Source organism: Ambystoma mexicanum, chromosome 6q (assembly GCF_040938575.1).
Source record: "Ambystoma mexicanum isolate Mex_15411 chromosome 6q, UKY_AmexF1_1, whole genome shotgun sequence".
NCBI lineage: Eukaryota > Metazoa > Chordata > Amphibia > Caudata > Ambystomatidae > Ambystoma > Ambystoma mexicanum.
In genome coordinates this window covers 478418541-478490629 of record NC_090937.1, presented here as the reverse complement: position 1 = coordinate 478490629, position 72089 = coordinate 478418541, and positions in this window count along the sequence as shown.

Genomic DNA, 72089 nt, shown 5'->3' with positions numbered 1-72089 from the left:
GTTCTAATCATTTGCAGGAATATAAGTGCAAAAGGTAATTTTGCACACACTACCCCTTCAACGGCTGTCAACATGTCCAATACATATCAATTCTACCAGACCATCAGTCTTACGGCCCTTAGTTGTTCTCTTACGGCATTAAGGCCATTTTCAGTGTAATTAATCAACTTTATTTATTCATACATGTTGATTAGAAGCCGTCCGACAGTAGCTTTGGTCTGATACATTGGTATGATTCATCCGAAGAAGATTTGAGCGTCTTTGAACAAACAAAGTTCTCCCGGAATGTCTGTAAATTGAAGAAAAAGCTGCTGATCTTCAAACGCTGTGATGAGCCAGGAAGGTATATTTTGACATAGGGTGATGGTGATGGTGATGGAGAAGCTGGGTTAAGTTGACACCACTGGGGTGTGCAAGGTTACTAGGGAGCCTAGGCCTCTCCAATTGGGAGGTAGGCTGACATAGGCAAAACCCCCACATACCCAATAGATGTCCATTAGGGTTGCTGTTCCCCCCTATATTTCTTGCGTCTCCATCTCATTATCACAATTCAGGTTAGTGCCTACAGGCACATTTCCTTCTCCCCCAAAACCCAAAGAAAATCGGGATAATTTTCTTATTTTGGTGCAGGTTGGTCTTTCTTCAAACCATGTGAGCCTATTAACGTACTCTCGCAAGGCTGGTACACACTGGGCTCTGGTGCTATTAAATATCAGTTAGGTGTGTTCTTATCATTCCTGCCCTGCACACAAGCCTGCTGGATGGGGTGCAGGCCTCAATAACATTTACAGAAGCTTTGACATATAATATGAATATAAGGCTAAAGTCTATAGTTGAATTGCCAAGATCATTTCTACATAAAATAGATGGTACTGTTGAAAAGTAATAGGCATTTTTTCTGACCCTGTTTTTCCAATCCTGTTTCTGTCCTAACATTTGGAGCTGCTCTATTTTGTGTTCTAATCATCAATGAACATTACAGTTTCAGAAAATGATTTGTCGAAAAAAATTGATCTTTTTTTATTTTATTTTTTTATTGGACATTTTTATGGCGCCTATATACAGGTGTTTCCATGCACCACAAGACAAGCGGTGCGGGGGGGGTGTAGGAGTCAAATAAGTATAGCAAAAAAGACAGTTATATTGGCCTTGTGACAATCCTACCATGCAAGTGAATGGGAAGGTGGTAAGTACAGGGGGAGGGAGTAGAGGGAGAATGCAGGAGTGGGGTAACCCCCAAGGGTGGGGGTGGGCAAGTGCTGAGTGGGCCAAGCCAGCAATTGCTGGGGTTAGGGGATGAATGTGATGGACAGGGAGGTCCAAGTTCAGGGAAGGCAGCCCAAGGGCAAGTGCTGGCAAAGGATGCTGGGGGACTTAAAGTGGGTGGTCTGGTCCTTGTATGACTCTGAAGGGACCAGGCCCCAGTTGCAGCAGCAGATGGAGAGTTGGCAAGGGAGGGGAGAGGGAAAGAAGAGGAGAAAAGGAAAGTCTTTTAAAACATTTAGAAATACTCTAAATGTCTCTATTCTAGCAATTTCCATGTTTCCCCTAACACAACAAAAAGGCAAGTGAAGCAGAAATATGACTGTCCTAAAATGTATTTCCTTGGTGGTGTGTAGCTGAGGTTTAGCAGTTGCCTGCTCTATGAGGGAGCAACCAAAACAAGATTAATTGATATATTGGGGGTCATTACGACCCTGGCGCTAAGGGGTTAACGGCGCCGTAAAAGGCTGTGGCGCCGTTAACCCCTTAGCGCCTAATTACGAGGTCCCTTTGCGGGACCCGACCTGAACGGCTGGTCTGGACCAGCCGTTAAATTAGGGACCCGCAAAGGGACCTTCGAGGTAATTACGTTACCGCAATTTGCGGTAGCGTAATTACTGCCTTCCCCAGTCCCATTGAGCCGTATGGGGCAAAAATGGGAATGGGGAAGGGCCAATGTTCAATGGGGAATTACCGCCCCGCAAACCTTGGAATTGGGTGGTAATTCCTCATTGAACATTGGCGGACTCGTTACAACACCGGCAGCAACCATGGTGCTAATAGCGCCATGGGTTACCGCCATTGTTGTAATGAGGGCCATTGTCTTCCAATCCTCTACATGTCCCTATACCATCTACGTCTAAATCTAGTGAAAAAAGAATCCTTAACAATATCAGGCTCCATGTTGTATTCCGCTCTCCCATGAATAATACAAGGCTGTCACACATCACATCCAGAAGCATTACATGCATAAAGTGCACAACAAGCAATGTCCAAAAATTAATCAAAAAAAAGGAAGAGAAATAAAGCACAAAAAAGCAAAGAACTGATTATAAAAAGAAGAATTGTAGTCATGTCTTGCACACTGCCTCCCCCCCATCCCTCTTTCCCTCCTCTTCTGATGCAGGGTAAATGGTTGGGTCCTTTCTCAGATCTGTAAAATGGAACCATGGCTTCATGTTCTTCAATTTCACTGTGGTGGAAGTGGCAACTGTTACTTCGATTGGTCCCTCAAATTGGTGGTCCTTCCACTTGCAATCAAAGTTTTGTCTGTACACCTTGACTCCTGGCTGCCGTTGTAGTGGGGCTGGTTGGTTATAACTCTCCTTTGCAGAGGCAAGAACCTGTTTGGAAATAGATCAGACAGCTTTTGTTAGTTCCCTAAAATAGCCCTAAATTGCCCCTACCAATACTGGTGCAGCAGTATGTGCATCTGAGTGCCTGAGTGGGAGTGAGATGGATATGTGCATAGGTCTACCAGTAACAATTTCATGAGGTGTTAAATGATGATCTGACCCAGGTCTATTTCACTAGGAGAATAACGCCAAAGGTAAGCAATAAAGCCACTTTTTACCCATTGTGGAAGACATAGGATTTTTCAGAAAGCCATTCATACGTTCAACCAATCCACTCACCTGAATGTGATAAACACTGGACAGTTTACCAGGCCGATTCATGGAATTAATGTGCGCCAAAAATTGCAGCGCAAGCGTGCGAAAGAGTGCGAATCGCAGCGCAAGCGCGAAAATCGCAGTGCAAGCGCGAAAATCGCAGCGCAAGTGTGCGAAAACCGTGCACATCGATTCATGGAAGTCTGTGCGTGTGTAAATCCTGGGATGTGCTCTAAAATCGTGCGTGGCGCACGCGGGCGCACATGCATTAAAACGTTGTGCGCTACGCGCACAGCGAAAGCGCACATAGCGTGGCGCACACAACAAAAGTGGGCGGAACATGGGGCGTAACACGCGGAATGGGGAACAACACGTGAAAATGTGGGCATTACGGGGGAACTACAGGAGGCAAATGCGCAAAACGCCCACACGCGCGCCTACAACACGTATTCATGGAATCGAACAGGGTAAACGCGTGCGCCATAAATGACGCGCTAATCCAGAAACACGTACGCCAGCAGGAGGCAGGCATACACGGCCCTGTGCAGCATAAAAGTGCACGCAAACAACAAACAAGCTCAGATGCTACGATGAATATACCGTTCCTCGCAGCAGTGGTCGTAGGACACCGCAGGAGGAGGAGGATAGCCAAGCCCCGCATTTTTACACCCAGGACCAGCCTTTTTGGGATGCCTGATGACCAGGTGTATGGGAGGTACAGGTTTCCACCACACATAATACTCGACCTGGTAAGTGAGTGGGAGGATGACCTCACACAAACCACCCTGTGCTCCCAAGTACTGAGCCCCTTGGAAAAGGTGCTCAATGTACTGCACTTCTTGGCCACTGGTTCATTTCAGCGGACAAGTGCCATAGTGGGGGGGTCTCACAGGCCACGCAGTCACGCTGCCTACACCAGGTGTTGACCATCATGACTGCATGCACCTCAGTCCGCAGGCACATATACATGCCCAGAACACCTGCAGAAAGGCAGGCTGCCGTCCAGGACTTTTACATGGTGGCACACTTCCCAAAAGTGCTTGGTGCCATTGATTGCACCCATGTGGCTCTACATCCACCCAGGGAAACTGAGCACATCTATAGAAACTGCAAGCACTGGCATTCCATCAACGTGCAGGTAGTATGTGATGCCAAGGGAATCATCACCTCAGTATATGCCAACTATCCAGGCTCCACCCATGATAGTTTTATTTTCAGAATGTCACCCCTAGACCGGGACATAGAAGCTGGGCGGCATGGCGATACATGGCTGCTTGGTGAGTATAATTGCCTCTGCACATGCATGCATGTGAGATACTGAGTAACGTCACAACCCCACTAATGATACCCATAATCCCCTCCCCAGGGGACAGTGCCTACCCTCTGAGCACCCACATGATGACGCCAATTCGGAACCCCACCACAGCACCTGAGGTAAGATACAACACAGCCCATATTGTAACCCGGGGCATAGTGGAGCGCACATTCGGAGTGCTCAAGTCATGCTTTCGCTCCCTTGACCGCTCTGGTGGGCAGCTGCTATACGCGCCCCCAGTAGTGTGCAGGATCATAGTGGCAGCATGTGTCCTGCACAACGTTGCAACCCGCCGGGGCCTGCGGGTTGACATGGTGGTACCCCCACATCCCCAACCACATGCACGGCCACTGCGCATGGGAGATGAAAGGGCACGGGGTGAGGCAGCCCGTACACAGCTGGTGGCTAATTACTTCACCTAAAATACTACCCCTGTGGAGTGCACACAGCCCTAGCACATAACAGCTGACAATCAATGATGATGACATAAGGGACAGTCAACTGTCACAACCATACCAGCCTGAGATTGGTCACCTGGCAGTGTTACATTGTGTGCATCCCTACCTACTTAAATACAACCAATGCCGTGTGAAAAAAGGCACACATTCATGCTGCATGAATGACTACCCCCTTGAAAAATACACCATGAAAATAGTGCCATGTCACCCAACCCCTTCCCATCTCAGCTACCCAACACACCATGGCATGCCATGCAATGTGAAAGCTACAAAATGAATGCACAACACATGACACAAGTGTCACAAAGTGCACTGTTCCAAATGTAAACAGGCCACAGACAATATGCTCCCAGTAATCAATAAGAAACAGCACACATGAACAAATACTTACCAGAAACACAGAACAGCAACACAGGATGAAACAGTGTCAAAATATGACAGTACAAAATCAAAGTAGTGCAAGTCTCACAACCTGACTACGCCAGCACATCGACTCCTTATAACTGCAGAGTGTTGCTGTCTGGCAAATGTGTAAGTGTACTGCATTCAACATGAACTGCATCTGCAAAGGAGACGGCCTTGTAAAGACATGAAGAAGGTACATGTGAATAAGGAGAAAGACATGGATACACAAGCACATTTCAATACACCATGCAGTGTTCAAGCCAACAACAATCCCCACTAGGGATGTACACACAGTTTTGACTACAGACTACCCACACAGCTCAGGGGACCCCAATGTCACTGTGTAAGTTACTGTCACTTGGTCACACCCTTTGCAAGCCCATGGAAAGGGGAAGCAGGAGGGGTGTGTTTGTCAGGAACCGAAGCATCTAACCCAAAAACAGGACAAGCCTGCATGTGCCCAGCTGGAATACACAGTGGATGCCCACGGAAGCCACACAAGGCAACACACTGTAAAAATAAAATACAAAAATTAAAAATGGCCATGTGTGGACCGAGGGGGAGGCCACCCAGGAGGTTCGAGGTCAGGGCGCACCCCAACACCCACCTGCGTGGAATACCTCCATGGGCTCATGATCTACACACCTACGCTAATGTGGGAGAACTGCTGTCTCTGTCTTCACCCTCTGCTGCTACATCAGGAGGTGCCAGTGCTATGGGAGGCAGCCCACGCAAAGCCCTGGTATGGTCCTCCATGGCAGCAAGCATGCGGGTGTGGAAGGTCTGGTTCTGGAGGATGATAGTATGGAGATCCCCATGCAGCACCTCATGGGTTGCCTGCATTTCTGCATGCATGGTCTTGCGTGATGCCCGGATCTCCTCAAGTGTTGCCTGGATCTCAGCTGAGAGTGAACATGTGAGCTGCTCCAGCTGCTGTTCTGCCCTAAAATTTCGGGAAGCCTCAAGTTCAACCAGATTCTCCCCGAGGAAATGGAGTTCTAACCACAGGGCTTCCCTGTGGCCTTGGGACTCTACATATATGGCTTCGCGCAGAGTCTCCAGTGCCGCCCGTCGGTCCCTGTTGGATGCCAACATGTCCTCCCTGTGTGATTGGCAAATGAACTCTGTTGCCTGCTGTTGGAGCTCCATCTGCCTTTCAGGGGGGAGAATGGAAGTTGCCACCCTATCCATTGCCTGAGCCATCATTTCAACCGATGCTCCCTGTTGTGCTGCTGTACGGTACATGGAGTTTTCCCATACAGTATTGCCTGGTGGCGCATGGCTACCGCATCAGCGGGCACCACACCTGTTTGGGGCAAGGCAATCTGCACCTTGCTGTGCTGGCACTGCCTGATGATGCAGGACTGCATTCCCCCTCTGATCTGCTGTCCCAGGAACAGGATCAGATGTTGTGGAGTGTGACCCTGCATCCGTAACCGCCAAAGGCGGAGTTACCAACACTGACATCCCCATAGAGGGGTCTACCCCCGGTGCAGGTGGGTTGGACAGAACAGCATCCCTGCCAGAAACACTCACCTGCGACAGCACATAAGTCTCATCATCCGATACAGCACCTGAATCATAGAGGTCTGGGGAGGTGCACCCAGAGACACCCCTGGACAGTATGGTCTGCAGGAGGATTGGGTTTTCACCTACCCCACATCCTCCACTGGTGCCCGGTCGTGGCTGAGATTCCTCCTGGGTCTCTACCATCTCCTCCACCTCAACAGCATCAAGTGCGTCATCACCTGCAAAAACATGAAAGACAACACATGGAAACAGGCATGAGCACCATTGCACACACATAGGCCTGACAAGCCAGAGATCCAGTACATGAATTACAGATGTCCCACATGACTATAACCCACTGTCAATGAGTTGGAAGGGGAGGCAAAAAGCAGACACTGAGGACTCCAAGATGGAAAAGCAACACATGTGCTGCATGCTGGATAGCACTGAAGCACACATTAGCCTGTGAGTGGCATGGGCAATCCACATACATGACACATGCCAGCACACAGAGGGCATGCAGCATAGCCATGGTACATTTGACAAGTACAGCCATATGTTACTGAATGAGTACTGTCACCCAGCCATGTGGCCTGCTATTTGCTGCCTGCATGTCAGACAGGGGTGCAGTTGCTGTGACCACCCCTGCTGGAACAGAAGACTCCCAACTGGGATACCATCACTCCACAGCCCAGTCCCAAGACCCAGTTGCCCACCCACACCTCCCTCTGGGGTTGCCATGTCGGGCACAACACCATCTGGCACCACTGGCAACTCCCAGCCAGAGAAGCAGAGGGCCACCAGCTTCAGTGCCAGGGAAGTTGGTGTCCTGGTGGAGCAAGTCCTGGGGCAGTATGATGCCCTCTTTGGAAGTTTGCGCGCCGACAATGAAGGACGGACGAGGATCTGGATGGACATTGTGACTGCCATCAACGAGGAGGGGTTGGCAGTCCGCGACATCAAAAATGTCCGGAAGCGCTGGGAGGACTTCAGGTCCAGGACCCTCGACAAGGCCCGGCGCCTCTTGAAGGCAGCGGATGCCAAGGGGTGCCGGGACCACCTGTCCGACCACCAAATGAGGGTCCTGGAACGCATACGTCCAGCGCTCCACGTCCAGGTCCTTGAGAGGCAGACCCGTCTGGAGTCGAGCAGTAAGTGTACATGCCTGCTTATTGGACGCTGTGCATGTTGGGGTGTGCCAGGAGTGTGCAGGTTCAGCATATGTCTTTGTAGGGCCATGTATGGATGTGTATGTACAGGGACGTGAACCAGCCACATGTGATTTCTCTCATGTGTGAGACACATTGATGGTATATGTGTTGGCAAGCATGCTGGCCAAATGCATGTGTGGGTGCGCACATGGAAAATGATATGTATGTACTGTGGCATGGTTGTGGTGTCACACATGGATGGGGGTTCCTGCTGCATGTATCTGCACTGTGTACATGTGCATGTGTGTGTATGTGACAAGTGTGCAACTGTGATGCAACATGGATGCATGTGACACTGACATGTAGGAGGCTGATTGCCAGTTGTGACATGGATGGTGACATTATCACTGCAGTGGTGGAGATGTACAGATGCATGTCAGTCTGGTGGTGGGTGTGCATGTGTTGTGCACTCCTTGTGTTTCATGTGACGTCAGGCTCACCTTCGGCTGCTTGTGCTGGTGTTTGTGAATGGACGGTGCTGCCTGGTGCAAGATTCCTGTTGATTTGCTCATGTGTGTGAGTTGAAATGACATGTGTGCTGGGGAGTGTGATGCCATGTTTGTAGTTTTACACCGCCACTCATGTGCAACTGTCATGTGTGTATCAGTCCATTGTACAGTGCCGTGATGCGTGTGTTCTATCTCTCCCTATCTGCAGCGTCAACTGATGAAGAGGGTGAAGAGGGTGCTGTGGAGCAAAGCGGCAGGGATCACACCACCAGACGGAGACGCAAGGCCCGGCTACCCTCCCAGGTTGTCATCTCGTCGGGGAGTGAGGAGTCTGGTGCCGCGTCCCAGGCTACAGCTGCCGAGGGTATGTCCAAGAGGAGGAGGTCGGAGGTGGACTCCTCGTCAGCAGAAGGGGCAGTTGAGACCCCACAGGGTCCGACGGAGGAAGATGGCATGGAGTCATCCAGGTTGGTGGGGGGTTTGGTGGAGGAGGAGGCCGTGGAAGGGACACACACGGGGTCTGGAGGTGGGGATTCCACTGGTGCTAGTGGTGCATTGCAGGGGCAGGGACAGGAGGCAGCACAGGCCACCGCGGGGGTGCCTGTGTGTAATCCTGTCCCCGATCCTGTGACTGCATCATCCTGCACCAGCAGGGATGCCTACATCCAGACCCGTTTTCAGGGAGGGCGTGAGCGCACAACAACTGGCCTTCCTCTCCCTGCGGACGTGGCAATCCAGGACTGGGTTGAGCCTGTCCTGTCTGGGATGGCGTTGCATCAACGGGGCATGCGAGGTGACCTGCAGTGTTTTCGTGAAGACACTGCACATCATCTTTAATGCCTCGTTGACCGCGTTGACCTACTGGGACAGGTCACCAGGGCTGGATTCCTCCGTATGCTGGACCTTATTCCGACCCCCTCCTCACCTGAACCCCCTATGCACCAGTCGTCCTCCATGCCATCTTCCCACCCATGTATCCCCTGGGTACCCTGTGGAGCTGCCTCTGACCCTGCAGCCAGGCTGGTGAAGGACACATCCCTGTCACAGTAGGGATTCGGACGTCCAGCAGGGGTGGCCACCTCAACAACTGCACCCCAGCCGGAGGAGGACGTGCAGGCAGCAAGAGCCAGGGCAAAGGCACAGCAGCAGCAGCAACAACGTGGGAGCCATGATGGCTCGGGGCCTTCAACATCCGAGGGGCAGGCATCACCAGAGGGCAGGAGGACACAGGATTGGAAGTGTCTTCCGTGTGGCAGCGGTTAAGCCAGGCCATAGATGGATGCGGAGCGGCGGCGGGCGGAAGAGGCACGGCTCACAATGGTCAGGGCGGAGAACTCCATGCGGAGGGCACTGAAGCAGGCCGAGTGCCTCGAGGCAATTCGCAGGGAGTTGGAGGTCAACATGGCATCGTCCCTGCGAACCCTCGGAGCCATGGAAGAGGACCGCCTCCAGGACATTGAGCAGGAGTTCGATGATGCCCTGGCCCTGGAAATCGGAAAGTGAGCCGTCGGACTAGCCCACCGCCATTGTATATAGTTTTTAGTGTTAGGTTTCATTTTCGTTTTCCTTTATTTTGGGGTGTTTGGACTTTGCCCCACACATTTGTATATAGTTTTTTTATTAGGTAGTTTTTTTCATAGGTTTCTGTTCTTTCGTTGGGCTCATGGACCCTTGACAATTGATTATACATAGTTGGACAATGGATTTATTGGAACTTTTTCTTTGGATTTCACCATGGATTAATGGATTTTACTTTTTACGTTTCCTTTGGATTTGCTTTGGTGGAGGGAGAGTTTGGACTATTTTTCTTTTGGATTTCTTTGGATTGGTTATACTTTTCATGTACTCATCTTTTGGACATGCTTTTCATTTCATGTTTGCAATTTTTTTATGCTTTCATTTCATTGCTTTATTTTTGTCCATAATACATTTTGATAGTTTACTGCCATGTGTGTAATTCGCTCATTGAGTTCATGCATGTGAAAATGTGGGTTTACACAATCAATGCCAACCAGTGTGTGTGTGTGTGATGGACATGTGTTGATGTACATAGTTGACTTTTGGTTTGTGTCTTGAGATAGGCATGTCAGTGTGGGGTGGATTGGGAAATCACTGTGTCTCAAGACTGGGGTGGTGTGCTGTGGTATTTTGGTGGAGATGTGGGCCATGATTGTGCATCTTTATGTCATGTGGGGGGGACATGAGTCGGGGCCTGCTGGCAGGTGCCTGTCAATGCTGGGTGGGTGACGGTGCTGGGGGACATGAGTCAGGGCCTGCTGGCAGGTGCCCGTCAATGCTGGGTGGGTCGGGGTGCTGGGGGACATGAGTCGGGCCTGCCGGCAGGTGCCAGTCAATGCTGGGTGGGTGGGGGTGCTGGGGGACATGAGTCAGGGCCTGAGGCTCACTGCTGGGTGGGTGGGGGTGCTGTGGGACATGGGTCGGGGCCTGCTGGCAGGTGCCCGTCAATGCTGGGTGGGTGGGGGTGCTGGGGGACATGAGTGGGGCCTGCTGGCAGGTGCCTGTCAATGCTGGGTGGGTGGGGGTGCTGCAGGACATGAGTCAGGGACTGAGACTCACTGCCAGGTGGGTGGGGGTGCTGGGGGACATGAGTTGGGGCCTGCTGGCAGGTGCTCATCAATGCTGGGTGGGTTGGGGTGCTGGGGGACATGAGTCTGGGCCTGCTGGCAGGTGCCCGTCAATGCTGGGTGGGTGGGGGTGCTGGGGGACATGAGTCGGGGCATGCTGGCAGGTGCCCGTCAATGCTGGGTAGGTGGGGGTTCTGGGGGACATGAGTCGGGGCCTGCTGGCAGGTGCCCCTCACTGCTGGGGGGTGGGAGTGCTGGGGGATATGAGTCGGGGCCTGCTGGCAGGTGCCCCTCACTGCTGGGGGGTGGGGGTGCAGGGGGACATGAGTTGGTGATCACTAGTGCAAGGTGACATGTGGGCTGGCTGGGGGGCATGCCCATGGTGGATGGGCTGCCTGTGGTTCATGACCAGTGGTGCTGGGTAGTCCCCTGTGGTGTGGGCTGCCTGCAGGGGCTGTGGAGAGGGTAGAGGGCACACCTGGGTGGTCCCACACTGCCAATTCACGTGTGGGACTCCCCGCACACCCCACTAGATACATGTACCCCGCTCTGACAGCGAAATTGCGTGTGAAACTGCCCGAGAACCCCAGTAATACACGTACCCCGCTCACACAGGGCCAATCGCATGTGGAACTCCCCACGAACCCCCGAAATACACGTACCCTGCTCGCACAGGGCCAATCGCATGTGAAACTCCCCACGAACCCCCGAAATATATGTACCCCACTCGCACAGGTCCTATCGCGTGTTAAACTCCCCGCAAACCTCAGTAATACACGTACCCCGCTCGCACAGGACCAATCGGGAATGAAACTTCCCACGCACCCCCGAAATACACATACCCCGCTCTGACAGCGAAATCGCGTGTGAAACTGTGCGCGAACCCCAGTAATACACATACCCCGCTCGCACAGGGCCAATCGTGTGTGGAACTTCCCACGCACCCCCGAAATACACGTACCCCACACGCACAGGGCCAATCGCCTGTGAAATTCCCCGCAAACCCCCGAAATACACGTACCCCACTCGCACAGGGCCAATCGCGTGTGAAACTCCCCGTGAACCCCAGTAATACACGTACCCCGCTCGCACAGGGCCAATTGTGTGTGAAACTTCCTGCGCACCCCCAAATGCACGTACCCGCTCTGACAGCGAAATCGCATGTGAAACTGACTGCGAACCCCAGTAATGCACATACCCCGCTGGCACAGGGCCAACCGCGTGTGAAACTTCTCACGCACCCCCGAAATATACGTACCCCGCTCGCACAGGGCCATTCGCGTTTGAAACTCCCCGTGAACCCCAGTAATGCACGTACCCTGCTCGCACAGGGCCAATCGCGTGTGAAACTTCCCGCGTGCCCTCAAAATACACATACCCCGCGCGGACAGGGCCAATCGCGCGTGAAACTCCCCGTGAACCCCCGAAATACACGTACCCCGCTCGCACATGGCCAATCGCGTGTGAAACTCCCCGCGAACCCCCGAAATACACGTATCCCACTCGCACAGGGCCAATCGCATGTGATTCTCCCTGCGCAGCGGGATACGTGTATACGGAGGGGTGCACAGGGAGTTTTACAGGCTTTTTCGTGGTTGGGGGCCTGTATGCTGGTCCACTGGCCTGTGCGCAATGTACGGGATTTGTGCACTGTACATGGTGCACGGGGAGGGTTGTGGGCGTAACTGGCACTGCTGCAGGGTCGCTGCACCACTCTGCGCCACAGCTCGTAATGGATGTTAAAATCCATGAATACGCTGTGCACGGAAATCGATTTTGGTGCACGTGGCTGGCGCAGACTGTCGCACGCGCACACTGTGCACCAGCCGCGTGCGCCACTTGTGCGCTGAATTCTATGAATTATCCCCTATGTGTTTTACCAAGCATTTGACATACTGTTTGAAAAAAACTATTAACAAAATGTGTACTATTATCCTATCTGATTGTTTCCAGAATGCCACAACTGGGGAATACCTCTTTTACCAAAAACATGGCCTCTATCAATCATATCAATTAAGTCAATATGTAAGTGCCTAAAAGGTCTTTTAGGGTTTGAGATGGTCTGCTTGATTGGTTTCAATGTAGGAGCATTGGAATGGTGCTGGCATAGAACACATTGGTGTAGGTTCATTGAAACCATCTTAGAGAGGTTAGGGACAAACCAATAATTCTGAAAATCACTAATGAGATATTGTTTCGGGCATGTGTCATTAAATGAAGTTGATTTAGTGTTATAAGAAGAAAGGCTTGAGGCATAAATTACTTTCTCTATTGTTCTGTGTCACCATATTAAGGTATTGGGGTCCAAAACACCCCCTTTTCTTCCCAAAGCTCTTTTTCTGTGGTGAGTACATCATGTTCTAAATCTGAAAGGTGTGTATACGCAAGTAGAGGTTAGGGCATGTCTGACGGAATACCATGCATGAGGGAAGAAACACACATACCATCTGTAACTTGCTGCTGTCTCGCAGCGTCTTTAGCTGCCCAGTCAGGGATCTCATTACATTTGGAAATAAAGTCCTCTTTGTTAGTGTGCGCTGCACATCTGACACTGACGGTAAAGGCAGGAATTTTGAGATCCTGGAGCAGGCACTGTAGTAGGGCTGCATGCATGTCAGGTGAGGCATCAGTCTTTTCCCTTTCTTTCCCATTAGTACAATTCTGAGTGAACGGTGGAAGTAACATATGCAGAATCATAATAGATTGTAACAGGTAGTCCGGGACAGGATACAAGAGCAGCGATAACTGCAATAACAGCCGCCTGTGCTGAATAACAGGAATGAAGTGAAAGTTGTTGAACAATCGCTAAGGTCCCCTCATGTAACCCGACAACTGACACCCTGTGTGTCTAGTCTTAGTGACCTGGTATATGGATGGAAGACCCAACAACAAATAATACCTGGCCTCCGGGCTGTAACAGTGATAGGTCTTTCTTAATAAGTGGTAGAATCATGCACTTGCTCCCTCGGTTGTACTGGGGTAGCTATAAATTATGCTTGGTGTACTGTGTGACAACATACAATGTGAATATTAGGGCTTGACAAAATTACCTTGTTTCCTGATCCTCGCTGGGTAGTAAGAGTAGATTTCGATTTTTCCAAAAGAAAACAGCATGATCCACATATAACATCAATGGGGATCCCACAGCAATGGTAGCTGAGATTTGGACAGCAAATGCGGTGACGTCCAGCGCCTGTTCACAAGGAAATAATTCCTGTATTACCTGGTCCTGAATACTGCTGTAATATGCCTGGAGATTGTGACCTAAAGTGGCATTTTGGGTGAAGACCGCAGTCATCATTTGGTCATCTGAGTGTGAGAACAAAATGAACATTTTGGTATAATCAGGGGTCTCTAAAGTTGGTGCTGACACCATAGCCTTTTCTAAAGCTTGGAAGGCCTCCCTTCTCCCCAGGGGCCACTATATAAATGCTTTTTTATGTTAGGGCCGCCTAGAGTCCTTGCAAAAGTGGGTTAGCAAAGGATTGGTTATCGCAAATTCAGGCTCTGTTATAATTGCATAAACCTAAACATTGTTGCATTTGTTTGGCTGTTTGTAGGAGGGGAGTATTGAGAACAGCTGTAACGAGTTCACTTGTTAGACTCTTCCCCTCCTTGGAAATGTTTTGTCCCAGGTATGGAACCTCCTGCTGGCCGAATTTCAATTTTGCCCTGTCCACCTTACATTCTTTGTATGCCATTAGTGACAAAATAGTTATAGAATCCTGCTGGTATTGTTCAAACATAACTGTACAAATGAACACATTGCCTACATATTGAATCAGGGAACTTGCCAGATCAATGTTTCCTAAGTCCATCTGTATAATCATATTAAACATGCTTGGAGACTTGCAGCACCACTGGGGCATTCGAGTGTAACAGTACTGGCCCCCATCATACATAAAGACACAGAGATATTGAAAATATGTCTATGACGGTGAACCAAACTGCTTCTGGTGGAATGTTAGACAAAATGGTAGCTAGATTAGGGACACTGGGAAATGTGCCCGTACAATAGCATTAATTAGGTGGTGGTCCTATACCATCCTCCAGATAGATCCCTGAACTTTGTTAATGGGAAAGTTTGCTGTATTACATGGAGGGCTTGCTTTATATATTACTCCCTGCCTTTCCAAGGGCTGCATAGTAAGCTCTATACCTTCCTCCGCCTCCTTTGGCATGGCATACTGCTTTATCTTGGGTAGGATAACTACAGGTTTTAGTTGAATCTGCACTGTGCCAATCAATACTGGTCAAAAGTCCCACTTCATTTGTATCAGCGGTCCAAAGTTGAGAGGGTGCCTGGTCTAATAGATCATCAATTAGTTTGCTATGAGCTTGGAAGACCATGGTGCGAGGGACCTGCTTTGATTGTACTTGTACCAGAATCGGAATATCCAGTTCAAAAACCAATTCTGTTTCTTGATCCTGCTCTTGAAAGAGAAGTTCGTCAGTGAGGTTTATCAATTGAGTTTTAGATGACATACTGAGAACGGACACCTACTCTGTGTCTTCTTCATCAGTTCCCATTATGGACAGCCATGTGTCTGTCTCTCTAATCCCTTGAAGCCATCATATGAATGTTTCCTGTTTATCTCCCTCTCTTGGTAGTGCTGGGTGAAAAAGTATTTCACCCTGGTGCTTCTGCATTCCTTCGTGAGGTGGTATTTCTGTTAGTAAGGTGTGTATCCTTACTTCAAATTGTGCTACATCAACTGGTTTTCCTCTATAACACATTTGGACCACACCAGTTGTGCTAAACCCACTAGTGTTGGGGTAATAAATCCCTGGGCTGGCACAAATAAGCCCTTCTTTGGTACATAAAATGGTGAAATTCAATATACCCATCAAATCCCTGTGCCAAAAATTGACTTTGGATTGGAGTGCATAGAGTAAAGACACCTTAATAGTGGTGGTGCCTATGGTAATGTCCAGAGGTTTGGTAAAGGGAATTGATTGTACTTCCCTAGATAAATCAGGGGTGTCCATCATTCGATGCGACAATGGGAGTTGACCGTCTTTAATAGATGATCGAGTAGCCCCTGTATCTATTAAGAAAAAGAAGGGCTGATCATTTATCATCACCTCAACTTCTGGTTCCCTTTCCAGGTTGGCGGTGACTGATGAAACGGGGCACACAAAGGTTTCCTGTCAGCTGTCCTATGTCTGGTATCCACTGTTTCCCTTGAACCCTATTTGGCAGTGGGTGGATGACTGACCTACCGCTGGACCTGCTCCCTGAAGTTGAGGTGGATTTTGAGGACTTTGGCCCATATTGCTAAATGGAGGCATCAGAACTGTCAGTAGAAAAAGGCTTGTTAGTCCCTGATTGTGAGTTTAACCCTGTATGAAATTCTCTGCCAAAATGACCTATTTTTCCACACAACCTACAATATTTATTCTGTATGTTTCCTGTAAATTGGCTGCCAGGAGGGCACATCTCATTGTTAAGTGGTTTTGAAAACAGGGGTGCATGTCTAAAATGCAGGCCCTGTGCTGCAAAGACATAGCAATCACTGCAGCTGTCATGAGGGCCTCTGTGACCCCGAAGCCTGCACTATGCTACTGTAGTGCAGGTGCTGCTGATCAGGGTAGTGATCCAGCATGGCACAGGCCTACACTATGCTTTTGGCATGGAGCTTAGGAAATGGGAAACTTATTAACAGACTATCCTTTCTGGGGTGGAATTACCTCCATCCTTTTTTATTTATTAATACAAATAAAAAAAACAAGGTGTCTACACTCATGCCAGGTGGCAATTCCTCACACAGGGATTGGACTTGGACTGAAGAGAAGGCGTTAAGAAGGAAGGATTGTGGAGGCAGTAGTTCTGAAGTTTCTTGCAATTAAAAATATACAGGCCGATTCATGGAATAATTAGCGCGGCGCAAGTGGCCAAAAACGTGCGATTCGCAGTGGAATAGCGAAAATCGCAGTGCAAGTGCGAAAATCGCACGAAAAGCAGCGCACATCGATTCATGGAAGGGCGTGTGCGAGAAAACCATTGGATGTGCGCTAAAAAAGTGCGCGCGCACGTTGGCGCACAGGCCATCTAACGGCGTGCGCCAGGTCACAGCGAAAATCGCACAGGCCACAACGAAAATCGCACATAGCGCGGCACACACAACAAAAGTAGGCGGAACACGGGGCGTAACACTCGGAATGGGGAACAACTTGCCAAAATGTGGGTGTCACGGGGGAAGTACAGGGTGCAAGTGCGTGGAACGCCCACATGCTCGCCTACAACACGTATTCATGGAATCGAATAGGGCAAAAAAGCGCACGGTCAAACCAGCGCACAGGCACAAACACGACTGCCACAAGAAAGCAGGTGGTAGCGTCTCTGCGCCTGTAATAAATGTGCGCCAAAAGGTGCGCCAACAAATAGCACCTATATACAGCTATGATGAATGTCCTATACTGTGGCCCTCCAGGACAAATGACGTGCAAAGGGGTACCCACAAACACGAACACCCGCTGACTGAAAAATAACGTGTGCGTGTATTGCGGGGTGCGCGGGAACTTTCACACGCGATTTGGCCGGGTACGTGCGCGGGAATTTCCACACACAATTTGGCTGGGTACGTGGATCTCAGGGGTGCGCGGGAAGTCCCACACGCGATTTGGCAGGGTACGTGGATTTCAGGGGTGCGCGGGAAGTTGCACACGCGATTTGGCCGGGTACGTGCGCGGGAATTTCCACACGCGATTTGGCTGGGTACGTGGATCTCAGGGGTGCGCGGGAAATCTCACATGCGATTTGGAAGGGTACGTGGATTTCAGGGGTGCGCGGGAAGTTCCACACGCAATTTGGCCGGGTACGTGCGTGGGAATTTCCACACGCGACTTGGCTGGGTATGTGGATCTCAGGGGTGCGCGGGAAGTCCCACACGCAATTTGGCCAGGTACGTGCGCGGGAATTTCCACACGCGATTTGGCTGGGTACGTGTATTTCAGGGGTACGCGGGAAATTCTACACGCAATTTGGCTGTGTGCTCCCAGGTATTCCCTGTACACCCTCCACGGCCCCTGCAGGCAGCCGACACCACAGGGGACTACCCTGCACACCTGCTCATGTCACCCAGAACCCCCACACACCAGCAGTGTGGGGCACCCTCCACCAGGCCCCCACTCATGTCCACTATCACCCCCACCCCCCAGCATCCAGGGGCACCCTCCACAAGGCCCCCACTCATGGCCCCCTGCACCCCCAACCCCCAGCAGTGCAGGGCACCAACCACCAGGCCCCCACTCATGTCCAACTCATGTCTCCCACCACCACCACCCCTCGGCAGTGCAGGGGCACCCTCCATCAGGCCCCCACTCATGTCCCGCTGCACCCCCACCCCATAGCCACCATGGGCATCCCCCACCAGGCCCCCAATCATGTCCTCCTGCACCCCCACCCCCCAGCAGTGCAGGGCACCCTCCACCAGGCCCCCACTCATGTCCAACTCATGTCTCCCACCACCCCCACCCCTCAGCAGTGCAGGAGCACCCTCCACCAGGCCCCCACTCATGTCCCCTATCACCCCCACCCCCCAGCCACCATGGGCATCCCCCATCAGGCCCCCACTCATGTCCCCCTGCACCCCCACCCCCCAGCATCCAGGGGCAGCCTCCACCAGGCCCCCACTCATGTCTCCCACCACCCCCACCCCCCCAGCAGTGTGGGGCACTCTCCACCAGGCCCCCACTCATGTCCCCTATCACCCCCACCCCCCAGCCACCATGGCCAGCCCCCACCAGGCCCCCACTCATGTCCAACTCATTTCTCCCACCACCCCCACCCCTCAGCAGTGCAGGGGCACCCTCCACCAGGCCCCCACTCATGCCCCCCTGCACCCCATCCCCCAGCATCCAGGGGCACCCTCCACCAGGCCCCCACTCATGTCTCCCACCACCCCCACCCCCCAGCAGTGCAGGGCACCCTCCAACAGGCCCCACTCATGTCCAACTCATGTCTCCCACCACCCCCACCCCTCAGCAGTGCAGGGGCACCCTCCACCAGGCCCCCACTCATGTCCCCCTGCACCCCCACCCCCCAGCCACCATGGGCATCCCCCACCAGGCCCCCACTCATGTCCCCCTGCACCCCCACCCCCCAGCATCCAGGGGCAGCCTCCACCAGGCCCCCACTCATGTCTCCCACCACCCCCACCCCCCAGCAGTGTGGGGCACCCTCCACCAGCCCCCCACTCATGTCCCCTATCACCCCCACCCCCCCAGCCACCATGGCCAGCCCCCACCAGGCCCCCACTCATGTCTCCCACCCACCCCCCCCAGCCACCATGGGCAGCCCCCACCAGGCTCCCACCCATGTCCCCTATCACCCCCACCCCTCAGCAGTGCAGGGGCAGCCTCCACCAGGCCCCCACTCATGTCTCCCACCACCCCCACCCCCCAGCCACCATGGGCAGCCCCCACCAGGCTCCCACCCATGTCCCCTATCACCCCCACCCCCCAGAAGTGCAGGGGCAGCCTCCACCAGGCCCCCACTCATGTCTCCCACCACCCCCACCCCCCAGCCACCATGGGCAGCCCCCACCAGGCCCCCACTCATGTCTCCCACCCACCCCCACCCCCCAGCCACCATGGGCAGCCTCCACCAGGCCCCCACTCATGTCTCCCACCACCCCCACCCCCCAGCCACCATGGGCAGCCCCCACCAGGCTCCCACCCATGTCCCCTATCACCCCCACCCCCCAGCCACCATGGGTAGCCTCCACCAGGCCCCCACTCATGTCTCCTATCACCCCCACCCCCCAGCCACCATGGGCAGCCCCCACCAGGCCCCCACTCATGTCTCCCACCCACCCCCACCCCCCAGCCACCATGGGCAGCCTCCACCAGGCCCCCACTCATGTCTCCCACCACCCCCACCCCCCCAGAAGTGTGGGGCACCCTCCACCAGGCCCCTCCCATGTCTCCCACCACCCCCACCCCCCAGCCACCATGGGCAGCCCCCACCAGGCTCCCACCCATGTCCCCTATCACCCCCGCCCCCCAGCAGTGCAGGGGCAGCCTCCACCAGGCCCCCACTCATGTCTCCCACCACCCCCACCCCCCAGCCACCATGGGCAGCCTCCACCAGGCCCCTACTCATGTCCCCTATCACCCCCACCCCCCAGCCACCATGGGCATCCCCCACCAGGCCCACACTCATGTCCCCCTGCACCCCCACCCCCCAGCATCCAGGGGCAGCCTCCACCAGGCCCCCACTCATGTCCCCTATCACCCCCACCCCCCAGCCACCATGGCCAGCCCCCACCAGGCCCCCACTCATGTCTCCCACCCACCCCCCCAGCCACCATGGGCAGCCCCCACCAGGCTCCCACCCATGTCCCCTATCACCCCCACCCCCCAGCAGTGCAGGGGCAGCCTCCACCAGGCCCCCACTCATGTCTCCCACCACCCCCACCCCCCAGCCACCATGGGCAGCCCCCACCAGGCTCCCACCCATGTCCCCTATCACCCCCACCCCCCAGCAGTGCAGGGGCAGCCTCCACCAGGCCCCCACTCATGTCTCCCACCACCCCCACCCCCCCAGCCACCATGGGCAGCCTCCACCAGGCCCCCACTCATGTCCCCTATCACCCCCACCCCCCAGCCGCCATGGGCAGCCCCCACCAGGCCCACACTCATGTCTCCCACCCACCCCCACCCCCCAGCCACCATGGGCAGCCTCCACCAGGCCCCCACTCATGTCTCCCACCACCCCCACCCCCCCAGCAGTGTGGGGCACCCTCCACCAGGCCCCCACCAATGTCTTCCACCACCCCCACCCCCCAGCCACCATGGGCAGCTCCACCAGGCTCCCACCCATGTCCCCTATCACCGCCACCCCCCAGCAGTGCAGGGGCAGCCTCCACTAGGCCCCTACTCATGTCTCCCACCACCCCCACCCCCCAGCCACCATGGGCAGCCCCCACCAGGCTCCCACCCATGTCCCCTATCACCCCCACCCCCCAGCAGTGCAGGGGCAGCCTCCACCAGGCCCCCACTCATGTCTCCCACCACCTCCACCCCCCAGCCACCATGGGCAGCCTCCACCAGGCCCCCACTCATGTCCCCTATCACCCCCACCCCCCAGCCACCATGGGCAGCCCCCACCAGGCCCCCACTCATGTCTCCCACCCACCCCCACCCCCCAGCCACCATGGGCAGCCTCCACCAGGCCCCCACTCATGTCTCCCACCACCCCCACCCCCCAGCAGTGTGGGGCACCCTCCACCAGGCCCCCACCCATGTCTCCCACCACCCCCACCCCCCAGCCACCATGGGCAGCCCCAACCAGGCTCCCACCCATGTCCCCTATCACCCCCACCCCCCAGCAGTGCAGGGGCAGCCTCCACCAGGCCCCCACTCATGTCTCCCAACACCCCCACCCCCCAGTCACCATGGGCAGCCTCCACCAGGCCCCCACTCATGTCCCCTATCACCCCCACCCCCCAGCCACCATGGGCATCCCCCACCAGGCCCCCACTCATGTCCCCCTGCACCCCCCAGCATCCAGGGGCAGCCTCCACCAGGCCCCCACTCATGTCTCCCACACCCCCACACCCCCAGCAGTGTGGGGCACCCTCCACCAGGCCCCCACACATGTCCCCTATCACCAACACCCCCCACCCACCATGGCCAGCCCCCACCAGGCCCCCACTCATGTCTCCCACCCACCCCCCTCAGCCACCATGGGCAGCCCCCACCAGGCTCCCACCCATGTCCCCTATCACCCCCACCCCCCAGCAGTGCAGGGGCAGCCTCCACCAGGCCCCCACTCATGTCTCCCACCACCCCCACCCCCTAGCCACCATGGGCAGCCCCCACCAGGCTCCCACCCATGTCCCCTATCACCCCCACCCCCCAGCAGTGCAGGGGCAGCCTTCACCAGGCCCCCACTCATGTCTCCCACCCACCCCCACCCCCCAGCCACCATGGGCAGCCTCCACCAGGCCCCCACTTTTGTCCCCTATCACCCCCACCGCCCAGCCACCATGGGCAGCCCCCACCAGGCTCCCACTCATGTCTCCCATCCACCCCCAACCCCTAGCCACCATGGGCAGCCTCCACCAGGCCCCCACTCATGTCCCCTATCACCCCCACCGCCCAGCCACCATGGGCAGCCCCCACCAGGCCCCCACTCATGTCTCCCATCCACCCCCAACCCCTAGCCACCATGGGCAGCCTCCACCAGGCCCCCACTCATGTCTCCCACCACCCCCACCCCCCCAGCAGTGTGGGGCACCCTCCACCAGGCCCCCACCCATGTCCCCCACCACCCCCACCCCCCAGCCACCATGGGCAGCCCCCACCAGGCTCCCATCCATGTCCCCTATCACCCCCACCCCCCAGCAGTGTGGGGCACACTCCACCAGGCCCCCACCCATGTCTCCCACCACCCCCACCCCCCAGCCACCATGGGCAGCCTCCACCAGGCCCCCACTCATGTCCCCTATCACCCCCACCCCCCAGCCACCATGGGCAGCCCACACCAGGCCCCCACTCATGTCTCCCACCCACCCCCACCCCCAGCCACCATGGGCAGCCTCCACCAGGCCCCCACTCATGTCTCCCACCACCCCCACCCCCCCAGGCAGTGTGGGGCACCCTCCACCAGGCCCCCACCCATGTCTCCCACCACCCCCACCCCCCGGCCACCATGGGCAGCCCCCACCAGGCCCCCTCTCATGTCCCCCTGCACCCCCACCCCCCAGCATCCAGGGGCACCCTCCACCAGGCCCCCACTCATGTCCAACTCATGTCTCCCACCACCCCCACCCCTCAGCAGTGCAGGGGCATCCTCCACCAGGCCCCCACTCATGTCCCCCTGCACCCCCACCTCCCAGCATCCAGGGGCACCCTCCACCAGGCCCCCACTCATGTCTCCCACCACCCCCACCCCCCAGCAGTGCAGGGGCACCCTCCACCAGGCCCACACTCATGTCCCCCTGCACCCTCACCCCCCAGCATCTAGGGGCACCCTCCACCAGGCCCCCACTCATGTCTCCCACCACCCCCACCCCCCAGCAGTGCAGGGCACCCTCCACCAGGCCCCCACTCATGTCCCCCTGCACCCAGGTCCTCACAATCCCCAATCATGTGCGTTATGGTCAGACTCCACAGCCAAAAGGCCCTACCAAGTAACCCATTCACCCACATGGAAATGGAAATTACATGTTACACCCCCAATGTTCATAAAGCAAATGAACCCATGTCCGTCACACACAATGGTTGCAATTGAATGGGAAAACACCCAACATGACATGCATGAAACCAATGAGATGATACCACACAGTGAAGTATGAAAACAAAATTGTATTGAAAAAATTGAATGCAAATGAAATGAAACAAACTACAATGGCAATGAAAAAAAGATAAGCTGCATGTCCGTCCAAAAAAATCAAAACTACAAATCCAAATCCAAAAAAATGTTGTCCAAAGTCACATTAAAAATAAAATCAACCCGAGAGAGAAAAATAAATGCAAAGACCATTGCTCCATGGTGAATAAATAAAAAAAAAAAATAATAAAACAATCCAATGAGGAACTATGTACAAAACATCCAAGGGTCCATGAGCCCAACTGAACAAAGGAAACCTACAAAAAACCCTAACTAAAATGCAACTATATACAAAAAGTGGAGCAGTGTCCGTCGACTCCAAATCATAAGAAGAAACAAAGGAAACCTAAAACTAAAGAACTATATACAAAGGCGGCGGGCAAGTCCAGCGGCTCACTCCGTGGTATTCCGGGCCAGGGCATCATCAAACTCCTCGTCTATGTCCCGGAGGCGGTCCTGTTCCATGGCCCCGAGGGTCCGCAGGGACGACGCCATCTGCTCCTCCAACCCCCTGCGGATTGCCTCGAGGCACTCGACCCGCCTCACGGCCCTCCGCATGGAGTTCTCCGCCCTGACCATCGTGAGCCGCGCCTCTTCCGCCCGCCGCCGCTCCGCACCTATCTGCTGGCCCAACCGCAGCCACACGGAAGACACTTCCAGTCCTGGGTCCTTCTGCCCTCCGGCCGATGCCTGCCCCTCCGATGTTGATGGCCCCGAGCCATGATGCCTCCCACGTTGACTCTGCTGCTCCCTCCGACGCAACTGCCTCTGCCAGCACGACGGCATCCAGGCTGATGGAATACACAGACGCCGTCGTGCACGTGCCCTGCCTGATGATGCCGGCACATCCTCCATCTGCTGGGGTACAGTTGCTGTGGTGTCCACCCCTGCTGGACCTCCGACTCCTGACGGTGGCAGGGATGGGATCCCCACCAAGTTGGGTGCATTGGTCAGGGCAGTTCCACAGGGGGCCCTGGTGGCATCTGGGCCGGAAGACGGCAAGGAGAACGACCGGCTTATAGCCTCCACAGAAGAGGAGAGGGCCGCCAGATTGGCCGACACATGCAGGAAACCCCCAAACATGGAAGATCCCAATTGGGCCACGTCGGCACGGTGCTCTTCGTGATGACGTGCGTGCTCCTCCCGGGAAGCACGCACGTCATCACGAATTGCACCCGCGCGCATTGCGACCCCAATCAGGACCTTCTCCATACGGCCACGGGTCCCCTCGTCCACAGGTGGAGGGGAGTCAGGTGACATGGACATCCCCTCTACCTGCGGACTGGCCTGGGACGGGGCATCCCTGCTGGTGCATGGTGGTGCACTCACAGGGTCAGGGACAGCGACATGCACAGGCCCTTCCACGGTGACCTGTGCTGCCTCCTGCCCCTGCCCCTGGACTGCACCACTTGCACCAGCAGGGATGCCCCCACCAGGCCCCATGTGTGCCTCAGTGGCGGCCTCCTCCTCCTCTGTGGAAACCACCAACCTGGATGGCTCCTCACCGTCTTCCGCCATAGCAGGCCCCTGTGGGGGCTCACCCACCCCTTCCGCTGCAGCCGTGGGGGCATCCCCGCCGCCTTGCTCCACAGCGCCGTCTCCGCCCTCTTCTTCACTAGCCGCTGCGTAGAGGGAGACATAGAACACAAGCATCAGGGTACTGTACAATGGTTCCCTAGACAGGAAGCAATAGCAGATGAGTACCACTGTCAAAGTACACTTCCATCATGTCCCTCCACAACACATGGGTCAGTCCAGGCAAAACACACACAGTAACAGGCATGGTGCATGCCATGGACATTTCCATACATGTCCAATGGACTCTTGAAACATACAATGATATGGAACTCACATGCATCATGGGTCATGCCTATCACATGCACACACTTCACCTCAGTCACATCCATCTGGCCTCATACACCCCAAACACAGCGGATACAAGGATAACTAGGCTGCATCAGTGAATCTGTGCATTGTCACACACATGTGGCATGCATCCATGGCATTCACAAGTCACAGACACGCAGGTCAGGCACACAGACATGGCTACCATATACGTACCTGGCATCAGCACCCATCCCTCACCCCCACCCATGTCCAGGCACAGAGTCTGGCATGCTCTCATGTGTAAAATCTGCATAGGGCTCCCCATGTCGCATTTAAACACATGCAACAACCATGTGGTTCACACATCACCGGTCGCACATGCATTACCATGATGTCCCTGCACACATACATGCATACATGGCCTATGTCACACATACAGGCAAGTATCAGACAACCAGCACACCGCAACATGCCCTGTCTCACCCAGCAATGCTTGGCCACTTACCACTCAACTCCAGACGGGTCTCCCTCTCAAGGATCTGGGCGTGGAGCGCTGGGCGTACGCGTTCCAGGACCCTCATCTGGATGGAACTCATGCGACCCCGGCCCCCCTCCACGAGGCGCCAGGCCTTCACGAGGGTCCTGGACCTCAAGTCCTCCCAGCGCTTCTTGATCTTCTGGACGTTGCAAGTTGCCACCCCCTCCGCGTTGATGGCAACCACACAGTCGGCCCAGATCCTCTCCCGTCCTTCCTTGCTGGCGCGGGACGACCCAAAGAGGGCATCATACTGCCCCAGGACATGCTCCACCAGGACACCAACTTCGGTGGCAGTGAAGCTGGTGCCCCTCTGCCCCTCTGGCCTGGGGTTGCCACTGGTGCCAGATGTTGAAGTGCCCGACATGGCAACCCCAGAGGCAGGAGTGGGTGTTCAACTGGGTCCTGGGGCTGGGCTGTGGAGCGATGTTATCCCAGTCAGGAGTCTTCTGTTCCAGCAGGGGTGGACACAGCAACTGGACCCCTGCAGATGGCTGATGTGCAGGCACTAAATGGCAGGGCACGGTGGCAGCAGGCAGGCAGGCAGCAGCAGATGGCACGTGGGAGGCTGCTCGGGGCACTGGGGGGCAGTAATTCGGCCTTCTGGGCAGGAGCGTGGTCTTCCGTGTGTTTTCGCGTGGCCAGCTTAATACGGAGTGATTTGGCACGTGAAAATCCTGCACGTCAGCGTGAAATTCGAGGATAGGCCCTTAGCACGTAAGCGCGTCAGCACGCATACGCGATTCTATTGGACCAAAGGCCCTCAGCGCGTAAGCGCGTCAGCACGCATACGCGATTCTATTGGAGGGTATAGCACGTGATGCTGGAGCACACGTGGAAAGACTGCACGTCAGAGTGTTATCGCGTGTAATTGGACAAAAGTGCGCGTACACGCGATTGGCCTATGTACGTGTATTTCAGGGGTGCGCGGGCACTTACACACGCGAGTACATCAGCGCACGTGTATTCCGGGCTGCGCGGAAATTTCCACACGCTATTGGCCTGGGTACTGGATTTCAGGGTTGCGCGGGAAGTTTCACACGCTCGCCTACAACACGCGCAAAGAAACTCGTACGCCAGTAGGAAGCAGGCATACGTCGACCCGCGACGCATACATTTGCGCGCAAAAAACTAACAAGCTCAGACGCCAGGATGAATATACCGTTCCTAGCAGCAGTGGGCGTGGGCTACCAAAGGAGGAGGAGGAGGATAGTCAGGGCCAGAATTTTCACACCCAGAACCAGCCTTTTCGGGATGCCTGATGGCAAGGTGTATGGGAGGTACAGGTTTCCACCACAGATAATACTGGACCTGGTGAGTGAGTGGGAGGATGACCTCACATCACCCACCCTGTGCTCCCAAGCACTCAGCCCCCTGGAGAAGGTCCTCAATGTACTGCACTTCTTAGCCACTGGATCATTTCAGCGGATAAGTGCCATAGTGGGTGGGGTGTCACAGGCCACGCAGTCACGCTGCCTACACCAGGTCTTGAACATCATCACTGCACACCCATCAGTCCGTAGGCACATATACCTGCCCAGAACACCTGCAGAAAGGCATGCTGCGGCCCTGGATTTTTACGGTGTGGCACGATTCCCCAAAGTGCTAGGTGCCATCGACTGCACCCATGTGGCTCTACGTCCCCCCAGGGCATCTGAGCACATCTATAGGAACCGCAAGCACTGGCATTCCATCAACGTGCAGGTAGTATGTAATGCCAAGGGAATCATCACCTCAGTATATGCCAACTATCCCGGGTCAACCCACGACAGCTTCATTTACCGAATGTCCACCCTAAGCCGGGACCTAGAAGCTGGGCGGCATGGCAATACATGGCTGCTTGGTGAGTATGAATGCCACTGCACATGCATGCATGTCAGATACTGAGCAAGGTCACAACCCCACCAATGATACCCATCACCACCTCCACAGGGGACAGTGCCTACCCTCTCAGCCCCCACATGATGACGCCAATTCGGAGGTAAGATATAACACAGCCCACATTGCAACCTGGGGCATAGTGGAGCGCACATTCGGAGTGCTTAAATCACGCTTCCGCTCCCTTGACCGTTCTGGCGGGCAGCTGTTATACCCTCCCCCAGTAGTGCGCAGGATCATAGTGGCAGCATGTGTCCTGCACAACGTTGCAACACGCCGGGGCCTGGCCGTGGACATGGTGGCGCCCCCACATCCCCAACCACATGCACTCCCGCTGCGCATGGGAGGGGAAAGGGCACGGGGGGAGGCAGCCCGTACACAGCTAGTGGCTAATTACTTCACATAGAAATCACACCCCTGTGGAGTGCACACTGCCCTGGCACATACCATCTTACAATCAATGATGACTCAACCTGACACTGATCCTGAATGTCTGGAGAATCAACCGTCAAAACCATATCAGCCTGAGATTGTTCACCTGGAAGTGTTACAATGTGTGCATCCCTACCTACACAGACACCACCAATGCATTTTCGTGAAAAAACACATTCATGCAGCTAAAATGAATACCCACTTACAAAATGCAACATGAGGACAGTGCCATGTCACCCAACCCATCCCCAGCACCGCCACACGACACACCGTGCCATGTCATGCTATGTGCAGGTAAACAAAGTAATCCCCACAACATGACACAAGTGTCACAAAGTACAGTGTCCCTAATTGAAACTCGCTACACCTGAAATGCTCACAGTAATGCAGGACCAACAACACACTTGAGCAGGTATTTAGCAATAACACTTATCAGCTACTGACCCTCAAAACTACCATTAACATGACATTACAAATGTAAGGAATCAGTAGTCTCACCACCTGGAAATGCCTGCACTCCCACCACTTCCAACTGTACAGTGTTGCCGCCATGTAGAGTTGTCGGTGCACTGCTGCCAACATGGACCCCATCTCCAAAGTAGAGGGCCTTGTGTAGACATGAGAAAAGGACCTGCAAATTAGGAGGTAGACATGGATGATGAGTTACACATCAATGCAACATGCAGTGTACAACACAACAACAATATGCACTAGGAATGTATACACAGTATTGAATAGACTACCCACACATGTAGTGGGAGTCCAATGTCACCATGTACGTCAATGCCACTTGGGCACACCCTTTGCAAGCCCATGGAAACGGGAAGCAGGAGGGGTGTGTGTGACAAAAACCCAAGCATCTGAACCAAATACATGACAAGCCTGCATGTGCCCAGCCACAATGCAGCGTATGCCCACGGGAGCCACACAAGGCAACACACTGTCCCAAAAAAAAAAGAAAAAAAAAAGAAAAATAAAACAAAAAATCAAAAATGGCCATTAATGGGCCCAGGGGGAGGTTGGGGAGGCCACCCAGGAGGTCGGAGGACAGGGTGCACACCAAAACCCACCTGTGTGGATCTTGCGGAAAAAAAAACACCTCCATGGGCTCATGGCCCACACGGCTACCCTATTGTGGGAGTATCACTGCTGTCGCTATTATCACCCTGTGCAGCTGCATCCGGAGGTGGTGTCACTACGGGAGGCAGCCCACGCAAGGCCCTAGTCTGTTCCTCCATGGCTGCAAGCATGCGGGTGTGGTAGGTCTCGTTCTGGAGGATGAGTGTGCGGAGGTCCCCATGCAACAACTCACGGGATGCCCGGACCTCCGCCCTAGTTGCCTGCATCTCAGCTGAGAGCGTACGGGTGAGACGCTCCAGCTGCTGTTCTGTCCTTCGGTTTGTTGAAGCCTCAAGCTCAACAAGAGTCGTCCTGAGGTGAAGGAGTTCCAGCCTCAGGGCTTCCCTGTGGCCCTGGGACTCTATGGAGATGGCTTCCTGCAGAGTCGCCAGTGCCGCCCGCCTGTCCCTGTTGGACGCCAACATGTCCTCCCTGTGTGACTGGCAGATGGAGTCGGTTGCCTGCTGTAGTCGCTCCATCAGCCTTTCGGGGGGGACAATGGAAGTGGCCACCCTATCCATGGCCTGAGCCATCATCTCTGATGATGCTGCCTGTTGGGTTGCCATACTGTAAATGGATTGCTCCCATGCGGTATTGCCAGGTGGCGTACGGCCACCACGTCGGCGGGCACCACACCTGTCTGGGGCAAGGCGAACTGTGCCTTGCTGTGCCGGCACTGCCTGAGGCTGCAGGACTGCATTCCCACTCTGATCTGCTGGCCCAGGAACAGGATCAGATGTCGCGGAGTGTGACCCTGCATCCGTAACCACCAAAGGCGTAGCTGCCAACACTGACATCCCCATTGAGGGTTCTGACCCTGGTGCAGGTGGGTGGGACAGAACAGAATCCCTCCCAGGAAAACTCACCTGCGACGGCACGTAGGTCTCATCATCCGAATCAACACCTGAGTACAGCTCGGGGGAGGTGCAGCCAGAGACACCCCTTGAGAGCACGACCTGCAGCAGTTGTGGGTTCTCACCCACCACCACATCACGTCCCTCACTGGTGGTCGGTCTGCCCTCAGACCCCTCCTGGGTCTGCACCATCTCCACAACCACAGCAAGCAGTATCAGGTGCGTCTTCCCCTGCAAAGACATAAAAGCAAACAAATGGAAACAGGCATTAGCACCATGGCACACAATGAGGGCTGAGAAGCAACAGAACCAGTACTTGATTGACAAATGTCCCACATGACTAAAACCCTCCCATGCATGCACCCTCACTGCGTATGAAGGGTAGGCAAATGGCACACACTGATGACACCAAGATGGAAGATGAACACATTTTCTGCTTCCTGCCTGGCAGTGGCATCACACATTGGCCTGTGATTGCCAGGTGAAATACACATGCCATCACACAGATGGCTTGTACCATTGCTATTGAGTGAAGATGGAGAGGAGGGCAGCACTTATTCATTCAGTCCAGTTCCCTCATGTAATAGCTTTTCTAATTCAAACAGGTCTGATTTTTCACCTGGAGCTGCCAGTCCAAAATGGTCCGATTGCACAGGGACATGTCTAAACAAATGATATCCAGGTAACAAAGTCGCTCCACTTTACCATAGCCATGTCAGACATGTGACTAGAGGACTGAGAAATGCCTAGTAAAAGTGGTGGAATGCAAACAATCTGCCTGAATGAACAGGGAAAAATAAGCAACAATGTTGTGGCAAGGTGACACTTCAAGGGCAACTGGCGTGCTGTTGGGCTAGATGTCTACTGTTGGCAGATGGGATACTGCTATGGCCAAATGCTGCTGCGCAGAATGTATTGCATGAAGCACATGGGTGACCCAAACGACTCAGGCGCACACACCCTCACCTGGCACACAAACAGAAGCCCTCACACACACACCATGCACATGGATGACACACACATGCATGTGCACTCACCGGACAATGCCTCATAATCAGGCAGATCTCCCACGCCTTGGATCTGTTCCTCCGCGACGTAGGTCCCAGCGACTGACTCATGTGGAGTGAGTTGCATGTCTTCTACTGGAGACCCACCTCCAGTCACTAGAGTTGCGGCATGACTTGAGGCCAGCTTATTCTTTGCCTTGCGCTTTAGGTCATTCCAGCGCTTATAGCAATCATTGGCTGTGCGCCTCACGATTCCAAGGGCACTTACGATGTCCGCAACGGTCTGCCAGTGTGCCTGACGTTGTGCAGGTGTGGTCTTGGATCCTGCAACAATGACCATTTTGTTATCATGTGCGGACACATACTCGACAAGTGCATTCAGTTCGGCATCCGTGAAGCTGGGCTTCCTCGACGGGCCGGACTGTGTAGCCATGTCTGGGGCATCAGCCTGTGCCGGACGAGCACTCTTCCTCTTCCGCTTGGAAGGTGGTGGTGATCCGGAGTGTCCTACGCCGCTCTGGACACTAGGGGCAGGAGCCCTGGTGGACTCTGTATCAGGAGTGTGGGATTGCACACTCAGCATGGGAGTTGGTGCAGGCATTGGCTCAAGTGTAATGGTGTCAGGGGGAATGTCAGCAGGATGGACTAGGACCGACACTGTCCTGGCTGGGTGTGTGAGAGCTGGGGTGGATGGAGCCGCAGCTGCCCCTGCAGCCTCTCCACCCTGCCTACTTGGGGCAGCAGATGACCTTGCTGCCCCTGATCCACGTGGCCTGATGACATCAACGTGCACCAGCGCACGTGTCATAGGCCTGCTGACCTGGAAGTCAGCCATGGAGTCAGCCAGGTCTGGTGCCACAATGGGCTGGTCCAACAAGGGCTGAGCATGGATGGTGTCAGCCACATCAGCCTCAACCAGGAGGGGTGGGGGGGGATTATGGGTGCCCTTGACTGGTCCTCCACACATGGGGGGACAGGGTCACCCTGCAAGTAACGACCACGTCCCCTACCGGATCCACCACGGCCACCACTTGTGGCTCGTCCACCTTTGCCACCCTTACGGATTCCTCGCCTCCCAACCATGGCACTGATGTAAATGTGCGTATGGGAGTGGCTGTAAACTATTGTCCTGGGCAATCGGGGGTCAAAGGGGTTGGGTACCAGATGGTAATTGTACCCTAGTGCTCTAGCAAGGCTGAATGTGACCCCTGGGGAAAGATGACGGGTCACGCAACGCACAGGAAGCCCAAAAAAGGGAGATGATGTGCACGCAACCCCTCCTAGACCACGTGTGCAGAAAAAAAACCTGCACTACGCTGTGGCACCCAGTAACACAAGAATGAACGTATGCGTGTCACACGCAGCCTATATTGACCTCTGAAGGGGTAGGCTACACACGGGGCAAGCACAGATGTCAGATACGTGCGTGACTCACCGTCTGCCAGGAAAAAGAGCGTGAAAAAGAAGCGCGTGTGCGCGTTGGCAACACCCCCGCCAAAAGAAGAATTGTACTCTGTCTGAGGAGACAGGACAACAGTAGAAGGGAACGCTGTTTGAGGGAACAGGCCCAGGAAAACCAGAAAAAGAGAAGAAAGAGAAAAAGCTGTCAGAGGTAACAGGGAGTACGAACTTGAAACGCTGTGAAGTAAATCGCGTGTCAAACGACAAGAAGTACGGATTTCACCCACTCGCTCTCCACGAAAAGCACGTACAAGGAAATGGTGTTCTACATGTACCTTTTATGCAGGCCCACACGTCCAGCGTCACTTCTGCGTGTACGCGCTAGGGCCATTTCCACCAATTACACGCTTTGTCACTTCCGCGCGTACGCGCTAGGGCCATTTCCACCAATTACACGCTTTGTCACTTCCGCGTGTACGCGCTACGGCCATTTCCACCAATTACACACTTTGTCACTTCCGCGTGTATGCGCTAGGGCCATTTCCACCAATTACACGCTTTGTCACTTCCGCGTATACGCGCTAACGCGCTAAGGCCATTTCCACCAATTACACGCTTTGACACTCGGACGTGTCTTTCATTTTTTTTACACGCAACATTTCAAATGTGTGCCATATTCAACGTGCACGTGACTTCATAGATGCGCATACGCTGGTGGCCTTTGGGCCAATGAATGTACAGACACGTGCTGACGCGCTTACGCGCTAAGGGCCTTTCCTCGAATTACACGCAGACGTGCTGGATTTTCACGTGTAAAATCACTCCGTATCAAGCTGGCCACGCGTTCACACACGGAAGACCACGCTCCTGTCCAGAAGGCCGAATTACTGTCCCCCAGAGCCCTGAGCACGCTCCCACCTGCCATCTGCTGCTGCCTGACTGCCTGCTGCCCACGTGCCCTGCCATTTGCTGCCTGCACATCAGCCAGGGGTGCTGTTGCTGTGACCACCCCTGCTGGAACCGAAGACTCCCGACTGCTTTTCCATCGCCCCACAGCCCAGCCCCAGGACCCAGTTGCCCACCCACTCCTGCCTCTGGGGTTGCCATGTCGGGCACTGCAACATCTAGCACCAGTGGCAACCCCCGGCCAAGGAGGCAGAGGGGCACCAGCTTCACTGCCACCGAAGTTGGTGTCCTGGTGGAGCATGTCCTGGCGCAGTATGATGCCCTCTTCGGAAGTTTGCGCGCCGACAAGGAAGGACGGTCTCGGATCTGGATGGACATCGTGACTGCCATCAATGCGGAGGAGGTGGCAGTCCGCGACTACGAACGTGTCAGTAAGCGCTGGGAGGACTTCAGGTCCAGGACCCTCAACAAGGCCCGGCGCCTCCTGAAGGCAGCGGATGCTAAGGGGCGCCGGGGCCACTTGTCGGAAGATCAGATGAGGGCCCTGGAACGCATATCCCCAGCGCTCCAAGTCCAGGTCCTTGAGAGGCAGACCCGTCTGGAGTCGAGCGGTAAGTGTACATGCATACTGATTGTAAGCTGTGCGTGTGGTGTGCCAGGAGTGTGCAGGTTGAACATGTATTTTTATGTGGGCAAGTAGGGGGGGTGTACAGGGCCGTGAGGGTGACACATGCGAGGGGTCTCATGTGTGACACATGGATGGTGCTTATGTGTGTGGGCTTGCATGGCACAGGATGTGGAGGGATGATTGTCAGGTGTGACATGGATGCCGATCGGAACACTGCGACAGTTTGCAGAGGTGTACACATGCATGCAAGTTTGGTGGTGTTTGTGCATGTGTAGTGTACTCCCTATGTTGCATGTGATGTGTGGATGACCTTTGGCTGCTCATGCTGTTGTATGTGAATGGATGGTGCTGGCTGTTGCAATATGGCTGTGGTATGGCTCATGTGTGCAAGTTGAAATGACATGTGTGTTGGGGATTGTGATGCCATGTCTGAGGTTTACCAATGCCACTCATGTATGACTGTCATGTGTGTATGAGTCCATTGGACAGTGCCCTGATGCCTGTGTTTTCTTTCTCCCTGTCTGCAGCGTCAACTGATGAAGAGGGCGGAGAAGGTGCTGTGGAGCACAGCGGCAGGGGTCGCACCACCAGCCGGAGACGCAAGGCCCGGATCCCCTCCCAGGTTCTGATCTCGTCGGGGAGTGAGGAGTCCGGTGCCGTGTCCCAGGCCGCAGCTGCCGAGGGGAGGTCCAAGAGGCGGAGGTTGGAGTTGGACTCCTCGGCAGCAGAAGGGGCAGCTGGGACCCCACAGGGCCCAACGGAGGAAGATGGCACGGAGTCATGCAGGTTGGTGGGGGGTTTGGAGGAGGAGGAGGCTGTGCAAGCGACAGAGGCGGGGTCTGGAGGTGGGGATTCCACTGGTGCTAGTGGTGCAGTGCAGGATCTGGGACAAGAGGCAGCACAGGCCGCCGCGGAGGTGCCTGTGTGCAATCCTGTCCCTGCTCCTGTCACTGCATCATCTTGCACCAGCGGGGATGCCTACCTCCAGACCCGTTCTCAGGGAGGGGATTGGCTTACAACACCTGCCCTTCCTCTCCCTGCGGATGTGGCTATCCTGCACCAGGTTGAGCCTGTCCAGGGTGGGGTGGCGTTGCGTCAATGGGCCATGCGAGCTGACCTGCAGTCTTTTCATGATGAGTCTGCACGTCTTCTCGCATGGCTCGTTGACTGCGTTGACCCACTGGGACAGCTCACCAGGGCTGGATTCCTCTGTTTCCTGGACCCTGTTCCGACCCCCTCCTCCACGGAACCCCCTATGCCCCAGTCATCCTCCATGCCATCTTCCTACCCATGTGTCACCTGGGTGCCCTGTGGAGCTGCCTCCGACCGTGCGGTCAGGCTGGTGGACAACAGATCCCTGCCACAGTCGGGAGTCGGACGTCCAGCAGGGGTGGCCACATCAACGACTGCACCCCAGCTGGAGGAGGATGTGCAGGCACCATCGGACAGGGCACATGGACAGCAGCAGCTGCAGCAGCAGGAGGCTGTAGGTGGGAGCCACGATAGCTCGGGGCCTTCAACATCGGAGGGGCAGGCATCGGCCGGAGGGCAGGAAGACCCTGGACGGGAAGTGTCTTCCGTGTGGCAGCGGTTGGGCCACGCCATAGATGCGGAGCGGCGGCGGGCGGAAGAGGCGCAGCTCACGATGGTCAGGGCGGAGAACTCCATGCGGAGGGCCCTGAGGCGGGCCGAGTGCCTCTAGGCAATCCGCAGGGAGTTGGAGGTGAACATGTCGGCGTCCCTGCGGACCCTCAGGGCCATGGAACAGGACCGCCTCCGGGACATAGACGAGGAGTTCGATGATGCCCTGGCCCGGAACACCACTAAGTGAGCCGCTGGACTGGCCCGCCGCCATTGTATATAGTTATTTAGTGATAGGTTTCCTTTATAGTTTATTTTTATTCGGAGTCGACGGACACTGCTCCCCTTTTGTATATAGTCCCATTTTAGGTTTTTTGGTAGGTTTCATTTCTTCTGTTGGGATGATGGACCCTGAATACTTTGTACATAGTTGGACTTTGGATTTGGAATTTATTTTTACTATGAATATTTTTTCCCATGGAGCAATGGTTTTCTATTTCTTTTTTCCCTTCATTTCCTTTTTATGGAGTTGAACTTTGGAAGACATTTTTTTGGATTATCATTTATTGATTTTAATTTGAAAAGGGACAGCCAGCTTAATTGTTTTTTTTTTTTTACTTGTGTATTTTGTTTAATTTTGCATGCCATTACTGTTGTTATTAATACATTATTTGGATTTTTTAATTCTTCATTGTTTTCATGCATGTCATGATATGAGTTTTCAGGTTCTCTTGCAACCATTGTGTGTGTGTGTGACACATGTGTTGATTTACATTGTTTCCATTGGAGTAGTATCATGGGCGCATGTAATACTTGGTTGTGTCTTTGGGCTGTGGTGGCTGGCCATGAGCCCCATGCTTGAGGATTGTCAGGGCCTGTGGGCAGGGGGACATGAGTGGGGGCCTGGTGGAGGCTGCCCATGGTGGCTGGGGGGTGGGGGTGGGTGGGAGACATGAGTGGGGGCCTGGTGGAGGCTGCCCCTGCACTGGTGGGGGGTGGGGGTGGGTGGGAGACATGAGTGGGGGCCTGGTGGGGGCTGCCCATGGTGGCTGGGGGGTGGGGGTGATAGGGGACATGAGTGGGGGCCTGGTGGAGGCTGCCCATGGTGGCTGGGGGGTGGGGGTGGTGGGAGACATGAGTGGGGGCCTGGTGGAGGCTGCCCCTGCACTGCTGGGGGGTGGGGGTGATAGGGGACATGAGTGGGAGCCTGGTGGGGGCTGCCCATGGTGGCTGGGGGGGGGGTGGGTTGGAGACATGAGTGGTGGCCTGATGGGGGCTGCCCATGGTGGCTGGGGGGTGGGGGTGGGTGGGAGATATGAATGGGGGCCTGGTGGAGGCTGCCCATGGTGGCTGGGGGGTGGGGGTGATAGGGGACATGAGTGGGGGCCTGGTGGAGGCTGCCCATGGTGGCTGGGGGGTGGGGGTGGTGGGAGACATGAGTGGGGGCCTGGTGGAGGCTGCCCCTGCACTGCTGGGGGGTGGGGGTGATAGGGGACATGGGTGGGAGCCTGGTGGGGGCTGCCCATGGTGGCTGGGGGGGTGGGTGGGAGACATGAGTGGGGGCCTGGTGGGGGCTGCCCATGGTGGCTGGGGGTGGGGGTGATAGGGGACATGAGTGGGGCCTGGTGGGGGCTGCCCATGGTGGCTGGTGGGTGGGGGTGGTGGGAGACATGAGTGGGGGCCTGGTGGAGGCTGCCCATGGTGGTTGGGGGGTGGGGGTGGGTGGGAGACATGAGTGGGGGCCTGGCGGGGGCTGCCCATGGTGGCTGGGGGGTGGGGGTGGTGGGAGACATGGGTGGGGGCCTGGTCGGAGGGTGCCCCACACTGCTGGGGGGTGGGGGTGGTGGGAGACATGAGTGGGGGCCTGGTGGAGGCTGCCCATGCACTGCTGGGGGGTGGGGGTGATAGGGGACATGGGTGGGAGCCTGGTGGGTGCTGCCCATGGTGGCTGGGGGGGTGGGAGACATGAGTGGGGGCCTGGTGGGGGCTGCCCATGGTGGCTGGGGAGTGGGGGTGGTGGGAGACATGAGTGGGGGCCTGGTGGAGGCTGCCCCTTCACTGCTGGGGGGTGGGGGTGATAGGGGACATGGGTGGGAGCCTGGTGGGGGCTGCCCATGGTGGCTGGGGGGGGTGGGTGGGTGACATGAGTGGGGGCCTGGTGGAGGCTTCCCCTGCACTGCTGGGGGGTGGGGGTGGTGGGAGACATGAGTGGGGGCCTGGTGGAGGCTGCCCCTTCACTGCTGGGGGGTGGGGGTGATAGGGGACATGGGTGGGAGCCTGGTGGGGGCTGCCCATGGTGGCTGGGGGGGTGGGGGAGTGACATGAGTGGGGGCCTGGTGGGCGCTGCCCATGGTGGCTGGGGGGTGGGGTGATAGGGGACATGAGTGGGGGCCTGGTGGAGGCTGCCCATGGTGGCTGGGGGGTGGGGGTGGTGGGAGACATTAGTGGGGGCCTGGTTGAGGCTGCCCCTGCACTGCTGGGGGGTGGGGGTGGTGGGAGACATGAGTGGGGGCCTGGTGGAGGCTGCCCCTGCACTGCTGGGGGGTGGGGGTGATAGGGGACATGGGTGGGAGCCTGGTGGGTGCTGCCCATGGTGGCTGGGGGGGTGGGAGACATGAGCGGGGGCCTGGTGGGGGCTGCCCATGGTGGCTGGGGGGTGGGGGTGATAGGGGACATGAGTGGGGGCCTGGTGGAGGCTGCCCATGGTGGCTGGGGGGTGGGGGTGGTGGGAGACATGGGTGGGGGCCTGGTCGGAGGGTGCCCCACACTGCTGGGAGGTGGGGGTGGTGGGAGACATGAGTGGGGGCCTGGTGGAGGCTGCCCCTGCACTGCTGGGGGGTGGGGGTGATAGTGGACATGGGTGGGAGCCTGGTGGGTGCTGCCCATGGTGGCTGGGGGGGGGTGGGAGACATGAGTGGGGGCCTGGTGGGGGCTGCCCATAGTGGCTGGGGGTGGGGGTGGTGGGAGACATGAGTGGGGGCCTGGTGGAGGCTGCCCCTTCACTGCTGGGGGGTGGGGGTGATAGGGGACATGGGTGGGAGCCTGGTGGGGGCTGCCCATGGTGGCTGGGGGGGGTGGATGGGTGACATTAGTGGGGGCCTGGTTGAGGCTGCCCCTGCACTGCTGGGGGGTGGGGGTGGTGGGAAACATGAGTGGGGGCCTGGTGGAGGCTGCCCCTTCACTGCTGGGGGGTGGGGGTGATAGGGGACATGGGTGGGAGCCTGGTGGGGGCTGCCCATGGTGGCTGGGGGGGGTGGGTGGGTGACATGAGTGGGGGCCTGGTGGGCGCTGCCCATGGTGGCTGGGGGGTGGGGGTGATAGGGGACATGAGTGGGGGCCTGGTGGAGGCTGCCCATGGTGGCTGGGGGGTGGGGGTGGTGGGAGACATGAGTGGGGGCCTGGTTGAGGCTGCCCCTGCACTGCTGGGGGGTGGGGGTGATAGGGGACATGGGTGGGAGCCTGGTGGGGGTTGCCCATGGTGGCTGGGGGGGGTGGTTGGGAGACATGAGTGGGGGCCTGGTGGGGGCTGCCCATGGTGGCTGGGGGCTGGGGGTGATAGGGGACATGAGTGGGGGCCTGTTGGGGGCTGCCCATGGTGGCTGGTGGGTGGGGGTGGTGGGAGACATGAGTGGGGGCCTGGTGGAGGCTGCCCATGGTGGCTGGGGGGTGCGGGTGGGTGGGAGACATGAGTGGGGGCCTGGTGGAGTCTGCCCATGGTGGCTGAGGGGTGGGGGTGGTGGGAGACATGAGTGGGGGCCTGATGGAGGCTGCCCATGGTGGCTGGGGGGTGGGGGTGGTGGTCGACATGGGTGGGGGCCTGGTGGAGGGTGCCTCACACTGCTGGGGGGGTAGGGGTGGTGGGAGACATGAGTGGGGGCCTGGTGGGGGCTGCCCATGGTGGCTGGGGGGTGGGGGTGGGTGGGAGAATTGAGTGGGGGCCTGGTGAGGGCTGCCCATGGTGGCTGGGGGGTGGGGGTGGTAGGAGACATGGGTGGGGGCCTGGTGGAGGGTGCCCCACACTGCTGGGGGGGTGGGGGTGGTGGGAGACATGAGTGGGGGCCTGGTGGAGGCTGCCCCTGCACTGCTGGGGGGTGGGGGTGATAGGGGACATGGGTGGGAGCCTGGTGGGGGCTGCCCATGCTGGCTGGGCGGGGGGGTATATGGGAGACATGAGTGGGGGCCTGGTGGGGGCTGCCCATGGTGGCTGGGGGGTGGGGGTGACAGGGGACATGAGTGGGGGCCTGGTGGAGGCTGCCCATGGTGGCTGGGGGGTGGGGGTGGTGGGAGACATGAGTGGTGGCCTGGTGGAGGCTGCCCCTGCACTGCTGGGGGGTGGGGGTGATAGGGGACATGAGTGGGGGCCTGGTGGGGGCTGCCCATGTTGGCTGGTGGGTGGGGGTGGTGGGAGACATGAGTGGGGGCCTGGTGGAGGCTGCCCATGGTGGCTGGGGGGTGGGGTGGGTGGGAAACATGAGTGGGGGCCTGGTGGAGGCTGCCCATGGTGGCTGGGGGGTGGGGGTGGGTGGGAGACATGAGTGGGGGCCTGGTGGGGGCTGCCCATGGTGGCTGGTGGGTGGGGGTGGTGGGAGACATGAGTGGGGGCCTGATGGGGGCTGCCCATGGTGGCTGGGGGGTGGGGGTGGTGGGAGACATGGGTGGGGGCCTGGTGGAGGGTGCCCCACACTGCTGTGGGGGGTGGGGGGTGGTCGACATGAGCAGGTGTGCAGGGTAGTCCCCTGTTTTTTGGGCTGCCTGCAGGGGCCGTGGAGGGTGTACAGGGAACACCTGTGAGGACCCACCCAGCCTAATCGCGTGTGATTATTCCAACGCACCCCTGTAATACACGTACACAGCCAAATCGCGTGTGATAATTCCCGCGCACCCTTGTAATACACGTACCCAGCCAAATCGCGTGTGATTATTCCCGCGCACCCCTGTAATACACGTACCCTGGCTAATCGCGTGTAAAACTTCACGCGTACCCCTGTCATACACTTACCCAGCCAAATCGCGTGTGAAAATTCCCGCGTACCCCTGTAATACACATACCCTGGCTAATCGCGTGTTTGACTTCACGCGTACCCCTGTCATACACATACCCTGGCTAATTGCATGTAAAACTTCCCGCGTACCCCTGATATGTAAGTTACCCGCTTTGCGTTCCTTGTTTGGCAGCCCTGTAAACTGGTCCAGGGTTAGCGCAGCCCTTTGCGATGATTTAGCGATTTTGATGGCTTTTCCTTGCGCGAGGGCGTTCTTGGGGGCGTTACTGGCGCTGCTGCAGGGTCGCTGCGATACTCTGAGCCACGGCTGGTTTGGGAGCCTAAAATCCATGAATACGCTGTGCGCGGAAATCGGTTTTGGCGCACGCGCCTGGCGCAGACAATCGCACGCGGACCCTCTGAGCCAGCCGCTTGCGACACTTTTCTGATATTCTTGCTTCTTCAGAATAAACAAAGGCGTTAATGTTCATGATACTCGTTCAAAACTGTCCATTACCTTCTATGCTTAATCAGGATTAACATATTTGATGCTTCTGTTACACCATGTTGCCTCTCGGCTACTATATGACCTGCTTAACAAAATAGTTCATAATTATTATGTGTTGTAAACGAAGTAGCTGATTATCCACTAATATTGTAAGCATCTAGTTAATTACTAGTGCCCAGAATGTTTTTTTGATTTTAATTTAGAACGTATACTTTTATGGTCTTAATTAAGTCAATTATTGTTTTAACACTTTTCTGTTTAGATTGGAATGCATTTTGCCTATCAATTGCAATTAAAGGCCCATTAAACATGGAATGGTGAACTGCTCATTAATAATCACGTGGGTGTGTGCGTCAAATGTAATTTTAATAGAATTCTCAAGCAGGAGCATTTGAGTAAAGGTGTTCTGACACGTTCTGCTGCCCTGGTTACACGTCTCCTCCTTTTTGCTTTTCTTTATGCTTAAGACTTCCAGCACATGATTTTTTTAGCACCGTGGCAAATACTGGTTGACCGAGGCACACGGACAGATTGCGTTGCGCTGGCCGCCCACTTAAATAAACAAAAACGACATGTTTTTAAATTGATTCGGAGAGGAAAGGAAAACGTTTTATTTCTTTTTCCATTGATGTCATCATGAAGCGCTGAAAATTGCATGGACGTTGAATTCCTTTCACAGATCGATTGATGATTGAATTATTACAATAGCACTTAATTGACCCGCAGAGGAGTGCACGCATAGAGGAAGTGAGGGCGACAGAGGGAGGTTGGGAGCGAAAACAAACTTGAAAGCCTGAAGGATTTGCGTGTATATATAGGTGGTGCATGGTGCATGAAGAGAGCACCTCATCCTTACTGACACATTGGGGAAAGCACAGCCTCAAAGTTCATGCTAGGGAAGCACAAACAGGGCTTTAAGCAAAGGCAATTTCCTCTGTGTGTCAAAATGGCGTCAAGCTGCATGTTTCCTTTTTCTTATTTATTTAACATTCATTCTAAAATTCCGAGAAACTTATTTTACTGTTTCAGCGACTGTCTTGTTACTCACTGTAATGGAGGGGTTATTCGCCATCTGAGACTTCATTATGCTACTTTATGTTATCAAATTGCTTTTTTAATGGATCGTCACGAGGGAGTGTTGAGTAAAGGTTACATTATTTCATGCCCCATACTGCCAGCAATCTTCAGTAAAAGGGCTTGATGCACCAGTATTCTGGGATGTACACCCTGTGTAGCAGGCAGCATTACGTTCCAGAGGAAACATCCGCCATTTTTGGTTCTAGGCTTCTCTCCCTCTTCCTTATTCAATCAACTTTGAATGTAAGTTCAAAGTTCATAAATGTGCTCTTTCTAAAGCACTCGGCTGATAAATAGGTAGCACATACTAATAATGCATGTTTAAATTGGGCATTTGCAGCAAGTATTTAATGGCAGCAGTACTGTGACGTAACACCAAATGAGCCCCTCTGGTACTGCAAGCCCAGCAGAGGACCCCTCACCGGGGGCGTTGCTAGGGGGGGGGGCTAAGGGGGCTATAACCCCTGATCTTTTGGTTGTAGCCCCGGATAGAATCTCAGGAGCTACAGCCAAAAGACTAGCTAGCCCCCAGTCCCGACAGTTCCGACATCAGCTTAGCCCCGGGTCTTTTCCAGACCTAGCAACTCCCCTGCCCCTCACGCTCCTTGCAGCAGCGTATTCTACATCACAGACTGGACCACCACTCATGCCTGATGATTATGATGACCCGGCTGGCGCAGTGGCGTGATGGAGTCTGCACTAGGAGAGAGATGTAATGTTTTGAATCAAATCTTACATCTTACACCTATCCTAGAAACAAGGGGGTGGTGCCTGGCCCATTGCACTCAAATGTTCCGTCCACCATTGTGTGCTGTCAATAACATGTTTATGAATATGGCAGAAGCGGAGGCAGCTTTTGCTGCCTTGGGGGTCAGGCAGCAGCTGAGGGGCACTGGCAGCGTTAATGATTCACGGTCAGTGGCGTCAGGTGAATATCTTTACTGCAAGGGAATTAACATCTTCCACAAATTAGCGCAAGCATGCAAGCACAGCAAGAGAACTTTAAGCTAAGTAGGGGGAATCGGGTGTTTCGCCCACGGATTTATTTTAAAATTGTGGATGCTACAGCATATACTTTGGGGGAATAATGGGCGAAAAAGTCACACCATTTTCAACTGGTTCTCTGAGGTAATTCATGAAACAGTCTAGTAGATGACATGTCACCAACAGTACAAAGGAGTATTTGACAACATTTTCATGGCACCCATGTACACATCTTATGCCATCATTGCCTTTGGAAGTCATTTGTATGCAGTTGTGCCTATAATATATCCTAGCATAGCCAGTGTAAATATTTTCATGAACTAAGACCATAATAAGTTCATAATAAGGGCCAGCGTTCAGAATGTAAAGCACATTTATGTTGTAGCCACAATCTATGCCATTATGGTCACAGTAAATAACGTTTATGAACCTGCAAGGACAATATAAGATTGAATGGTCACTATAAATCATGTTGATGAGTCTAGAGTCCCAAACTATTCCAAAATGTCCAGTACAGCAAATTGGATGCTGTTGCAAATACACAATAGTCCAGAATTGTCACAATCAATAACTACCATTATGCAGCCCCCTGCCGCCAGACACATGGCTGCCTCATGCACTCCCACACATCTCTCTCTCTCTCTCTCTCTCTCACACACACACACACACACACACACCCACCCCCCCACACCCCCCCGCCAGCCACAGGAAGGTGCTCAAAATCCTCTTCAAGGAATGGCTTCTCCCCAACATCTAGGTACACACCATCCACTCTCCACCTAAGCTGAAGACTGCAGGACCTGCTTGTAGCTAGCTCCCTTGGTGCCAGATGTTGTGCTTGCCTCGTTGTTTGCTTCCTGCTCCCTTGTTTTTATTTCTTGAGATCTGCTTCCCTCACTGTGTACCCCCCATGACGTGTCAAGCTCTCCATTTCTTCCCAAGCTCTTAATAAATACAATATTACTATTAGTACTACTACTACTACTACTTCTACTAATAATAATAACAGTAATACAAAATAATTAAAATGTGATAATGCAGACATTTATTTTCGATTACTCAGCATGATCTTGGGTGGTCTTGTTTGCATCCAGACTGCATATTGTAAAAATACATTTCTGTGGCTCACTTTAAAAATAAATCACTTTTTAGAAATAAAATATTCTCTCACTCAGTATATAAACATTGCAATAAGTTTATAAGAACATCTCCCTCATTCTGTAAATAGATATGCTATGGGAACTTGTACTGGTATACATGCCACAATAGTTCCTGGCTGCTTTGCATGAAATCAAGGAGCTTTTTGGGAACATGGACATAGATTCTTATATTTAACACATATGTCTTTGATAATGATGTAAGCATACACATATGTTGTGCACTCAATTCGCAGTGGGTTTGGTTCTCATGTGTCACAATACACACCTTAACAGTAAAAGTCTGCAAAATATGAGTCAAATATCGATTTGGATATGCACTTGTTGGCTCACCAGTTGGGGAAAGCAGCTTGAACTGTGGACTCTCTTTGGCCTCCCCGGTCCTAGGTGCCCCTGCTGCAACAGTGACGCAGTAAGAGATTACTGTCAGTGGTATACAATAGAAAACATGTTGTTGTATTGATTCCCATGCAGAGGAGTATTCTCAAAAGACTGCTGTTTGAACTCTGGCTCCATTTAATCTTAAAGGTTAACCCTGAGCTGATTTATTCATAGGAACCCTGACTCGCCAGAGTCTTTAGCATATTTGGAATCCAACAAAGTACCCGGACATTTAAGAGGTTCACATAAATGAGTTTGGGCAGGCACAGTCACCTGGCTATATGTAGGGAGGGTACTGGAACTGTTCAGCGGTCACTGTGAATCTTTCAGAGAGGGAAGATGGTAGTGGGGAGTGGTGTCTATTGCTGTTTGAGAGGTGGAACATGTTATCTTTTTATAGGCAGGGATTTTTGGGCTTGCACATTTAATATATTTACAGGAAGAAACAGGACGTAGGAACATTTTCATTTTATTTTTGTTGAAACATTTAAAAAGAAAGCAAGCTTCGAGGTGTCTGTTGCTGTTTGAGAGCTGGATCGTTTTACTTTTATTTTTATTTGCACTTCCTGAACTGGAGGAGAATGAGGACAGTCCGGATTGGTACTGTGCTGGTGTTCCAGTACGCTGGGGTATAGCAACAGAAGCATCTATTGGTGATGTTTTTTAGCAAAATAAATTCTTATTCAATTCACAACCATTTTTTAATGGGTTTAACTACATGATTAATGAACGTTGTAGATTCGACTAAAACAGTTTGATTAGGATATAGGATCTCTTCTCTGTGTTCAGTTTTGTCCCCCAAAGATCCTAGTTGGTTATTTCCTTGTGGGGTTACCTTAGATAGTCGTGGTATTATTGGTAATGCAGGCAGTTTTCAAGAGCATCCTCACTGTAATGAGTAGCCAGTGTAAAAGCTGTAATAGTAGACAGGAACTTCTGCAATGCAGATGGGGAGGGCATTCATTTCATAGAGGTGTCAGTTAACTGGGGCCTGTACAGTGGTTCTGAAACCCAAAGGTCAGCGAAAGGGTTATTACTTCTGGAGAAGAGCTATATATTAACTGCTGATATGGGTTTCTTTGTTGATATGTTACTTGAAGGACATATTGATGTCAATAATGAACGTGGGCCAACTCTCATATGAATCCATATGGGTGCATATCACTAAGCTGTCCTAGGATGGCTTTCTGTTTGGATGGATGACCTAATAGTATTGTGGTCTCCATTTTGGATCCATTGTGTTTCAGGTAGGTATTTGTTCTTAGGACAGGGTTACATTTTTCAAAAACTCTGTAGGATATTTTTAGTGTTTTATTATAGGCTCACACAGGTGTGGCATGCCAATCTAGCTTCCCCATTTATACAAACCAACCCCACAATTCTGGGAAAGGAACGGGCAGGGTGCTATTACAAAAAAATAATTTTCTTTTAAATCAGTGATGTAACTTCAACCAAGCTGGTTTTCAGTTTAACACCATGGAGATTCACACAAGTCTGTGTAGCAAATCCAAACATCTTTTCAAAACACAAATTCCCTGCCTATATGAATCTCGTTATAATCAGTCCACATACACATTCATTTTTATGCTGTAATGTATATTTTGTACCCTAAAAGATACTAGGTCGATCATATACATTTCTGTTCTACATCTTCTTCATTCTAAACCTCATATTTAACTCAGTGATTTCAGTTCAAGATGATGCAAGTGTGTTTAAAACATTACATTTTCTCAGGTATCAAGATAAGATTGATATCAGAGAAATATATCTGAATGAGTAAAATTTCAAATACATTTACCACCAACCAACTCCTCTGTGCAGACGTAATGCAGTGCATGTATTTGCTATGTGTAAGTCCTTCAATGTAGACAATTGTCAACTTACTTTGGCTCCTGCCAGCTGTAATTAAAAATTGCTCTCAATGATGTATTTACCCCTTTCTGCGCGCACACGTATTTTGTGTTCTCAAAATACATGGGTGCAACTTTCTCTGAACATGTATGGGTGACTATCACTAAACATGAGTGTTTAACTTGCACTACGTAACTGTGTAAGTGTGGCTTAGAATACAAATACGTTTGCAGCTTTACATTCATGTGAGTGTATTCTTTTCAAGCTTGCACATGCAACATTTCAATCTGTGTGTGAGGTTTTCGATCTGTATATCAGTTCAGGCTGAACATAGTGTAATCTGCTGTACCATGTACAATAAACACACCTAAACTCTTCAATAACCTTACACATGACCCTGTTTGTCTGTATGTTAAAGATAAGGGATTGTAGGTGTTTGCACTTGGTACAATTCTTAATACATCAAATGAATTGTAAATACTGAATTTTGTTGCGACAACATCTGATCTGATCTATGAGTATGGCTTCCCCCAGCTACGTAACTGCACAATATTACCCTATGCAATGATATTTTGCATCAATATCATGACCCAAAATGACCCGTGACTGGCTTAGAGCACACGTTATATTTTAAATAGTACCTAACTTTGCAAGGCGGTTTCACTCTAAAGGGCCATTGGGTATTGTAGGTTGAAATTCTTGTTGAAATGATAAACAGTGTAAAGCACCGGAATTGTAATGAGGAAACTGTTGCTGTGGATGACTTAATCAATTTAAAATTGTAAAACATGTATTCTGTTTCTCAATACAGACTAGATTAGGCTTTAAAGAACAACATTTCACTTTTTATTCAATATAAATGTGAAACACAGGGCAATGAGGTATTAACACATGTGCCACTGTTTTCAAATTGCATTCCCCAGAGATCCCCAGGGTTCACTTTCCTTGACCATCCCATTTACCCTGTTCAATTTGTGGTTGATTTGAGTTTTTATTTACCATTTGAGATGTGACTTTCAGAGAGTTATTTGGAGACTCAGTCAGCCTGGACTCATTCCTACAGCAATCCTTCACTTCAGGTTCCTAAATGGAAATCAATCTCCCATTGACTGGTCATTCTTCTCTCAGTGGACTGAACTTCTCTCTTGGGGTCAAACCTTCAAGTTCTGTTCTCCCTTCTCCAGATAGTTCCTTCTTTCCATCTCCCAATACTACATAATCCTGCTTTGTCCTATGGGCATGCAACTATATATTATTTCTGACTCTACCTGTGCTTTGTGACAGAGATGTGCGTTCCCCCACTGCCAAAGGTGGGAGGAAAAACCAGTCCTATTCAGAAAAGCGATTTTGTTTGTATACTCTAATTACTTATTAAAATATGTGGGACTAATACAACTAATATTTTCAGATTCTGCAAGTTGGCACACATTCTTAGAGACTTGGAATGATTTTGCTTTGATAAAATATGACACACTTGCATGTTTTCACCATTTTTCATCTATTCAAAATCTTGCAAAGTATTTATCTTTTTATATTGATAGATATTACCTATATCTATGATCTGTCCACATTTCATGTTGTTCGGAGCTTGCATTACGACAGAGCGATCACTTTAGTGACTACACATTTTAAGGTGAGATTTTCCTTCATGTTAAGATGAATGAGGTTTTGTAGTGTGAAGTTACTGAAGTTTTCGTATAGGTGTCAGTGGTGGTGCATAGCCTATATACATCATTTTGGATGCTATCAATAGGTACCCAGAGCAAGTGTCTTTCGGCAAGAGATAAACCCCATACCTTTCCCTTTAACAGTATAAATAAGTTATTTCATGGCATGCCTGGACTTTGATAGACCAGTTTCCTCACATAGAATCTCAAAATATCCTGCAGACAGCACACCACCACAAACCAGGACATGTGCAGACTTGAAATCCACCAATACAAAAAAGGAAAGGAGCAGAAAACAAGCCTTCTCTGCCTATCCCCTAAGACCATGGGACCTCCTCCCCATCGGCATTACACTCGCCTTCACGCTCCTACAATTCAGAAAAGAACTCAAGACCCACCTTTTCAAGGTAGTCTCTCCTCGTCAACACCTAGTCCAACACATCACCCCTTGCACCACTTGACTCGCTAGACGTGGCCGGCCCCTCTCCTCGCTGCCAACCGGTACAGCTGTACTCCTCCTCTGTGTCCCTCTGTATCCTACCCCTCCCTGTATATATGTTCTGTTGTTACCTCTGACAAGTGCTCTGTTATGCATCTGTACTGTTGTATACCTCTGTAAAGCACTCCATTGCTTCTCGAAGCTAGGTCAGCACTGAATAAATGAGGGCCAGGGTGATGTGGTCGTATCAGCGTAGACCCTTGATCAGGCATGCAGCCGCATTAAGGACACTTCTCAGGGGCACAGTACAGGACAACAGGAGGCCTTTGATGAGTGCATTGTCCCCATCCAGGTGGGATAGGACCAGTGCTTGAATGGTAGATCTTAAGCTGTCTAGGGGGAGGAGGGGCTTAACTTTTCACAGGAGGGAGAGTTGATACAAGCTGTCTGAGTTTTATTAGCAGTGTTTTTCTTGAAGGAGAGGTGTTTATCGATGTAAAACCCGAGGGACTTGGCGCAGGAGGTCATCTTGGATGCGGAACCCTCAGAGTTTGTGCATGATAGCCAGGTTTGTATGTCTGGCTGTTCAGTGCTGTTGGCGAGGAGTAATAATTCTGTCTTGGAGGGATTGAGCTTCAAGTATGCACTGGACATAGAAGGGTCGATCAGCGAGAGGCAGGTTTGGAGGATATGCATGTCCTTGATGGAGTCGGTCTTGAGGTATAGCTGTGTAGTTGTCCTTTTCTCATTTTTACTGGTAAAGTATTGTGTCAAAGAATTGCTGGAATAGTCCATTTTTTCTTTTATTTGAACTTCCCTAGCATAAGCAAGCAATTGGGCTGACCAAAATGCCTTTTCTAAATCATTGATGTCCAGCGGGTTTCTCCCAATTGAGGGTCAGACGTTGTTTTTAATAAAACCTAAATTAATTGTGAATTAATGTAGGATGGCATTGCTGATATAAAAATCAGAAATTACATTTCTCACAACCCAGCAATTATGACTTATTGTTTTTTTCAATTTGGATCTCCAGCATGCAGCTGCAGGTAACAATGTGTTTTGAATTTATTGCATCACATCCACATTTCCAATTATCTATCAACTTCATTTTGGAATCTTCTGATCCTTTTGTCACTTCCTTTGAAATATCTTACTAATAAGGCTTCTTTCTTGAGCTCAGCAAACATGGGAGGAAAAGGTTTCCTTACCTTCAATTAGTTGAATAGGGAAGAATACAAGTTCTCCTTTTCTTTGTAGTGGAGTTTTCTGAATTATCCTCTGATTGACCCAGGTCCTCATTGGATATCTCCCGTGGATAACATTTTAGGGTATTTCTCTCGAGAGCGGAGAACCACTCATTGTTTGGAGGAAAAATGATTCTAAAAGGTTCAGTGGAAGTCCCTTCACTTTAATTTTGTTCTTCCAGAGATAAAATTGTGATGTCTGGGAGTTGAATGTTTTGGAGACAAATTTCTTCTTGATCAGGATGTCTGTCAATCAAATGACAGGTGCCATTCAAACCGACATAGTTGGCACTTCTTTTTAACTCTATCCAACAGTTATTTGTGCCCAGCGGATCTGGTTCACAAAGTTTTTTTAAGGGCAAAAGCATCCAAAGTAAATTGTTTCCTAATAAAACAGGTGTGCTGTGGTAAGCCACAGCTATCACTGCATGGATGATTTGATGTCACTTTATGTTTCCTTTTATTTCAGTAATACTTTCCAGGGGATTTGGTTCCTATCAAAAGTGTAAAGTTCTCCAAGTAGGGGTTTGAGAGAAATAAAGTGACTTTTCCCCTTTCCTTTATGAGAGTTGGATCTCAACATTGCTTGGGAATATGAATCTATAAGAGCAGGTAAGTCACTCTGTATCAATGTGTGCCCCCTGTTGTTTCTGCATAACTGTTATCTGGGTCTTCTGTCAATCCAGTGTAGCGTAGGGAGCTGGTGTCCGATTGGTCCCGGGTCTCTGCGGCGAGGAAAATCACCCAGAGTTACTAGTCTCACAGATAACCCCAGGTAGAAAAAGAGAGTGATCTCTCAACACTACAAGGAGGGACAAATGAACATGTTATCGTGGTGCCAGACAGTGCGAAGACTGGGCATGGTCAATCCTGGGACATGGAGGTAGTTTTAAACAAAGAGATTGTCAGGCAACCCAAGCCCAAGGAAAGAAGCCAGAAAGGGAGGGAAGGCACCCTATGCAGAAGGAGCAAGATGGGCCAGCACGAGGAGAAGGCAGCAAGAAATCTACAGGCAGGCCTGGGGAGGCAGGAAGAGACCAGTGCCACTAAGTAGGGGGAGGCAGCATGAGCAGGAAAAGAGTAGAGCCCCTCAGCTGGGGTAATCAGCAGGAGCAGGAAGGCAGGAGACACAGAAGCTACCCTCCAAGCTAGCGTCACCTCCACAGAACTGTAGCAATTGTCATGTGCATGATGGAGCTCTTGTGCCCCTTTAGTACTGGCCAGAATTCAAACCAAGACTCTGCTACAGCCATCAGGTAGCCGTGGGCAACGGCCCATTCAATGCGCATTGTGCATGTGTGGAACCATGCCTTTGGTCCCCGGAACTCTTACGGTGCAAAAAACATGGCCGCTCCCAAGTAGAAGGACTGCCACACAGCTGTGTGCCACCCCGAATGTATGGGGACCCGAACCCTTAGTCTCCAGTGGGCCTGCCAGAGAGGAATGGCATTGCGCCACAGGTGAGACAGTGTGCTGTGGCACACTGTCCCTGAACTTGGACAGGCACAAACAACCTTCCATCTTTCATCTCCAAATTCCAGAGAAAATGTATATTTGGGATGTCATAAGCTTGACCCTGGACAGTCCTCGCTCATTCTCCTCAGACTCAAGTTCATGTGGGTTGGTGAAGGATTTTTGTAGCAATTAAATAGCATTTTGAGATTAGGTAAGGGATGGTGACCTCCCCCTTTTTTGTGGGTTTGAGGTCACTGCTACTGCTGAGATTGTGAGGCCTAGAAACACTTGTAGCAGGAGGAATATCATTTTGGTTTGGGATTTCTGTAGACATTATTGAATTGTGTTCATCTTGGGTCTTAAACCTAGGAGTTTCTATGTCAACTTCTGTCTTTTCATTTGGGTTCTTTGTCAGTCATTTTTTCACTTGTATTCTTTGTTCTTTTGGAGGATGTATTCAATCTGAGAGAGAAGCCAATCTGAGTTTCATCTCCACAGGGATTTCTTCTTTTCAAATGTTATGGATATATTTTTTGTCTCACTGAATTTCACTTTTTTATTTTTCTCTGGTTTTATTTCATGGAATGAAGATGGGTCACCATCTGCCTTTTTCTATGTTTCACAAAACTCAAGGATATTTATGAATAAGCTAAAAGAAGCTTCCTCTAGTGATTGGCATATCATTTCTGTCCCCTCACCTCTTTCCTATTCTCTGTCTATTTTGAACCTGAACAATTTTCTCGTGTCAGTGTCTACCCTGACTTGTCAATTCATTCTGGCCAAGATTTATATGAACATTAGAATCACGATTTCTCTATAGGGATCTCATAACTTGACCAATGCTCTCTGTCAATTGTTTGAACTGGTACATTTATTGTGAGAATCTCACTCCACTTTCCGAACTTTGTGATCTTCTTTGTTCATATCTCTTTTCTTCTCTAGAAATGCAACTGTCTCTTCTAGGAGATGAGTTTTGGTAGTTCTGGGAACTGTTATGGTAGATTATCTTGGCTCTCTCTCTGATCACCCTGGTAATGGAATCTATTATTCTGGAACATAGGCAGAGGAGGTTAATCGGCTCGGTAATTGATTCTAGAAGGTGGTGATTGGCTTCTCTCCCTGGAATAATTCTGGTTCCAGTTCCTTGCAAATTTATTCTTGGTTTCTGAGTATTTCTCTCTGCAGCATGAACATACTTATAGCCTGGGATATGTTTTGAACCTCGATACAGAGGGCTTATATAAGTATCTGATTTTTTAGAGTTAGTATTTTCCATGCCACATCGAGGACTAATTGGCTGGCTTCAAACAAAGGGTCTGTTCTGTCTGTTAAGATCCTTAACATCAGACGAATATGTTTTGACCCTCCTATACTTAAATCCAACTGAGGAGTACTGGTCACCTCAGCTACCTTAATGGAGTCTGGAGAAGGTGTTTGTTTGGGTTTCTTTTCCTGGTTTGTAGGTGTGGTTGGGTTCTGTACTTCACAGAATCTAATAGCCTGCATGATCATTCACTCAAGGGTTCTTGAGTCATAAAAAGCATGCATTAAATCACTCACTACATAATTTGGAAAGTCATGGAATAATGTGGATTTAAATTCTCGAGAAACTGAGCAAATGTGTGCTTGAGATCTTGAGCAAACTTCCTAGGGGACTGGTGATTGGAACACAGTTAATTGTAGGTTGGCTTGTAGGCTTCCTGGGGATGTGTGTACAGTGAAATATATTTCATAATAGCCACTTTGCAAGGGGAGAATTTGTAATGATTTTGATCGTCCATCCTAGCAAAGAATCTAGAAAACTCAGGAGAGAACGTCCACTTTACAAAGTCCATGTTGTTTTGACCATTGTTCATTCCAAATTATGCCTCCGTCTGTTCAAATATTTCTAGGTGTTCCCAAATAGAATATTTTGCATTTTTATGGTAATGGCTCATAAAGCTTTTCAAGGCCTTAATCTGTTTGATTAAGTCTTTAACTAACTGACATTGTGGCTATCATTCTTCAATCCAAATGGTGCCTTTATATGTTCATACATTTATCGAGGTTCCCAAATAGAATATTTTTGCATTTTAATGGTAAAGGCTCATAAAGCTTTTTATGGTCTTAATCTGTTTGATTGGGTCTTTCACTGACTGTGTTTTTGGCTTTCTTTTTCTACGTCTCTTTACTTGAATCCATATTTCCTCATGAGAATCAGAGGCACTGCTTGAATCCCCTTCTCTACTTGAATATTTCCCTCCCATTGTCACAATGACTGTAAGGATGTTGCCTAGATATACAGTACAAGGGGGCCTCTCGCATTTCTCTTTCCCATTTGCCTACTGGATTATGGGCATTACATATTTTCTGCAAGGATGGCTAGTATGCCGTGTCATAATATTTTAGCTCAAACTCAGTGTTTCTCCATCTACCTAATGGCTCTGGAGCATCATCATAGTCTGTGGCATAGATACATGCTTTTTACATGCTCTTTCTAGGTTGCATTTTCTGTCTTTCAATGTCAGCCAAATGTGCTAAATTGTCTATCTATTGAATCATGCACTGTAATTCTCATTCCTTTAACTTTTTGCCATCTCTTGACTAACTCATTAACTCATTCTTTGTTTGGTTGTACTCTCACCCCTTCCCCATACACCCTGACATGCTAATTGGGCCACTAGCCTCTCCTCTCATCTGCATTTTTCTGTGTTCCTCTGTACCTGCCTTGGAAATTAGGTCTTCCTGGGTGAATTTGGGATGAAGAGGCATTGTGTCTGGCAACCTCTATATCTTGCGTATGGCTAGGTGCTCCAAAAACCACTAACATGACTGTAGCAATTATTTGGCAATGGGGAGCTAGTCTCAGGCAGGGATTGGGGACAATCTCTCCTCTTCCATGAAATTGATCTGTCAGTGATTCGTATACTGTGATTGCAAAGTTGCTTGAACAGCTTTAATTTTGTGTCTCAGTCTAGTATTATGATCCATTTTTGTTATGGCCTGCTGTTTACTTTATATTAGCGGTTCCTTAGATTCATTCAATCTAGCCTGACTATTATCAAATTAGTATCTTTGTTGCTGTGAAATCTGCGGACTCCTGACTAATAATGTTCCCGCTATTTAATTCTTTCCTCAAGTGTTCAATCTCTGACTTTGCCTCATCAATCATTTTCGCTATTATGTCAGTGCTTTCTTTCAGTGGCACAAGTTCTTCTATTCTTTGCATAATTTCTTGCCTAGCTACCTTGCTCGGGTCATCCTGCATCTGTGCATGTGTCAGTTGTGAGGTAAGCTGGTGTACTTGCTGAATGGCAGAATCTTTCTCATGAGTTAACTGAGGTCTATCCTTCTTGATGATTTTATGTCATAGTATAGCTGATCAAAATCTACCTGTGAGCCAATCTGCTTCATTATGAGTTTGCTATTGTCATTATGACTCTGTCTCAATTGAATTTCTTTTTATTCACAATGGAACATGTTTTCTTTAAATTGTAACTTGCCTGAAGGGGACCGCTTACATTTGCACTTATATGCAAATAGGTCCCCTCTGGACAATATTTGTCATTTGCACTGCAGAGTTAGAAAGAAAAGTGTAAAGCGATGACAGAAGCCCTTTTACACTTCTGTTTTTCACTCTGCATGGAAACAGAGCAAACCTGCTATTTATGCATGGCCGGATTTACAATAATTTCCTATGGAATCCAAATGCTTTTTAGACCAGCAATCATTGGTTTTAAGCCAGCATGAACATGTCACGCTGGCCTACAATCAAGTTGTTTTTTAATACAAAGGGCAAATTGGAGGCAGAAATGTAATTCCCGTTCCACCCCTGCCTTATACCTTCAAAAACAATGAAAATCCCCTGGAGCACAAATGGAGGCAGATTAATACGTCATCTATGACTTTTGCACCTCCTCCAGCCCAAAACCACACAAGTGAGAAATGTTATTCAATGGGGCATCAGTACCGCCCTTATCCCAGACAGGTACAACAGGAATTTAAGGTGAAGATGGCAAAAGCAGTCAAACTAACATTGCAGCAGTAACAAGTGCATTAGACACAAAGTGCATTGCACTCCACATGAGGAGCATGAAAAATAGGTAATATATGCATCTATACTTGATTAATATTAACATAGCACCCGCAGACATGAAGAACTGTAACATAATCAATGTATAAGCTGAATACAACATGAACAATAGGAAAATATAGCTGACTAACATGAATAAGAGTTTAGTAAAGCAGCCATCTTCTTAAAAATGGAAGCCACATACCATCTCTGAATGAGAACAGGCCTCAACGCAACAGAAACACTTAAAAGACTGAATCCACATAAATACAAATCAGTGCAGTGAAATAGGGAGGATATGCACGGTGGAACAAAAGTATGAGATAGCTGTTCCAAGACACAAGCAGGACACTCCCAGATTAATGAAAGGTTTCTAAGAATACAACCATTCTTTATAAGCCAGGTGCAACACAACAGTGTGCCAAAAAGGCTCCATTAAGAGTAACTCAAGATTGTCCCCAGTGGTAATCGAGAGTATGACACACATGTTAATAAGAGCTAAAATCTCAATAAATAGGAGGTAATTCCATTTCATACACTGTCTCGTAGACCCATAAATGGAGAACACTGACTGTTCATTAGAAGCCAACATAGATAATACATCTGCAGTACTCCCTACATGCGTACGTAGACACGAGACACCACTCAAGGCCAAGTACAAAGGGATTGCCTGGTCTCATGGTCATAAATGTGGGATGGTAGCCTTTAATTGGAGGAAGAATGGTCCATGGGCCTCTCTTCCCCTACTCTATGTCTGGCTCATATTCTGACTACCTGCTAAGAGTCCAAGGGTGGTAAACAATTTGCCAACCTATCAAAATCCATAGAGACGTGCTGCCCATAAAGTAGTATGCCAACCGGCCCTTGTCATGATGATGATGTAGTTTAACCTTTGTCAATATGTAGGTGGTTCCAGGTGGAGCCATCAGAGATGTGTAACCAAATGGAAATGTTTATCCCCTATAGAAGCCATAAGTAGCCAAGTTCACTAACCTATTGTCATGACTCAGTGTTGCCCCAAGACAAGACTAGGGGTCTTGACACGACATGTGGAATGTGGCCAGGGTATAAACTCCTTTAAAAATGGAAAAGGGCCCACCTGGACCCAGTCTCAGGCACCAGGCTCATAAGAAATGCTTAGGTGTTTCAGCACTATACTCTTGGTGATCCAACATGGCAGGTAGAGAGCTGGATAAACACCTATATGCGGGCCAGTGTTCAGGGTGTGGCTGCATCCTTGGGCGGGGCTGGCTATATAAGCCACGCCCTGCCAGCTATTCATGCTTTGCGTTGTTCTGCTTCCAAGCAGCAGCACGCGCTCAGTGCCGTTTAGAATCCAAGGCCCATCTGCTCCGGACAAGCTTACACTTCACATACCTGGACCAGCTTACCTTGATCAGGAACGCCCGCTGCAATGGCGGCCATCTCTTCACCTACCTGAACCAGCTTACCTTGATCAGGAACACCCGCTGCAATGACCGCAACATCTTCACTATCCGGATCAGCTTACCTGTGTCAACAACACTCGATACAGCGGCCGCTGCATCTAACACACGCTTATCTGAGCCAGTTCACACTGGGAAGGTGCACCGCATCCTCCCTCATCTGCGATCCAATCCGGAATCTGGCTCTGCATCTGGTGACTGAAAGACAAAAGAACAAGGTTAGTGAACATGGGAATTACTCCCTAATGCTCGTTATGAAAAGCTATACTTACCACGTGTTGAAATCCCTATTAAGTTCTTCACACGTGTTGGTACCGCAGCAACAGTTGTCACACGTGTTGGTACCGCAGCAACAGTAGTCACATGTGTTGGTACCGCAGCAACAACTGTCAAAGGAAAAGGAGAAAGACATTAGTACAATAAAGATTGGCAGAGAAAAGACTCATAAAACACAGCATGTGAAAGGAATGTGGAAGTGAGAAAAACAATACAAGAAAGACTAAAAACTAATACCTGAGAGGAGACACAGCAGGTCTGGGCAACTTGCGCCGCACGAAGATCCAGTGAAGTAACTGGACAAACAGCACCCCTGTTGAGTTAAGCAGGATGGAGAGTTTGCCTTCACTATAAAGAAGATAAGAAGTATTCCGAGCAACAAAATCACGTACAAGGGCACAAAGGAGGTGGTTCCAAGGTTACAAGAGTATCTCAAACTTAGCAGGGACCCTCTCATTGCAGGTATACCTTCCTCTGCTAGGGGAACCATAGTGGCAGGGAATCCAGATGCCTCTGCAGAAGTAGTCCTCCTGACGGACCAGCGCCTCCGCTGAAACAAGGTGAGCGCAACACCTATCCCCAGTCCGTGTATGTTTTTTTACATTGAGATTATGTTATAATGTCAATGATGATGTAAACTGTCATATTTTGCCTGTTGTTTTAATTGGTATTTTACAGTTACAATATTTCAATACTTCTATGCTGTCCTTGGTTTATTTGGATGATAATAAAGCTGTGTTTCGCCTCACACTTTGCATACTCCTTTGATTGAGTCTGGGGTGGATTGACTCTGGCTCCTCTGGATCTGTGTGGGACTTTTTAGGGCTGCCTTAACATCAGGCTAGATTCTCATGTAAATAACATATTCCAGGTAGCCTAGGCCTTGTTCTGGCATTTTTACATAATGAAAGTTCCTGCTTAAATACACTTCATTACCAAAATGGCATCAGCATCAAAAAGTCAACAATTTGAGAACTATTTTGGTGTTGTGATGTATTGATTTCCAAATAAAGAAAGTTGTGTGCATTTCCTTCAGCTCTGATAAGCCTCCCTTTGCATATTATGAAATAAAACAACATCTTGGAAATATTATTGTGCACACACACACACCTAGTTTGAACTTGCATGTTTCCAGGGTCATCTTTTTGTCATAACGGTGATCAAGAGGCCTAGATTTCAAAGAAATTACATAATATGGGACTCATGCATCTCTTGCTCTTGAGGAAGGACTTTTTTCATTAACTTTATCGGAGGCCCAGTAAAGTTCCCCTTGTACGGGCATGTACTTGACCTGAAGGCACAAATGAACAATGAAGTGAATGGAATAATCCCCAACCAGGCCTCAATCATCTCTGAGGAACAAAAGGAATATGATTAACCCCTGTCTTACTTCTGGGCTGACGGCCTTCCCCTCCGATTGAACTTTACAGCAAATAGTACAGCCATGCAAAAAAAAGTCAGTAAACATTGCCCTACTCGGAGGAAACAAGGATGATTTGGTAGGGATGGGGTATACATTTTTAAGTCAGAGTACAAGGCAGATAAAAGTACAAGGGATCAGGCAATGCAAATCCAGTAAGCATTTGATTTCAGGCTATAAGGCAGGGTGCAAAAGTACAAGGGGCAGTCAATGCAAATACAGCAAATGTTCTGGGTCGAAGCACACAAACAGATCATACAGAGAAGGATGGATACAGACAGGCAGGTAGATAAACTAATTGTTGCCAAGGGCTGATCCTTCCCCCTGTGGCTCTCCTATGCTTGCACATTTAAAGGACTTGGATGAACACCATTCAATGCCTGCACCTGCATAGATGCCTAGAAACAGTAGTCCAGTATTGAAAATACCACCGGGCCAACAAGGACAAACACCGGCCATGTGTGTTATCCAGTTGTAGCCTAACATTTGTTATCCAAGATTGGAGGGAGCTGAAGTATTTCCTGAGTCATGAAATAGCTTTACTATTCACTTTTAGGTATAAAAGAGTAAAAGAGTACTGCTGGTTTATTTGTGAAGTGAGAAGGCAGGGTCAAAGAGAAGCAACTCAAGTGATTCAATATAGAATTTGAAGATCATTGCGTAGAGTATTGATCCATGAGGTACTCTGCAAGTTACCGGCAATGGTTACACCTGAAGTTACCCAGCAGGATGCTTGGTATGTGTCAGAGAGGTACCGTGTGAGCAAGCTGACAACTGTGCCTGTGACACCTATTCACTCTGTGGTTATCATGATCATGGAGTTGTTTGGAAACTGCCTTCTCAATGATTTTACCAATGAAAGGAAGGCTAGTACTTAGTCATTGGTTTTATAATTTATGAGGAAGGGGGGGAAATCAATCCTGTTTTTAGGGTGCTTGGTAAAATGCATTAATTGAACGAGCATTTACTATTTGGAGTGGGGTGGTAAGGGTGGGACCGGAGAACTGTTTTGTGATGGTAGTGGGCAAAATGTTGTTTTTGAATGAGGTAGGCTTTAGTGATACACAAGTATCATCCAGGTCTGTGGGGGAGGGGTGTATGGGTTATTCAGGGTTATGTTGCAAGAGGGGTGATCATGCTCATAGGTAGGTCAATGACTGTGATGCATTAATGTGCTGTCTTATTTTATATATGTTGGAAATGATACAGATTAGGAGCTGCTGTGATAGTTGTGAATTCATATACCACTTTAGCTTCAGTGATCAGTGACTGTCAAGTGCTGCATGCCTTTAAGGTGAGGAGGTCCTTGTACTTTTGTGTTTTGTGTCAGCATTTATATTGTGTATAGTGCGTTCAGTCAGTCACTTCCTAGGTAGTGGAGGGTTTAACCCTGGTGTGATGTTGTGTCAGGTTTTCATGAATGTCTATCACTTCCTTTGTGGTTTAGTTGAATGCTTACAATCAATCACTGGTGCTGGGGTTGTTTGGGCTGGCTAGTCCTGAATGAACTGAAGTTCTTAAAGGAGTACCAGGAAGATACAGTGAGATTTCTCTGCCGTAAGGAGGATAGTGATGAGAGTGTGGTCTGTTCTGTCAAGTGGGATCAGCATGAGGGGTTTTCCAGGGCAGACTCAGAGAATGTGATGTTGAGTATGATGTTGAGTAGGTTTCCCCTGATGTGAGTAGGGCTCAGTACATGTTTTATTATCCTCACGGTTTCCATGAGGTGATAGAGTGCATCCCTAGTGATTTTTGTGGCCTGGGTTCCAGGTAAGTTGAAATCACCAGGGAAGATGTTTGATGAGCATGTGATTGATGTTTATGTGATGGGATTAGAACTGCCATCAAGGAATGACCCACACCTGTGATGTTGGTGATAAATGGGGTGGAAAGTGGAAGTCTGTGTAATAGTGTGTAGAGGCAGGTGAAATGTTCTATGGACTTCATAGGCACTCACTTGTTTGTGAAGGTGGATGCCCATTTGGATTTGCTGTTAACTGCTTGTGAGATGGATGAAAAAAGTACAGCAGCCAATGCATCCTTAACCCTTTCTTTATTTCTTTTTCTAATTCAGAATGTTCTATCAGGACCACTGCTCAGGGTCCCTGCTTAAGCCTCTCATACACAAGCTTCACCACCGCCAGAATGCAGACCCAAGGTCAACGACGGCTGCACCCATTCTACTGGTCTCACAAAACCACTGCACCACACCTAGCATTAGAATGCAGCTACACACAATGTAAACCACACTGGCTGCACACATACTGAGTGCACCCAAATACTATTTACTGCCCTACTCTCTACACTGACCTGGACTACGGTCCCTGCAAGCGTTCAACCCACAGCACTTTGAGATCATACCAATGGTAGATAAGGCGCTATGCAAATGCACAATAACATAACACAACTTCCTTTCTTCTTCAGGAAATCTTCCTGCTCTCCTAATTTCTTCACTTTTTCCTGTATCTTGGTCTGGCTAGACTAGAGTCCTTACTTGCACTTCCACAGCTCTTCCCCTGGGGACTCGGTCTCAGTAGGCTCAGGTAAAGACCTCCAGTACCCTCTCCTCCCCTACGGCTGCCTCCTGAAACACAAGATACATAACAATTAATTATCATCCACCCTCTCCTTACATCCCTGTCCCTTTAATTTGATTGGTTCACCCCTCTGTCCTTCTGCTGATGGCCCGCTGCTCCAATTATGAGCCTGAAGCTCATGGCCCTGCCCCTGTGAGCCGATAGACGTCTGTACTGAAACCCTGCCCCACTCCTCTGTCCACCATTGTTGTGGATAGGTAAGCCTGAGGCTTGCAAGGACCTCTGGATGTCAAATTCGCTGGATGGTGGTGCAGTCTACTGCTGGCATCCATGGTTTTTCGCCTGTTACTCCCAGCCCACTGAGCTTCCCTTGTTGCAGGTGTGCTGCTCATCAGTGGCGTTATTGCCCTTGCCATTGACATTGCACGTGCCATTGGTGTGTTACTCGGCGTTGACGGTGCAGAATGGGTAAGTGATGGTAACATCTCCTTAGGCGCTACCAGTGTGTATCAGGGAAGTGCAAGTGGTGGCTGTGTGTCCTTCGCACCGCTGGGGTGTCGCATGTAAGTGGTGATCCCTCACACTGCCACACCACCCCACCTTGCCCGTGCCATAGGTATGTTGGTTGCTGTCCCCGTGTGAGATGAGGAAGTCAAAGAGTTGGTTAGAGATGAGTAGAGCCATATTTTAGTGATAACGTAGGCATTGAGCTTATGTGTGGAAATAAGGCAGGTTAGTGATGTCTGTAGTGTGAAGGATTGAGTGAATGTCGACTAGGATAAGACTCTGTGAAAGCAGCCATAATGGGGGTCAGGGCAGTTATGAGAGGGATATGGATGAGGTTCAGAGGATTTATAGAGTGAGGGATCTATGAGTATTGATTGGTGCGGTTCCCTGAAAGCACAGAAATGGAATGGGACTATACCAGACACATTGTAATGTCTACCTGATGTTGGAAAAAAGGCACCATTTTCAGCCCTTAGCCATGCCAAGCCCTAACAAGCACACACAGCTGATGCCCTTGTCTTCTTCTTAATAGCCACAAATGCAAGATGTCCTTTTCTTCATCCTTATCTAACTTTATCTATGGAAGGTTGGATATAAGGAAGAACTTGTGGCACCTCTTTCTCTAGAAGACTGAAGATGGTGGAACTCGGGGTGTCACATAACGCATCAAATGATCTTTAATTGCTGAGAGAGCCAGTGACAATACATCAGAATGTAAAAAGGTTGACAGATGGAAGTTCCTTGGATCCTGGGTAATCTTATTTCCATGTTTTCCTTTGTTGAGTTCGTAATGTACTCAGCTTGAATTTAAGTACAACCTTTTGAGGTCTATTTGGCTCAGAGTTTACTGTGCTAGTTTGGACCTTGGGTTGTTCTTTAGTCATGCCTCCAGTTGCCCATGCAATTAGTAAATATATATACATTGTGAATTAAATAATTTTCCTCAGTGATATATGCGATAAAAAGAACAGAATGTTTCAGTTGTCTGAGCTGGTGTGAGGGATATTTCAACGTTCTTCTTTGGCATTCAATGACTATTATTATTATTTTTTTTTTGTTGATATAGTTGAATTGAATCAACTTTTCTATATACAAAACTTTACAATTAAAACAATCTAGACAATTGGAAAATAAAAAACAATATTCATAGAACAAGCATAAAACAAAGATGATTTAAAACATTACTTAGTAGCTTAGTTTCACCGCACAAGGAAAATTGACCATTGCTGTTTGTAAAGAAACATTGGTGGTACACAACAGTGTGGACCATCTTTGTTTAGGATCCAAAATTCCTAAATGATTACAATGACGGGAACAAAATTTCAAGCGTTCACAGATTAAGGCTGGGCATAGTGATATCACATGTTCCAAATTTTCTGTAACTTAGATGTTTAGACAAAATCGACAAAAGGCCAACTCTGGTTCAATAAGATTTCGTTTAGATAATAACTCACGGGTGTGCCATAAGTTACGGCGCATCCGCAAGATTCCTGAGCGTGTGATTTTAGAGGGGAACTTAAGTAGGTACAGTTCCACGATGCTGAGTTTTTTATGTTTAAATTTGTCATGATCGGCAGTTTTGTATTTTAGACATTCATGTCTGGTGTTAATCCAATCATGACAATAGATTACGTTTTTGGCTTTATCGAGGTTAGTAAGTAAAACATCAATGGTTACTTCCGCTTGTGCTAAGATGGTATATATAGCACGCAACCAACATTTGATGAAATTATGACTGGTTTTAAATATATAGTCCGATAAAAATGTCAAAATCTCGTTCTCGCTGGTTGCCATCAAACATTTGCGAAATAAGGCACACATCTTCCAGTGATATTGCGCATGCAAAGAGGTTAACCCTAGTTCGTAGCGTAACCAAACCCCTGGAATACGTTGGGGGAGAAGGAGTATTGTTTCCCAAAACTTGGCCTCAAGCTTGTCTAAGATTTTTGAAGACCAAGGTGATTGAGATTCAGGACCATATAAAATACATGGAGATGCTTTTTGTTTCCAATAAATGAGAGCTGGATTCATGATAAAAGCACTAAAAGGATGAGATATAACTTTGGTCTGCGAGCTGGCTGTTTCCAATGTATGCTTCACAACATCAAAGTGGGCAGACACTGAGGCAGCACCATCAAATATCATTCCCAGATATGTGTAGTGCAGTACTATTGCCAGACTGATTTTATTAATTGACCATGTAGATTTATTTCTCGACAAGTTATTCGGTCTGTAAATGACAATTTGAGTTTTTATGATATTAATTTGCAGCTCATTCTGTTTTATATAGATGTTAAATGCATCAAGTAGTTTTTGCAAACCACTAGGGGTTTTTGAAAGCAACACCAGATCGTCGGCGAACATGAGGGTCTGGATCGGAGTGTTATTTAGTTTGGGTGAATTTGATGGTAGTGCCTCAAAGACCGGCCGTACATCATGAATGAAATAATTGAAGATCGCAGAGGCGAGTAGACAACCTTGTTTAAGGCCCTGGGCATTAGGAAATGCCGCGGGTAACAACCCAATTTAGGTTAGTCTAATGCGGATAGATGTTTCACAATGAAGTGACTGAATGATTTAAAATAGTGTGTAAGGGCAATTATCTCTTTTGAGTTTAGCAAACAGGAGTGGAAGAGAAATGGCATCAAAGGCCGTATGAAGATCCTCAAAGGCAAAATAAATTGCCTGTTTAGATGCTTGTGCTTGAAATTTGATTGCATTGAGGCAGAGCAGATTAATGACTTTAGCTATGGAGTTTTTGCCTTTGGGATGCCGACAGTTAAGATTAAGGTCTCCAACAATGATTGTGTCTGTAATTTCAGGGGTAATGATAACAAGGTCAAGAAGTCTAATCATCCCAGCATAGAAAACAGCATATGTCAACCCGAGAGGGTTACGGTATATGTTAATCAATGCCAACATGTGGGGAGGATATGACATTTTTACAAGCTGCATGTAAGCAGAAACAAAGTCCAAAGGTATAACAGACAAACCCTTCGACATGTTGACCCCCACTAGGAGGCCCGAGGAAGGATGACCCTTGGTTCCCGCAATGGCTGGCAACAATGCAATCTCATAATTATTCCACGCCGGTGGTTGTGTGAGCCAAGTTTCCTGCAATGCTATCACGTCATATTCTGCTGTAAATTTGAATATAGAAACTTGCAAATGTGAATGGCCTCGTGTGTGCCAGCTCGCAATGGTAAGTTGATTTCCAGAGATTTTACTAATGGTTATGACATATAAAGATAGTCAGAGTGTGATGCTCTCTTAATTATTTCATGCTTAGATGTATCAGAAGTTAGGTGTTTTAAATCATTGCTTATGTGTATGTGAGCTGGATCTTCAGCCAACAAAAAGCCCATATTTAATGGCTGCATTTTTGATTTCCAAATTGTGTTTAAAACAATCCCTGAGGGAATCCACAGCCGCACCACCAAACAAGTGGAGTCAGAAATGAACTCAACCTGTTCGATATCGCTAGAGGCAATATCTTCTAATTCCATGAGCTCTGAGAAGACGTTTAGTACACTGCATCTGTTTAGGTCATAGGTGCTGAAACTACCTTCTCGACATTTTAAAATTAGCGAGTGGCATTTCAGAGCGTTTGTGGCATGATGCTTAGATACCATCGCAGGGGGACCTTGTGGGTTGGAATTGGAAGTTGAAACATTAGGATTATGAGAGGGGTGAGTTACACCCATGGACCGGAGAGGAGAGGGGTGTGTGCTGTTGCTGGCTGGAGGTAAATGCTGTTGACCATTTACATTTGGGCGGGATGCACTTGGAAGAAGCCATTGAAGCAATTGAGAGTTCTGCCCACTGGGCATTTAGGTAGATGCTATATGAATGGGCTTCTCACGTAGCGCTAGATAAGAATCTACCGCCTGACGTATTTGGTTAGTTGCAAGATCACAAACCTTATTTGCACTTGTTTTGGCAGTGGTAACTGGAGTGCTATTGGCACCAAGAGGCACAGATATTTCTTTGACAAACGTAGCTGCTTGTAAAGAGGCTGTATGGTCTAACTCTCGGATAAGGGCATCTAGTGGTGGATAAGGTATAGACAAAATGGATGCAGCTATTGGAGGGACCACTAGGTCCTGCAGCAAAGGAGTGGACTCTTTTGTGTCAGCTCTAGATGGCATAATAATCACGATTTCTTTGTTTTGCATTTGGGGTACGTGGGCTATTTATTCAATAAACTTGTTTTTGTCTAACCTAGGTTTTAAAGTATGAAAAAAGGATTTTATTGTTTGTTTGGGGAGTCGCAAAGTGATATGATTCTTGTTCTTTTTATGTAAGGGGTGGAGCATCTTGAAACTTTTTTTAGTTGGAACTGGTGGGAGTGAAATTGGGGCTACCGCCTATATGGAACTTGCTGCTGGTAAAGGGGGTGTGATTGTAGGAGGTTCACTAGAAACCGGCGTAAGCGGGAGACTTATCCAAGAATCATGAGGCGGTGGAGCACCGGCAGCATCCTCAATCTCTACGTCTGAGGTGATGACATCTTTGAACAGAGGTAGAACAGGAGCATGGAGGGAATGCCTGGACGCAGGGGAACCTATAGTGATAATGGAAACATTATCCATGGGTGCAAAATTCATATTTGTAGGGGTGGGCTCAGAATGTTTAACCATAGTTTCAAGTAGTGATATCACTTGTTGAACTTGAGTAGATTATTCACACATTTTTACATTTAGCCCTTCGTATAACTTGAAGAGGCACTGTAAATTAAGGTGCATTGCAGCGAGAGTAACATCAAGCATGGAAGCAGACTGTGGAATGGGCGGGGTAGGAAGGACTAATGCCTGAGGTGTTGATGCACAGGCTTTTCGGGCTCTTCGGGGAGTGGGGTACACAAAGCACACGGTTGTGGAACCTGCAGTAGACGCGGAGCCTGGGGCACCTGTCTGGGCACCCGGCGAGTTAACGAACATAGAAGTAGGGGACTTGCATTGGCTCGCGTATAGAGAAAGGTCAGGGTCCAAACAGAGAGAAGAGGTTTGCGGCACCCCTGAGTTCACAGGCCCTTTCATCGGAAGGGCAAGACGGGGAAGGAGGGCATGAAGCATAGTGTGATCAGACAAAGGACGCAGGACGGGAAGAGAAATTTGTACCGCACATGTGTTGTGGTACATCTGTTTGGGCAAGAGGAGGAAACACCTTTGGTGTGTTCGGTAAACTGTCACTCGGCAGAGACTAAACTGGCATGGAAAACCCCCTCGTGGCAGACGTCAAATTAATTGGGGTCAATGTAATGGACTTATGTGATGCGCATAAAGTGCGCAAAAGCGGGGTAACCATATCATTTTTCAAAGCATTCACAGATGCAGGCATACCAGTTTTTAAAGAGTAAGCCATGAAGGTGTGTTACACTAGGTCTGAAGGAAAAAAACACTTACTGCACTTGTGCCACAAATCTGCTAGAAGTAGAAATAATAATTGAGATTGGGATTTCCAGTCACTCAGGCAGTGGCTCCAGGAGTAAGGCAGTAAGAAACAGTAAAGAACTATGATCGGTCACCGCGACTGCTGGCTTCGCAGCTAAGCAGCCAAGCAGTACTTGACCAGTACTTGTTCAGAGTGCGTGCGCGCGAGTACGCATGTGCGTTGCTTATATTGAATCAACCAATCTGGTCGCACAGAGCAAAGGAGAGGTGGAGCTCTGCAAGAGTGGTCATTGGTAAAAATTGGTTAAAAATCAACGTAAGATTCCAAGTAAAGTCCAAACAAAGACAAGTATAGCCAGGTCCAGATGCGTCACCTTCTTAAAGGGCTCAGACTTCTCAAATTCATGTCCAATCCAATAAAACACGAAGGAGCGAATGAGCAGAGAAACGCCAAGGCAGCCAAGCAGTATGTGACCAGTACTTGCTCTGAGTGCGCACGCGTGAGTGCGCGTTGCTTATATTGAATCAACCAATCTGGTCGCACTGAGCAAAGGAGAGGTGGAGCTCTTCTTAAAGGGCTCAGACTTCTCAAATTCAAGTCCAAACCAATAACACACGAAGGAGCCGATGAGCAGAGAAATGCCAAGGCAACCAAGCAGTACTTGACCAGTACTTGCTCCGAGTGCACACGCGCGAGTGCGCGTGCGCGTTGCTTATATTGAATCAACCAATCTGGTCGCACGGAGCAAAGGAGAGGTGGTGCTCTTCTTAAAGGGCTCAGACTTCTCAAATTCAAGTACAATCCAATAACACAAGAAGGAGCCGGTAAGCAGAGAAACGCCAGGGCAGCCAAGCAGTACTTGACCAGTACTTGCTCCGAGTGACTATTATAAGAAGAGTTCAAGTAAATAAATAAAGTAACATAACAAGCATTACAACCAATTTAAAACAAATTGAGATGGTTGCACGTTAATGAATGAAGTTACCAAATAGACAACAAAGTGAGCTACAACCGCAAGGACTTAAAAGTCAACATATGATCATTACAAGTCCCATTTGGAATGAGAAATGCCTGACAGTTTAAGGGGCAGCCATAGTCTGACTCCCTCATCATCCAATTGAAATGTTACACTTAATAGAAAAACATGAACAAAGGTTTAACAATGGGGGTATAAAACAATGTCTGTAAAGTATTTCCATCATTAAGTTCCAGTCCGAATTTGTGGCACTTTGGGAGACATACACAAGTCCACAGATCGGATGAAGATATTACTATTTTTTTACCTACATTTTTGACATTTTAAAAAAATCTACTGCATGGATTTAAACCAGATTTGCAAAAGCAAACTGAATTGCCAATTCAAATGTCCAAAATGCAGAAGAAAACCCACCTTTTAAGCCAAATGTCAAAATGCAATGCTGAAAAGAAAGTAGTAATTATTATGGAGAGAAACAAGACTATGTCTACGTGTTTTTTAAATATATTTGTCATTTACATTATGTTATTTTAGATATGCTAATACTTTGTACAATTAGTTCAAATCAACTAGTTCCTGCCATATCGCCTTTCTTTTTCTAGGCACTTCTTTAACAAGAACTAGCAACGCTTTTTTCTACCTCCCTCATTACTCCTAATGAGTCCATTAAGTCATTGTTTTGGACTTTTGCAGCACGCTTTCCTTCATTAAACCCAGATCGTATATATTAATTTCCATTCATGTCTATCAGGATTTCAAAAGTTGCATATATCTTAGAGGGCCAGCGGTAGTGATCCTTTAGTTATGGTTAAGTTTGCTCAACCCATAGGAAGAACAGTTTTGTGTGGCTTACATCTTTGCCGTCGTTCGATGAATCCTCACAAAACTTTGCAAAAAAAAAGTATACAGCCAACTCTGAATTATTTTACAACATTTTTTGAGGGTTTTGTCAAGGGGAGGGCAACCTTATAGGGGGTTCCAAAATTTTAGAAATCCGAGTAGATAGAATATAAAAAGAAATGCTTGCGGCTATTGCCCAAACAGCTGGATGGATTTGCACCAAACTTGTGCATGGATCGGTGGCCCGTTCCCAAAAGCATGCCTTTGCAAATTTGGTTTAAATCCATGCAGTAGATTTTTTAAAAATGTCTAAAATCTAGGTAAAAAAAATAGTAATATCTTCATCCGATCTGTGGACTCACTTCTTTGTTCGGGGTCCACAGATACATCTGAGCCAATCAAGGACCTGAGTAACATTCACAGACATTGTACGTGCCCACTGATTGATGAATTAAAAACGTGAGGCGTGTCAAAAATGTTGAAATGGACGTCATGTTGGATTCGCAAACTGTGGCCATAGTCTGTGAACATTGCGTTTAAAACATATTCAAAAACACAACATTACACTTGTCAAACAAATTATACATCTCTGGGGAGGTGAGGGATGATGAGGATTTTTTTGTCGCTGATGTCCTCATGACATGGATGTTCGTGGGCATTGCTGTGATGTTTACGAACTTGACAAATATTCGAGGTCATCCACACATATGCGTGCATCATTACAGGGTCTGTGAAAAGCAGTTATTAGTAGATGGCTTAGAACTTTGGCACTGTTCAACGAAAATGGATGAAATGTTGCAATAATATTATAGACCCAGCTTTGCTCTTGCGTTTCGTCAAGAGGGGTCAAAATTAGATGGGGTTCCCAAAATGTTTGGATGGCTTATAACTTTGGTGACGTTTGACGAATCTGCACAAACATTTGTAAAAAGATTATAGACCCAACTTTCAATGTGTGTGCAAAGTATATCAAGAGGAAACAAAATTGTAGAGGTTCCCAACATTTTCTAAATCGGGATAGGCTTGAATGGGCCAAAATTATCTGCTTGCGGTAATAGCCTGCAGTGCTCAACGGATTTGCAGCAAACATTTGTGAGGAGCATTGATAAGGTCCGCAAAGCATGCTTTTGATAATCTGTCCTTCGTGTTGTTTTTTGAAAAGTGTCAAAATGTAGGTACAAAGGTAGAGAGGGCAGTGTGCCCAAGGGCAGGAGCCAAAAATAGTAATATAACTTTGGTGCCTGAGGCATTGCCGAACAATGTGTCCACTAGGCATGTCCACCAGGGACGGACAATGGGGTTAAAGTGGGCATGGCCACCAGGGGTCAGCTATGTGGTTATATTTTCAAAATCAGGATATGGTTGAATGGAAAACAAAATTCTGCTTGCGGCTATAGCCTGAAGTGCTGGATGAGTTTGCAGCAAACCTGCATGAGGAGCATCAGCCAGGACGTGAAAGCATGCTTTTGCAAATGTGCCCTGTGTTTTATTTTTTCCAAACTTTAAAAATGTAGGTACAAAAAATAGTGAAATATCTTTTTTGCCTGGGCAGTGGGACTGGCTCCCGGCAAGGTCAGATTTCGACTCTGATTTGCTTATTGGGGTCTGCAGCATGGCCAAAGCCCATGCCCCATGAATCGTGGACACTGAACACGGCTGCAAGCCATTAACACTGGCAATTGGCAACACTTAAGGGGTATAGTGGACAATGGTGCAGTGGATTTGGTTTATTTTTTGGTGCGGACATGGTCGAGACTCATGGCCTAGGCAATTTGATCATGACTTGCATCCCCAGCATGCACTGCCAAAAATAACTGTTAGGGTAGATTTCTTTCTTGTATGCTTTGCTGGACACCTGAATTGTTTGCAAATTCTCCTAAGTGAGCAGGGACCTTCTTTCCCACTCAATCTCATTTTTACTCTGGTGTATGGAACCTTTTTGACCTGTTTTTGGTATTTCTAACTGTTGTCATTTTTTCCTCCAACTTCTTGACATCTACAATTTACAAAAGCAGCACAAAGTACTTTCTGTACGGTGTTGCTGGGAGCTCCTGGAGCTTCCACTTCATTGATTCTTTGTTTCCCCGACTAGCTCTTAAAGTTAGCAGGGCAAAGGGATACTTTTTATCCTTTATGCATTTTATTTTATGAATTCAGCACATCCCACCTTAAGTGGAGTGCTGAGGGGAGACCCTGTATCACTGTTTCTCGTTCTCCAGTAACTTTTTGGTTACAGTGACAAGCTCATCTGTTCAGGCTGGTGGCAGTGTACCTTTTGCATGACTCTTTGTGAACTATTATTTCAGGCTGTCTTTGCAGCTCTGGTAGGGGACACAAGGGACACCATTTACCCAAAATGGTGGTTTTACTTTTTTAAGCCCAGGAAAATATTATTTGTCCTTTCTTAGGCCTTCTTCTACGTTTCTAGTTGGGGGAGGATTCTGTTGTCCCTTTGTCATCGCTGGGCTTCCCCTGGAAAGCCTGCAAAGGGTCTCGAGTGAATGCCAGGACAAGACGTGACAGAGGTGGCCAAACCTCCACTGTCATTTCTCCTGCAGTGTGCCTAACCAGTTCAGACTAGGAGGCTGGCTATCCCTATTGGACAACCAACCCCCAAGTTTGAATGGTGTATGGGGTATGATTAGTGTTCCTGGATAGATTTTGAGTCCCAGGAGCTGAAACTCAGATTCAACTACTGTAATATAAAAATTCAGAAGAAGAAGGACGAAGCAAGATGCTGCCAGCAACTTCCAACGACCTCTGGAGCCTGTTCAGTAACTGCTGTCCTGACCTACTCTTTTGAAGCAACAGGGAAGATCTGAATGATATGAATTCCTCCCATAGAGTAGTGGGCCTTACCAGTCCCAAGTAGAGCTACAATTTGAGCCATCCCTGCAAGAACTGCAACCTCCATGGCTTGCAAACTCCCAATACCTGGGATCCTGGGCTGCTCCCTTGTGCATTGTCTCCTAAAATACAGTTTTTCCTTTGAGGGAAACCTCCTAGCTCTGCACCACCTCGAATTGGCTCCCGAAAGTCCCCTTACCAGAGACGTGGAAAGAGGAATGGAGTTGACCTCCGCCAACAAATCAGAACTCTGAAGATCCTTTGCTGGGCATTGGTCTACATGAAAGCTGTCAACAGATCCACCAACGCCCACTTCTCCGGTCGCCAAGACCGAGTAAGATTTGACTGGGTCAGCCGTCGCCTCACCACTGGAACCGTCCTGCTGCAATTGCCTCTTCATTTGAAGGTACTGTCCCACTAGTGGTAAAACCTACCTACCTGCTTGCTTGATTTGGTGACAAGTGGGTCTGTAGGTGGCTTGCATCTTGCACCCTCCAAGGTTTCCACACAGTTTCATTGGTGTGGGCAACCCATTGTGCTCTTGCAGTAAAACTGCCTCGCTTAGGACACTGGTCCTTGGGGCAATCCTTCAGGGGTCATCTTTCCCTCCCTAAGCTTGTGAAACCAACCGTTGTGAATTACCTGCAACTGTATGGAATCCAGAGGAATCATACAACTCTTGACACCACACTTTGCTTTTCCCACCTTTTCTGTTTAACCCTGGGTCACTGGGTTAAC